This window comes from Haliotis rubra, unplaced genomic scaffold, assembly GCF_003918875.1.
Source record: "Haliotis rubra isolate DU_JTF1 unplaced genomic scaffold, ASM391887v1 Scf68, whole genome shotgun sequence".
Classification (NCBI taxonomy): Eukaryota; Metazoa; Mollusca; class Gastropoda; order Lepetellida; family Haliotidae; genus Haliotis; species Haliotis rubra.
The window spans coordinates 2255354-2327442 of NW_025767390.1; the positions used below are offsets into that span (position 1 = coordinate 2255354).

The 72089-nt window shown below is 40.8% G+C and overlaps 3 protein-coding genes across 4 annotated transcripts; all 3 read left to right on the forward strand.

Moving 5' to 3' along the window:
- The first annotated feature begins 5142 nt into the window (after positions 1-5142).
- LOC124258031 lies at positions 5143-12285 on the forward strand. The gene is made up of 4 exons (XM_046692107.1): positions 5143-5301; positions 8159-8223; positions 8913-9050; positions 11941-12285. Exons 1-4 carry the CDS (start codon positions 5284-5286, stop codon positions 12272-12274), a joined length of 555 nt encoding a protein of 184 aa, XP_046548063.1. The 5' UTR covers positions 5143-5283; the 3' UTR covers positions 12275-12285.
- A 791-nt stretch (positions 12286-13076) lies between these two features.
- On the forward strand, positions 13077-48892 carry LOC124258029 (multidrug resistance-associated protein 1-like). Of its 2 annotated transcripts, XM_046692104.1 has the most exons (22): positions 13077-13284; positions 13922-14242; positions 15515-15652; positions 16965-17111; positions 21475-21559; positions 22037-22103; positions 22835-22961; positions 23323-23499; positions 24338-24505; positions 25445-25628; positions 26949-27012; positions 27750-27903; positions 30355-30601; positions 32345-32655; positions 35435-35634; positions 36048-36174; positions 37508-37609; positions 38702-38848; positions 43287-43445; positions 45764-45930; positions 47093-47287; positions 47882-48892. In XM_046692104.1, the coding sequence occupies exons 2-22, from the start codon at positions 13925-13927 to the stop codon at positions 48003-48005; spliced, it is 3408 nt and encodes a 1135-aa protein (XP_046548060.1). In that variant the 5' UTR covers positions 13077-13284; positions 13922-13924; the 3' UTR covers positions 48006-48892. The 2 variants fall into 2 exon arrangements, 1 of the variants encoding a protein (XP_046548060.1); XR_006893484.1 differs by lacking the exon at positions 47882-48892 and having other exon boundaries at positions 45781-45930; positions 47093-47206.
- A 15309-nt stretch (positions 48893-64201) lies between these two features.
- On the forward strand, positions 64202-68431 carry LOC124257979 (NXPE family member 4-like). Its single transcript, XM_046692057.1, has 2 exons — positions 64202-64272; positions 66717-68431. Exons 1-2 carry the CDS (start codon positions 64254-64256, stop codon positions 67493-67495), a joined length of 798 nt encoding a protein of 265 aa, XP_046548013.1. The 5' UTR covers positions 64202-64253; the 3' UTR covers positions 67496-68431.
- The last annotated feature ends 3658 nt before the right edge of the window (positions 68432-72089 follow it).

Genomic DNA, 72089 nt, shown 5'->3' on the forward strand with positions numbered 1-72089 from the left:
TCCAGTAATATCACGGCGGGGAACACCTGAAATGGGCTTCACATATTGTACCTATGTGGGGAATCGAACCCGGGCCTCGGCGTGACATCTGATTCAATCTAATTTGATGTTCTCTGCTGCTTTTCTTTGTTATTGCTTGCTGTGCAATCTGTCCTATCAATTTAAAATCAAATTTGACAACAAATGTTGCTGTATGTGATCATATACTCATGCCAATAATGGTTGTCATCCCTTCAATTTTTTATTGGAGAGGATGTGTGGGGTGGGGTGTGGGGTGTGGGGTGTGTGTGGGGGTTGGGGTGGGGAGGGGTGACAACCATTATTGGCATGAGTATATTTTCTGAATACCAAAGAAAACAGAATAAATTAGTTTCTTAAGGCTTTTCTTTGTCTTTTGTTATTTTCAGTACGAAGATTTCCCATAGTAACTCCTAAACAGGCAAAATTAAGCAGAATCAAAGATACAGATGTTTTGTCGTATTTTCTGACCTTAAAATGAAGAAATGTATATTTTTAAAAGAAAATGTTAATTGTAAACCGACCGTCTCATCCAACCTTAGATCACGGTGGGTACATGAAACACATGCAATCTGCCCTAAAACTAGTAACGATCAAAGGTTCAAAATATAATGTCAGGTTTGCATCAAAAGTTCCATTCCATTATGTTTACTTGATTATGTTTATGATTATTTCTTTACTTTACGTTTTATGTGCTATACCAGAGTCACGCCAAGTCACAAGACTGCAACACCAGTTGTGTTAAGTGAGTGAGTGAGTGAGTGAGTGAGTGAGTATGGTTCTACGCTGCTTTTAGCAATATTCAAGCAATATCACGGTGGGAGACATCAGAAAGGGGCTTCACATAATGTACCCATGTGGAGAATCGAACCCGGGTCTTCGGTGTGACGTGCGAACGCTAATGGAAGTCTTGGTAGCAGTGGATTACATATAGGTGTTACATGGGCGGATCCAGGAATTTTGAAGGGGTTGGGGGGTCAGGAGGCTCGAACCCCCTGAAACCCTCAACGCGAAAAAAATCTCCAATGTGGTCTTAAGTCAATTTTTAAAAAAAGGGGGGTGTCGAACCCCTGAACACCCCCACCACCCCTCCTCTCTCTCTCTCTCTCTCTGGATCCGCCAATGGTGTTAGGACAGACCGGTCGCCAACTCTCTACGAATTGAAATATTTGTATTTTTTTGACAAACATACACACGAATCTCCAGATATAGTATGACCAGAAATTATTGAGAATTGTAGGAATATGTTTAATTGGATTTCTAGTATAAACAACCTTGACCAGCTATCAAGTGCTTGGTTTCATTCAAAAGAGACAACTCCGTTTATCCTTTTTCATTAGTTTGTGAAGAGTTATCCCCCTTCGTTTACTTGCTAGCAGACGACATTTTCAGTGATCCTCAGTATGGATGATTTAGAGAAGAGGAAGTTGATTTTAGAGTATTACATCAGATCAGCTGAAGTGATTTGAAGTAGAACAGGCATCCCTTTGTCCACTGTTTATCGTGTTTTGAAAAATATTGCAAATGGATATGGCATTGAGCACCAGGGAGGCGCAGGTAGGCCCAGAAAATTGACTGTCGGTGACAGGAGGCAGCTTGGTATTCTTGTTTCTAAAAAACACCGAAGGAGTTTAGAAAACTTAAGGCTGGATATGATTGATAGAGGAACTGTGGCTGTCTGTAAGGAGACAATTAGAACTGTGCTGCATGCAATGGGTTGGCAGAAAAGTCGAGGAATTCCATCACCGATCATGAAACCTGAACAAAAGGACCGAAGGTTAAACTTGTGCTTACAGCATAGACATTTTTACTGGGACAATGTGATTTTCTCAGATGAAAGTTCTGTGTGGCTGTTTCCTAATACACTAAAATTCTTAACCAAACAAACTGAAAAACCTTTGTATCAGCGCCCAAAAGTACAGTCCGAAATTTAACGCGTGGGGTGGCCTATCTGTGTTAGGGGCAACGCCCCATCTGTGTATTTGAAGGGAATATGAACAGTGAGCGGTACACAGATATTCTCGAGGGACATTTACTTCCATCTGCTAAAGTGTCCTATGGAAATTTTTGGATTTTCCAGCAGGACAACGACCCAAAACATCGTTCAAAGCATTCACAGGCCTGGTTACGGACCCAAAATATGACATTATTAGATTGGCCAAGCTATAGCCCTGACCTAAATCAAAAAGAAAATGTTTGGGCACTTATGAAGGAAAGTGTCAATAAGAAACATCTGACAAATATTGCTGAAATGAAAGAAGAGGTGGTCTGATATTGGGACAGCATGGACCACGACTTTCTAACTTCTTTGATCAGTAGTATGCCCCGCCGCATTGAAGCCTGCATTGCTGCCCATGGTGACTTGACAAAATACTAACTGTTCACCTGTCCTTGAATCTGGAGTTATGTTCTGCTAATATTCACATTTAATACGTGAGTAATGAGTGAAAAAATTTTAAAAAAATAAAATCTTAAATTCTCAATAATTTCTGGTTGTACTGTACAGAGTGAAGCCCTCCTACAATCATTGCTATACTACCGCTGAACATGCGTGAGTTAATGATCGACGTTCGCGTTGGCAATATCATAAAACCTCCACACTTCCTGCTGTGTAAATAATTCTATATGTTGAAAATGTAAAAGAGTTCAGAGTTTATTTTTATAGGCAGTACATGTTTTCCTCCCCTTTATACCGGGGCGGTGGGGTAGCCTTGTGGTTAAAGCGTTCGCTCGTCACGCCAATGACCCGGGTTCGATTCCGTACATGGGTACAATATGTGAAGCCCATTTCTGGGTCCCCCGCCGTGATATTGCTGGAATATTGCTAAAAGTGGCGTAAAAATATACTCACTCACCCTCTCCTTACATTTATGTCAGGCGTGTAAGTCAGGGAGTGTTTGACCAAGACATAGTTATTGATTTTGACTCGTGAATTCAAAAGAGGGTGGCGGGGTAGCCTAATGGTTAAAGCGACCTGTCGTTGCGCTGAAGACACGGGTTCGATTCCCCACATGGGTAAAATGTGTGAAGCCGAATTCGGGTGTCCCCCGCCGTGGCATTGCTTTATACTGCTAAAAGCGGCGTAAAACTTTACTAATTTTATATTTGCAGGAGCTCGGTGTCACGGATAATGTATGTAAACAAAGTCATAGCCCATTAACGAGGACATGAACATCTAATTGCTTGTTGCCACGGGGAAGTTAATCTAAACGTATTTGTAGCTTTATCACACATATGTATCACGATATGAATTGTCGGTAATTCACAGTCCTATTATAGACAACACAATGTATGTGGCCAATATCAACTGGTTTCTGCATAAGTCGTACTTCAGAGAAGGAACTGTCAATTTACATATACTACTCACACTTTGCTAAGGATCACAAGAATTCCCAGCTTTACTTAGACGTAGATTCATAATTTGAAATTTTGTCCCTTGTAATATGGTAACCCCTCTTTAGGCAAACAGTCACTTTAATCTAACCTTATGCACTTGATACATGAGTAACCATAAAAATGGTTTTCATGGCACCAGTCAGCCATTTTGCAAATCATGGAACGAGTCATTGACAAGTACACAACACCTGTCAAAAGCAGGTATGGGATCCACAAGATGAAATGACAAACTTAAACCCAGGATACATGCTTACAATAAGCTTAGATATTTAAACCAAATTTGACCCCACATCATAGTTTTCTGTTGAATCCATGATTTGATCCTTAGCAAAGTGTGAATAGTATAATATCACTATCAGCTGGTACAGACATTGGCAAACTGTAAGGTGTATTGGAAATAGGATTGCATAGCTTTGTATTCAATATACATATTGAAAGACTCGGAAATTAGAACACATGTTACAATTAAAAGAAACATATTGGAAATACTGTAAGATTCAGTATTTCCTGACGTATCAATTCCTGACGAAATTATGTCTACAAATAGCATACATGAAAAAGGTGTTTGTGCATATGATGAGCATTTGAAATAGGGGCGGTGGGGTAGCCTAGTGGTTAAAGCGTTCGCTCGTCACGCCAAAGACCCGCGTTCGATTCCGTACATCGGTACAATATGTGAAGCCAATTTCTGGGTCCCCCGCCGTGATATTGCTGGAATATTGCTAGAAGTGGCTCACTCACTCACTCACTTACTCATATGAAATAAACGCCCAAAGTTAGGAAATAACGGGAAACGTACGTCATAGCATACACTTCCTCCTGTATTTACGTTTATTCCAATGGTATTTTATAAGGCATTTGGTCCCGTTCATCAAAATCAGTGGTTTATTTAATTACAGTGCAATTAATGACATCTACATTGCTTTAATTACATACTTTCAAACGCCGTTGTTTGAAGTTGAAGGGACATATCTAAATACTTCGAGTTACCAGACATTCGACACAACCTAAACCGTGAAGATCCGGGATAGAATTGATCTTTAGTAACCCATGCTTGTCGTACGAGGCGACTACCGGGATCGGGTTGTCAGACTCGCTGACTTGGTTGACACATGTCATGGGTTCCCAATTGCGCAGATCGATGCTCATGCTCTTGATCACTGTCTGGTCCAAACTCGATTATTTACAGACCGCCGCAATATAGCTGGAATATTGCTGAGTGCGGCGTAAAACTATTTAAACTCACTCACTCGACACAACCGAAAATGATGAATTAAGAAGGTATATGCAGTGACCTGGTGTTTACCTCGAGACAACCCTTATTTTGACACAGTTAATGTTAGCTCGAGGAATAGTTTATATATTGTTGCAGTCAGCCAAGTGCGTGTTCATACCAAGCGCCGGGCACCTCTAAACAAGTGCATTCCCCGTTATTGCACCACGCCTGGTAAGTCAGTGTTATCGCCAGCAGCCGGCGTGGCGTCACTGTGCGGGATTTTCCTTAACCGATCAGAAAGCAGCTAAATCAGGGACAAAGCTCTGTCCAGTAAAACAGTTCACTATTAAAATAGTGAGTGGCGAAGAACCCTCAGGCCAAGTGGAGAGGCAATATCAAAATGTCAGATCATGTGGGCAGTGATTAAATAATCGGGGTCAACAATTTACAGTGTGGTTACTCCACTTGTTACACCGTTGTTCATCTAATCTCTACACTGTGGGTCACAGTGACAAGCCTAGGCTTCATATATTGCACCACACCGAGACACAACTCCGCGACAGGGTATTTAACACTACAGCTCAGAAACTGTTACACAAATGAATTGGGCTTGCAGCTTGACCTCGCGCATGTCATCGTGACCCTGGCTTATCATGCACCCAAGTACAAAGGTAGGGTAAATATAGATGGTATGTTAATGGAATTGAAAGAGATTATTACACGAGCAAGGGTTGTCATACGTCTTACACGAAACGAGTGTGAAATGTTGTATTGCCCGACTGAGAGCAAGGGCAATACACAATTTTCCACGAGTTTCACATAAGTCACATGACACACTTGCTCGAGTGTAATAATTTCTTAATTATCCATTTTATTCATGTACATTTGTGCAGTAAAACAAGGGAGCAAGTGTGGCGGTCCTATTCATTGACGTCACGTTCAATTGTTAAATGACGTCACAGATGACGAAATACTGAAACAATGGTTGCTAGGCAAAAGACATAATTATGATATATATGAGACTGGCTATGTTTCACCATATGGGTAATAAATAATTGTACAGACTGGAACAAAGGGAATATATAGATGGTATGTTTATGGGAGTGTGTAGCTGTACAATCTGGTACAAAGGTTGGATAATCCAGATGGTGTGTTAATGGGATTATATAATTGTACAAAGGGTAAATATAAATGGTATGTTAATGGGGGTATATAAATTATGCAGACAGGTACAAAGGGTAAATAGAGATGGTGTGTTAATGGGTGTATATAACTGTACAGAATGGTGGATAAGGTAAATATAGATGGTAATGTTGTATGTTAATTGGGATATATTATTGTACAGACGGCTACAAAGGGTAAATATAGATGGTCTGTTAGTTGGGGTATATAATTGTACATACTGGTACAAAGGGTAAATATAGATGGTCTGTTAATTGGGGTATATTATTGTTCAGACGGCTACATAGGGTAAATATAGATGGTATGTTAATGGGAGTATATAATTGTACATACTGGTACAAAGGGTAAATATAGATGATATGTTGATTGGAGTATATAACTGAACAGGCTGGTACAAAGGATGACTATAGATGGTATGCTAATGGGAGTATATAATTGTACAGACCGGTACAAACGGTAAATATTGATGTTATGTTAATTAAGGTATATAACTATACAGACTAGTGCAAAGAGTAAATATAGATGGTATGCTAATGAGAGTATATAATTGTACAGACCGGTACAAAGGGTAAATACTGATGGTATGTTAATGGGAGTATATAATTGTACAGACCGGTACAAAGGGTAAATACTGATGGTATGCTAATGAGAGTATATAATTGTACAGACCGGTACAAAGGGTAAATACTGATGGTATGCTAATGAGAGTATATAATTGTACAGACCGGTACAAAGGGTAAATACAGATGGTATGTTAATGGGAGTATATATCATTGTACATACTGGTGCAAAAGGCAAATACAAATGGTATGTTAAGGGGAGTCTATAATTGTACTGACCGGAACAAAGAGTAAGTACAGATGGTATGTTAATTGAAATATATAATTGTACAGACGGGTACAAAGGGTAGATACATGGTGTATTGGTGTGAGTTAATAGGTGTATCAGATAGTACATACTGGTACAAAGTGTAGATACATGTAGTATTGATGTGTGTTAATAGGGGTATCAGATAGTACAGACTGGTACAAAGTGTAGATACATGTAGTATTGCTGTGTGTTAATAGGGGTATCAGATAGTACAGACTGGTACAAAGTGTAGATACATGTAGTATTGATGTGAGTTAATAGGGGTATCAGATAGTACATACTGGTACAAAGTGTAGATACATGTAGTATTGCTGTGTGTTAATAGGGGTATCAGATAGTACAGACTGGTACAAAGTGTAGATACATGTAGTATTGATGTGTGTTAATAGGAGTATCAGATAGTACATACTGGTACAACGTGTAGATACTTGTAGTATTGATGTGTGTTAATAGGGGTATCAGATAGTACAGACTGGTACAAAGTGTAGATACAGACGGTATTGATGTGTGTTAATAGGGGTATCAGATAGTACATACTGGTACAACGTGTAGATACATGTAGTATTGATGTGTGTTAATAGGGGTATCAGATAGTACAGACTGGTACAAAGTGTAGATACAGACGGTATTGATGTGTGTTAATAGGGGTATCAGATAGTACAGACTGGTACAACGTGTAGATACATGTAGTATTGATGTGTGTTAATAGGGGTATCAGATAGTACAGACTGGTACAAAGTGTAGATACAGACGGTATTGCTGTGTGTTAATAGGGTATCAGATAGTACAGACTGGTACAAAGTGTAGATACATGTAGTATTGATGTGTGTTAATAGGGGTATCAGATAGTACAGACTGGTACAAAGTGTAGATACAGACGGTATTGATGTGTGTTAATAGGGGTATCAGATAGTACAGACTGGTACAAAGTGTAGATACATGTAGTATTGATGTGTGTTAATAGGGGTATCAGATAGTACAGACTGGTACAAAGTGTAGATACATGTAGTATTGATGTGTGTTAATAGGTGTATCAGATAGTACATACTGGTACAACGTGTAGATACATGTAGTACTGCTGTGTGTTAATAGGGGTATCAGATAGTACAGACTGGTACAAAGTGTAGATACATGTAGTATTGATGTGTGTTAATACGGGGACCAAATAGTACATACTGGTACAAAGTGTAAATACAGACGGTATTGATGTGTGTTTATAACGGAATCTTATTGTGATTGGTGAAAATATACCCAGACATCGTAATTAATCAATATCTATAAAGTAAATATTCATGTTTGTTCATTTTCGAATCAGTTAAGATTAAAGCGGTGGGTAAATATAAGAATTTCGTTATCTGAGTGTGTAGTTTTATGAGAAAACATACATTGGTGTATATTTCCTGGTTGGAGACGCTGTTGGTTGATACGGTAATAAATACCTACATAAAGTGATTACAGAACATTATTTACCTTCAGTTAGAGCCATGTCCAGAGTTAACCGCCTCGAGATGGTCCAAGCTCTTCTTCCTTTGGTCTTACGGGTACGTATATGTCCATTTTAATACAAAACCTACAATTTATTCAATTGTTGTGATTTTGCACGGATACTAGGTAATTGTCCATGGTTAATGAATGACACAGAATCCCAATTGTGCTGATCGATGTTCATGATGTTGATCACTGTATTGTCGCAGAATCGAATATTGACATCATGCAGCAGGAATATTGCCGAGTGCAGCTTTAAACACACAATCAGAAGCAAATGTCTCTTTTTTTGGAATTTTTAGAACAACATTAAACAGCCATGTCCGTAAACAGATGGCATAAAACTTTATGACTTTTTAGCCTATTGGTTTAAGCTTCAGTCCGTCACGCTGAAGACCCAGGTTCGATTTCATACATGGTACAATGTGTGAAGCCCATTTCCGGTGTCCCCCGCCATGATATTGTTGGAATATCACTAAAACCGGCGTAAAACTATACTCAGCCACTCACTCGATGTATCGTGATCATGTTTGGTATTTGAACGAAGATCCATAACAGCCTTCTCATGTGATCTCAAGGATTGTGTCTGGAATCCTGTTTATCCGGCTTGGTTCGCTGCTCATGATGCCATCCACTCTTTGACTGACAAAAAAAAAAGTTGATTATTTACAAAACGAAATTGCATAACAGAAACTTCAGCCGCCGCGTAGATTTAACGTCACTAACTTTCTGAATTGTTTTCCAGATTAGTAAAGAAGGCAAACGAAGAGACACTTACTGAAGACAAAGTTTGGGACATCAACCCCAGAGATAAGTGTTGCAATGTGTGCCCAAGGTTTGAAAGACAGCTAGCAGCAGGAAGGTTGAAGCGAGACTCCCACAGGTAATGGCCGAAGAAAGTATCTCATGTGATCAAAAGAGATTTGCGTTTGGACTTAATATTCATTTCTATGTCTCGCACCCTCAATTTCTCCAGTGCTAAGCCTGCACCAACTTTGGGATCCATTCCCATAATTCTTGCAATCTCAAATTTCCCGGTCATGATGACCTTTTGCCATTTTGATTGGCTGCGCTATTTGCTCGAACGTACCAATCATAATGCGAGGTACAAACCAACCTCATTGAAATGGCTTTATGAGTAACATGGCGGCGAGTTCCACTATATATACTCTCCCAAAAAAGAAACGCATCATGAAAATAGCAATTTCATGTAGCAATGAATTAAAACGTCATTCATGTTACAAAAGGTTTTGCTCTGTTTATGAGTCCTATGGTGTTTATGGTTTGAAACATCACACCAAAACGCACCATCAGTAAAATACCCGTATGTAACAGCATGATTTTCAATTTCGGCGTGTAGTGTCACAGAATACACAATTCACATGCAATGCACGCGAAAGTTGGGGATCAGATAGTCTCAATGATGGGTATAAAAGGTTGATCGCTGTCTGTCGATTGTTCACTGTATTTGGAATATTGTTGACGAACGCAAAATGCCACGTCTAAGTGAAGCCAACCGTCATATCGCCATTGGTTTGCTTGAAGCTGGCCAGTCTCAACGTGCAGTTGCCCGACGCATGAATGTTCACCAAAGCACCATTTCACGGCTCTGGGAGAGATATCGCCGGCAGAATGCGGTAGCAGATGCCCCTCGTAGCGGGCTACCTCGAGCGACCCCTGCGGCGCAGGATCGCTACATCCGGGTACATCACCTGCGTCATCGAACAGCTACGGCGACCAGTACCGCTCGACAAATAACCGGATTGAGGAGGCTTTCTGCACAGACCGTCAGGAACAGGTTGAGAGAGGCTGGTTGACGTGCCAGAAGACCTTATTTTGGCCCCGTGCTTCGACAGCAACATCGTCGACATCGAGTTCAATGGTGCACCAACGTTCAGGCCTGGAATCTACCGAATTGGCGTAGAATCTGGTTCAGTGATGAATCACGATTTCTATTGGAACGACGCGATGGAAGAATGCGGGTGTACAGACGTCGACGTGAACGTTTCGCCGACGCTTACGTTCCCTAGGTGGACGGATTCGGCCGGGAAAGTGTTATGATGTGGGGAGAGATCACCTGCCGTAGGAGAAGTGATTTGGTGATGATCTAGGGCAACCTGACAGCCTAAAGGTACTGTGACGAAATCCTACGCCTACACCTCCTTCCAATCATTGATCGCCAGAGGGAGTTGTTTCAACAGGACAATGCCAGGCCCCACACAGCACGTCACACTAGAGACTTCCTCCAGAACCACAACATCAATGTGCTCCCCTGGCCCTCAAGATCACAGGACTTAAACCCGATCGAACATCTGTGGGATGCCCTGGACAGACGGGTGCGACGCCGTAACCCTCAGCCCCAGACACTTCAGCAACTCGCACAAGCACTACTGGCAGAGTGGGCTGCGATTGGGCAACACGAGATTCTGAGACTTATTCGTTCGATGCCGAGGCGATGCCGTGCAGAACTGCCCACGGTGGTCACACGAGGTATTGACTTCAGCGCCACCACACGTCTCCATGTGACACTCAAACTGACTTTCCTCGAGTTGGTGCCAAAGACGGATATGTCTGCATTCCCAGTGTGCAATTTCGCTATATTTCATTGACTCATAACGCCTACAAGATGTTTCAAAATAAACATTAAAATACAGTTGAAATTTCTATATGCGTTTCTTTTTTGAGAGAGTATATAATCAAGTTTGCGATAAGTTCAATGTTGGCTCACTAACTTCAACATGCAAAAGAAAGCCAGCCCACAAAAATCTTTTTAAAGGAAAAGATGTCACCAAGTCCATTTAGGACACTAGGTGGCTTTGGTTTTTGGGTTAAACGAGTTACCCCCGAGTCCTCTTTCCGCTTTCCTTTATTAGACATTCGACATTAGATTGGTTGAAAACTGTTTAGGGCGGGTAAGTTATCCCAACTGAGGGAATGGTCCTAGGGCTTCGTGTAGCTTTACCGAAATATACCTTCAAGACTTAGAGGATGTAGCACTCGCGAACACTGATGCATCCCACGGGGATCATCTGCAAATGAATTCATGTCTTTCAGTTATGAAATGAACCGTGTTTCCTGGTTGCATAGAACGGACATGGACAGACCAGTCGTGACAATTTCAGAGCTGGTCGTTCGTGCCAGAAACCTACGACTGTTGGCTCAAATCCCAGATTGGCTGTGATTATGTTTGCCTATTTGTTCAGACCTATACATGTTCGTTGTTTTACTTCTGGCTTTTCGCCCATATTATGCCAACACTCCAGGTTATAATTGAAATATTGTTCTTTTAAAAAAAAACATGTCATAATCATCAAGAAGGGACTGATGATCTAAGACGCTACCGTTTGTAGCTCTGGAAGCTATCGGAGTCGCATTCTGTGGTTTCATATGTGAGACTAATTCTCATCCATAGCCATAATGGATGGATCTACAGAAGAGGTTCTGATGTTGTCTCTTTGTTTCCCTATTAAGTTGTGAGAAACATGTACATCATAATACAAATGATCAGAGCGAATTTAATCTAACTTATCACAACTTATTTACACATGTGTATATGTGCGTATTTGTATTTGTATTATTCTGAATGTTTGAAACAAATTGCAATTTATGTATTAGTGGTTTGAGTTGAAGTATTCTTTGAGTGCTGGCACTTCAACCTCTTGATATCATGTCAAACACATTCTGAAATCAACTGAAAGGTGCAGAATTGTTTGGTCATTAGTCTATCTGATAAATAAAAAATCTTTGTCTGACGAGAGCTTTTTCATTTTCAGATGTGATAATGACACATCGAGAAACATCCAACCAACATCATCATCTAACATCACTTCCAGCGAGACTACCAGACACAGGAAAAAGAGAAAGATTTCAGAAACTGAGACAAAATTACCAGCCCACAATGCTAACAACGAAAGGCATTTTTATGACTCACACGAAACGTCCTCGGGGAAGGGAGAAGATCATGTTGACTCAAGGGAGAGTATCACATGCTCATCTCTGAAGGCTGCCATACTGAAGACCTTCTGGAAACAGTTCTTCTGCGCGATGGGGCTGAGGTTACTGCAGTATTGTACATTCTGGATCACAAACCCACATTTCATGATGTAAGAAAATAGTAGCACACCAGACCAAACAGTGGGCTGATTGTTTGTTACGCTTTTTTATACATTTTATCAACTTTACCCAAAGATGAATAAACAATGTATTTTAAAAGTCAATGTAACATATGTTATATTTCGATTACGCTTTTTTAGTAAAGTAGAGTTTCTAGTACTTTTGGGGTCGAGTCCTATCCGGGATTCCCCAGCACACAAAGTTAGTGATCTAATCCATTCAGCTTTAGCCACCGCGACTTTCAACAAAAGATGGAAGTCTGACAACTGGTAGTCTAGTCTTGCCCCACAAATATCAAAAGGGTCAAACTTATTTTGTCACTTTTCACCTGTGACTGGTACGCGTGTTCTAAACTAGTTATCAAATTTGGAAACTATCTATATAGAGATGTAACAATGGAACATCTGATTACTATTATGATGATAACGATATAATTTGGATTAGCTGTGATAATCACTTACGAAGACTGCAACATGATGGTTCTACCGTGTAACAAAATATATCAGTTTCAGTTTAAATAATTAAGCACGTACATTTTCGACTTATATTAGTACACGATATTTCTACAAAACCTTTGGGAATAGTTGCAGAAGTGTCTCATCTCCGTCATGCTTTATGGAACAAAAATGGAAAACTGCAAGCTGATCACAATCCTGTTAGCCTTTCTTTGTTATGTTTATATTGTTATGTTTTGTTTATTTACACTTTTCAAACTTCAGAAAATGATATGTAACAATTGAATTATACGTTTGTCTATTTAAAGAAAGTATTAATGCAAAGTGACATTCATATTTCAGATTTCTTTCGATGGACGTTGCTGATGACCCTTCGTCAAGAGTGTGTGGACGGGGGTGACGTTTCTCTATGAACATCGCAGCACTTCTAGTACTTCTTGTGACAGAGGGGTCTCTTCTTTCAAGAAGGTAACGAACATGCATTTTTCAATAATGAAGCTCTGGAACTGCATCTTCGGGCATCACTCATGAACATCGGTATTCAAGAAGGTAACGGAAATTTAGCCTGATAGTCACAAAACTCTTTCGTTTATGCATGGTGACAGGGGTCTTCTGTATGAACATCGGTATTCAAGAAGGTAACGGAAATTTAGCCTGATAGTCACAAAACTCTTTCGTTTATGCATGGTAACAGGGGTCTTCTTTCCCAACATGGCTTATTCAATAATGAAGCTCTGGAACTGCATCTTTGCATTTTAAAATAGTAAACGTTTTCTATGTTGGCATCTATAAGTCCTTCGTCACTCAGGCACATTCCATTTCGAAATTGGCGTAGCCCTCAAGAACCTCCACACCCTCGGCCATTAAATCCACAGGTGCGCCTTTCTTATCCCTTCAACACTGTCCTCTTTTCTCAGGAAGGTGGGCTCTTACTGCAATATCATGCAATAAAAATAATTATCACCGTTGGTTTGAATCCCGCTTCGTCTTGGTTATGATATCTCGGCGCCCTTCCCGTAGCTGTATAGTTTACAAAAGCGTACACCTTTAAGACCTACATTACTTCTCGCCTTAAAATAATTGGAACACTTTTTAAAGCGGCTTTTAAATCAGCTCTCTCTAACCTTAACCAGCATTAATCTACATTACTGTCACACAAGTCTTATACGCTGCTGTTTCTTCCCAGGCAATGAATCTCCACTGGAGGTCAAGGAAGAAATATTCCATGGGCGAAATGACCAACTACATGTCCAGCGATACTGAAACCATCGCCTACCATCTCACCCATCTTACAGAGGTCATATTCACGCCGATTCATTTCATTGTCGTCTTCTACCAGCTGTTCAACATCCTTGGTCCATCTGCAGGATTTGGCCTCCTCGTCATTTTGCTCATAATGCCCATCAATACGTACGTCGCTGTGAGGATGCAATCTCTGATTGAAGAGAACTCTAAACAGAAGGATGAAAAGATGAAACTTCTCAACGAGGTCCTTACAGGAATGAAGGTATTTCGAAGTTAAATGATGGAGATAATCATCTAAAATGTTTTTGAACGAAGGTATAGCCTGATTGCAAAAGAAGTGGCTCCGTTGCGAAATCATTTTTTCCTGCTACCTTTCACCATAGTCACATTTCGTGGAGACAGAGACATATGTGCCATGACTAAATGTAAACAAGAGGACGGAAATATGCACCTGCAAATGTGTTCAATATGTATTCACTTTATTGAAGACATGTGGCATCATAATATTCAAATGTTGGTCATTTCCTTGACAAACGCTATAACTGCATCCTTATTAGGCAAGTGATCTTGAAGCCCTTTGTGTGAATTGTCCAATCCTTAAAAATTATAGATTAGCGCATACTTATATTACATGTAAGTATCCTGTTGGACACCAGGGCAGATTAAGACCTCAGTACCCCAGGAGTTTCCAAATCGGCAACAACCAGAACGAAGATTCCAGTGCAGAATAAGTCCCCAGTACCCCTCATATTTACTAAATAGGCAGCAACAACAGCGAAGATTCCAGTGCAGAATACACCCCCAGTACCTCAAGAGTTACTAAATAGGCAACAGCAACAGCGTAGATTCCAGTGCAGAATACACCCCCAGTGCCTCATGAATACTAAATAGGCAGCAACAACAACGAAGATTCCAGTCAAGAATACCTCAAGAGTTATTAAATAGGCAACAGCAACAGCGTAGATTCCAGTGCAGAATACATCCCCAGTACCTCAAGAGTTACTAAATAGGCAGCAACAACAACGAAGATTCCAGTGCAGAAAACATCCCCAGTACCTCATGAGTTACTAAATAGGCAGCAACAACAACGAAGATTCCAGTGTAGAAAACATCCCCAGTACCTCATGATCACCGTTTTAGTGACAATAAATGGGATTTCAGGGCAAATTAAGTCCCAGTTACCTGAGGGGTTTCTTAATAGGTGACAACAACGGATATGTCTGGGCGGAAAATGTCCACAGTACCTCAGGATTTTCTAAACAGGTGACAAGATGGGGTATCTCAGGAGAGAATCAGTCCCCAGTACCTCATGACAAAAACTGGGCATCAGCCTCTGTCAGTTGACAGCATAATCTTTTGCTTCTGCTTTTAGAAATGAAATTTCCTCGATCGTTTGCATGATGAAGCTGGAATACTGCAGATGTTGGCAAGAATAACATTATATTACGTGACGGTTCACATGCTAGTATTTCTGCTGCAATCTTGTGACAACGACATGTTTGGAAACACCACTCACAACGTCTTTTCTCCCAAGGTATTGAAGCTTTATGCTTGGGAGAAGTGCTTTGGAGACAAGCTCAATGCTGCCAGAGAAAAGGAGTTGGAGGGCCTGAAGCAGTTGTTGTCTATTAGGGCATTCAGCATCTTCAGCTGGAACGCTGCACCTTTTGTGGTACGTTAACACATTGTCCAGATAGGTACCAGTTCCAACTTGAAGGAATATAGGTTTCACCAGAAACGGTCCCTTTCAGAGGTTACAATATGCCAAATATTTTCCCATTGACATCTACGGTAAAGTTATATTTTTTATAATCGAAAAATAACTAAGCTACCAACAGTTATTACATGTATATTTCTGGATAGCCCGGCCTCAAAGAAGCAATAAATAAGTATGATACCGTTTTCGAGAACAGGAAGCTAAACAGTCCCACACATAGTGCCCACCGGTTGAAAATAACTGTGGTCACATTCAGTCCAAGTCTTCATGTTATTAACGAAAGAACTTAATTTTGAAAATTTGGTAAGTTTTAAATACTGGATTGATGTACATTTAAAAGAAACAAAAATCTTACACAAAATCACCCATGAATCACAGCTTTCTGATGATTCTCTCTGTACGGTCACACGGCCTGTGACTCTACAAATGTATTTTCATACTTTAGAGACAAACCTCGCCCATGCTCCCCATTGCCACATATAATGCGTAATCCAAAATATACTTACGTTTGTTCCATTCTACCACTTTCTGAAAGGCATTGTGTACCCATAGCTTTTGGCCACTGGATCCGTGTCAACTTACATTTGTTCGAGGGGTTCAGAAAGTATGTGGTCTAGACGACCAGTTTTTGGACTCTTGTACTTATGGGCGGCTGAGTGCGCTGACGATTGGGTGCCTCTTGCCAAGAGTGTGGGATCCATCCCCAAAGTATCAGGATGTGTACATTACTAAGAAAACATAATACAAAATATAACATATGTTAAATATATACATTTTGACCCTGTTTTACATCAAATCTTTGAAGGGCTTTTAGACATAGTGAATTTATAGAAGATTAAGAATGGCAAACTTGGATTTGGAGGAGTTGATTTCTCGCAATTCAAATGAATTCTCCGTATCAGCTTGTCAATTACACCCTGATTTTATATCATACATTCGTACTGTTATCTCCATTCCTGAAGAAAGTCAGCTTTGTTGATGGTACAAAATAGGAGAAACGCTTCCGGGAACCTCATACATCAACATTTGGAGCAAGTTTGCCCTATATTTGGTGTTGCTATAAGTTCAAATCATTTAACGTATTAACAGGAAGCCCTAATATCAGTCACAGTTCAGTTCCATAACAATCTCTAGACATTTTCCGTTATTTTTTAATAATACAGATCACGTGGGCCCAATATCTTCCTTCTAGGTTTAAGTCTGAATTTCAGACATAGTGGTCGAAACACCAAGTTTTATTTCCTTACGATCTTTTCCCCTTGTCTAGATTTCCATAGTGATGTTCTGTGGGTTTTTCTACTTGAATGGAGATAGTATTTTGACCGCTAAATCAGCCTTCGCCATAGTGTCTCTGATGAACATCCTCCGATATGCCATAAACCAAACACCGGAAGTTGTCTTCGATCTCATTAAGGTAAGTCTTTTGGATAACATTTCGAGTATTACACAATAAAGGGGAGAATGTATGACTGTCAACTTCTTTATCGTACACTCTCAATTATTGTTTGCTTGCTGGAAGCAAATGCATCTATGTCCACGTTATACAAGACTCTTGATATGGATGTGCAACTTCTATATTATTTACAAACGACGTTTCTGGGCTAATACTTGCCCCTTCATCAGGTGAATGACAGTCAATAGTTACAGAGGTATATATAGTATGTACAGGAAGCCACAGAGTTGTTTTACAAAGGTATGTATAGTATGTACATGAAATAATAAAGAAGTTGTACATCCTTATCAAGTGTCTTGTATTACCCTTCCAACTTCTACATGCCTATCAAACATCTATGTCCACGTTGCAATATACGTTTTAGTGCGTTTAATTAATATGTCTAATCTGCCGTAATGTTATCGCATTCATAATGCACAGATGTGGCAGAATTGTTTGTTTTTTTGTGTGTAGGGTCACCTTAGGGATGGGTTGGGTTCAGTGACGTCAAGCATTCATGAACGCTGTGTTCTATGTAATTACTATATTAACACGATGATAATATATCAAATTTGAATTTCCTTCTTTATTAGTGAATTATATCACGATATCAGTTTAGGTGGAAAACATGGAATCCAAATGTACCCAGATCTTGTAGAAGTCCTAATGCTCCTCTGTGCTGACGACGTTATTTTAGTTTCGGATACTGTGGTTGATTTACAAAGTCAATTAAATATCTTAGAAGGCTATACTAAAGAATGGAAGTTAGCAGTTAATTTAAGCAAAACAGAAAGTGTGATAATAACAATGTTGTGGCCATGTAAGACTCGTGGCGTTTCCGGAACATTTTCTTCAAAACGTATATGTTCTATCTACATCACCAATGTAGTCACGTTGATTACGAGTAAAATGCCGAGTTTCACAAAAGACAAAATAGGGAAAGGAAAAGTGAAACGTATAATCGAGAAATATATTTTCCAGTGGAAGGAAAAAATAGTGTGCCTATGAAACTCTAGTTCGTTCCAGACACAATACTTCTGTGGATATTAAACTAACATCCTAAAGTCTCAGTATGTTTTAAACAAACATTTATGAACACCGTGGAATATAGTTAATAGCGATATTTCTTAATTATCACGTACCATCGAGTGTCAATAAAGGGACACGTACATTTCAAGCATATCTACTATTGTATTAATCGTTATATCAATTTGTAACTAGGGGGATTTAATTGAGCATTGAAATCAAGTCAGATAAGTTACTCCCTTAATGGCACGCAGGCAATGTATGTATTTATGACACAAATCATTAAGACAGCTGACAAGCTAATTTGTCCTTCAACGATAATGTACATTTTCTCAATGCAATGCTGATTGTCAAAGAGACGCGATGTGAAAGCATACATCAATATATTGATTTTATATCGTGTGTGTGTGGATAAAAGAGCAAAATAGCTAGTTGTATTGCGCAACTCAACAGATGGTAAGGACAAAATTTCAATATCATTGACACGGAAGAAATATTTGTATACCACAAATCATTAAGACAGCTGACAAGCTAATTTGTCCTTCAACGATAATGTACATTTTCTCAATGCAATGCTGATTGTCAAAGAGACGCGATGTGAAAGCATACATCAATATATTGATTTTATATCGTGTGTGTGTGGATAAAAGAGCAATATAGCTAGTTGTATTGCGCAACTCAACAGATGGTAAGGACAAAATTTCAATATCATTGACACGGAAGAAATATTTGTATACCACCGCCTGCCAAGATAGAAAAGAGGAAGGCAGTATTGTCTAGCAAATATTGGCAGTGGTTGCTGTATGCACCAGCTGCATGTAATTGTACTGGAATTGACCGTTTTGCCTCGTTGTGTACTAACTTAGTGGGGAGATGGCCTGGCAGCCAGAATAATGTGCAGCAACGTATGTCCATCCATATTTCATGACTCCGGGCGATTCATTAAAATATAAAAATATAATTCGTGATTAGGGTTTGCAGTAAGCAAACGTTCATATTTGGTGAATGAGACAAGTCATACAGTCTTGTTTTGAATATTATGTTCGGAACATATTTCATGACTCCGTATCTAAAGCCCCTAGCAAGAGCAATTTATTAAAATTAAAAGTATAATGCAACATCACGGTTTACGTGAGTGAGTGAGTGAATATAGTTTTACGCCGGACTCAATAATATTCCAGCTATATGGCGGCGGTCTGTAAATAATCGAGTCTGTACCAGACAATCCAGTGATCATCAGCATGAAAATCGATCTACGCAATTGGGATACGATGACATGAGTCAACCAAGTCCGCGAGCCTCACCACCCGATCCCGCCAGTGGCCTCAGCATGGGTTGCTGAAGATCAATTCTAACCCGAATCTTCTCAGGTATCAGGGTTTTACGGCACATAAAAGCTGATTTCTTGACGTTTGGAAGAGTATTGTTATTCTTAGAAAAGCTCTCATTTCCAGGTATATTGTGTTTGTTTGTTTGCTTTCATTTAATGCTATACTCAGTAATATTCCAGCTGTACATAATTGGCGTCTGGACCAAATAATCCAGTGATTCTAATTATATTAAATCATTTGGTGACATTTATATGTAAGCCTAGTTTGTTACATGTTTGAATTACACTTTCTCAAAAACGTCCCATCCGGGATTTGAACCCGCACCCTCAGTCAGGCACCTAACCCCCCAGGTCAGTCGCCTAACCCGCTCACCCACAGTAATCCCAAATATAACATATGTTACATTTGACCACTTTCTAAAGCACACTTTCTGGCATTGTGTATTCATAGCCTATTTTGTGTATGTTTTGAAATGTTGTGGAAATACACTTACATCATTGTCAATTTAAGTCCATTATCCTGGCAAGTGTATTTTGTCATATACTCATGCCAATAATGGTTGTCACCCCCTTAAATTTTTTAATTGGAGAGGGGTGGGGGTGAGGTGTGTGTGGGGGGGGGGAGTGTGTGTGTGGAGGGGTGTGACAATCATTATTGGCATGAGTATATGTGCCAAAGGGTAATAACACGTAACCAGTGTGCGAAATGGCCACTGGCCTGCTAGCTAGTTGAACTGGCTAGTGAATATTTCATGGGTTCATTTTTCAAATATATCACTCTCTCTGACTTGTTAAGTTATAATGCACTTTTAAATCATGCAAGATTATGGTCTGATAAATGATGGCATTTTACCTTTCTGTAATATTCAGCTTAGTTTCTACAGTCAAATTTCGGGCTAGTGAATTATTTTGTGGGCTAGTAACTTTCAGGCATAGCTAGCCCAACTGGCTGGCAAAACTATTTCTTATACTGTGCAGGGGTGCACACCCCCACCCGCAAATGTATTTTCCAAATTCCGTTTTGGAGTTCTGGAGAAGGTGCCTAACATTCATTTTTCATTTTTATGCATTATTCCTCAAAAATGATTGTAAAGATTTACGTTTCTTTACATCATAAACATTACAAATTAATATGAATAAGTAGAAGAAAGTGCCAGGCAAAATGTCCTGGAGAAGGGGAAAATAAGGATATATTTGATGTTTGAGGAAAAAATTATAAAGTTATATTTCCAACTATGAGAATTCATCTAAATAAATGAACAATTATATTGTACAATTTAATCAGTTATCATTCTCAGATTTGTTGGATTTGAATTTGAGGGAATCATGCTTTATAAAGTATATGAACCACCGGGGTATGTTGCTTTGAAAAAATATATGTGAGAAGTTGAAGGTGAATAGTATCTAAGACACTTGATTGACAGTTTTGCTGCAGTCTTTATATGCAAATATTTACAAAAATTATTCAATTTGCTTATAGTTATCAACTAGAATCAATATCGTACAAGTGTTAGACATTAACACTTAATGTGTGAAAATTTCTACATATTGTTTTCCAAAGAATTAGACAGTGCATGAAACCTTTGGTGCTAAACCATTCGTCACCACTCGTCTCTTTCCGTAACCTCCAAGAATTCGGCTTGTCCCGGAAAAACACGAGTTGGTCACGAATGGTGCTAAACATGTCTTGACATTGGGAAATTTATAATGTCATTTGGATCAAAATAATGAATGATATAATGTGATTTGGATTGCTTTTCATATGATATAATATTTCTGGAACATTATTAAACCGTTTTTAATGAATACTTACCACTTTTACAGCTTGGAGTGGTGTTTGAGGTCAACGGTGTAAACAGGAAGTGCGGCCATATTGGATTACACATAATATTACCTGTCAACTAATTACAAGTAGGGAATAATCCAATCTTTTGACAGGACAGAGAAGGAGAAAGAAGGAGAAAACTTTTTGTTTGAAACTTGTTTCAGGCCGACGTCAGCATCAAGAGACTCCAGGAGTTTTTCAGGGAAGATGAATTTGGTGCCAACCATGATCAATGTGATAATACAAATGGTAAATTCATATACTAGTACACCTTGACGAAAACATACATCGTTCTGACAAAACTATGAAGGAAGTAGATTGTTTCTCTAATACAACGTGTATAATTATCCGTAACAGCAATCCAAGTCCTTCTTGTCATGACTTGTGCGCTGATCAACAGCCATTCTTACCAAACGTATATACTAACATGTAGTGTGCTTGGTGTTTACCCCTTGAGTATTGACATCAGTCGTTTGTTTGTTTGTTATTTGTTGTTTAACGCCACATTCAGCAATATTGCGGCTTTGTGGCGGCGGTACGAAAATTGGAATCTGACAATCCAGTGATAAACATCATGAGCATCGATCTACGCAATTGAGATATGATGACATGTGTCAACCAAGTCAACGAGCTTGACCACCCAATCCCGTTAGTCGAGTCTGGCGAATATTTATATTCTGACGCGTTCATCTAAACCATAATGTTTATAAAATGTGCGTTTTGCAGGTGTGGCAATAGAAATGAGGAATGCTTCTTTATCTTGGGACGACAACAACCAGCCAGTACTTAGCAAGTGAGTCCCTTGTCCCCATCTCACCGCCTCGCTGTGGTTGGTTGGTTGTTGGTTAAAGCCGCACTCAGCAGTATTCCAGCTTTATGGCGGCGGTCTGTAAATAATCGAGTCTGGACCAGACAATCCAGTGATCATCAGCATGAGCATCGATCTACGCAATTGGGACATGTGTAATCCAATTCAGCGAGCCTGATCACCCGAACCCGTTAGTCGCCTCTTACGACAAGCATGGGTTACTGAAGATCAATTTTCTAACCCGGACCTTCACGGGTACCGCCTCGCTTAACACAGAAGTATTCAGTACCTATGGGAATTTGTATGCCTCAAGCTTCTTTATTATTTGAATGACCTGCTATTATGTCATATTGATGCATTTGACAGTAGTGTTCTTGGATTGATATGATTCTTCCAAATATAATATTTATATGAATAATTGTTAATTGACATAAAACAATTGCCTAATGGCAGAATAGATTGGTGATCAATGGCGTTTTACAACAAAACAAGTCTTACATACTATCCTGTGCTAGAGGCTGATGATCTATTTTAGATAGATTTTATGACAGGAAAAGGAAATAGTTTATGAACTATACATTTTCGTCATCACATACCTTTTTAGAATAATGGCCAAGTGCTTTCCTCAACCTGGATTTTTCATTCCCACAAATCCTAGTAAATCTTTCTTTGGATGTTTCTTCGTCTCAATACTGACCAATGCTCTATCTTTTCAGTATCAACCTCAGCATACACGAGAACAGTTTAGCTGCCGTGGTAGGTCACGTCGGTAGTGGTAAAACGTCCATGGTCGCTGCTGTTCTTGGGGAGGTTGACAAGGTAAAGGGTCACATTGGAGTGCAGGTTAGTCAATGTGTCTCCTTTATTCTTATGAAGGGGCGGTGGGGTCGCCTAGTGGTTAAAGCGTTCGATTCCCACATGGGTGCATTGTGTGAAACCCATTTCTGGTATCCCCCGCCGGGATATTGCTGGAATATTGTTAACAGCGGCGTAAAAGGAAACTCACTCACTATTCTCATGGTGCTGACCGGATTAATTTTCACGTTCATCGTACTATGATATCTTTGCGCATGTTATTGCTGTTGATTTCCATGGTCTTAACTTGAGTAGACACATATCACTGTGTTAAGACAGGCATATCTAATTGAATTGTTAAGAAACCTATTGAAACATTCACTCTCTCACTCACATGCTTTGCATACAGGGTCGTGTGGGCTATGTTCCACAACAAGCATGGATACAGAACGACACCTTGAGGAACAACATCTTGTTTGGCAAGCCATTGGACAAGGGACTATACGAGAGGGTGATCCACGCTTGTGCGTTAAAGCCTGATATTGACGTTCTGGCTGATGGAGACCTGACAATGATTGGAGAGAGGGTCAGTTCAGATTTGGGATGGCATTACTAAAATTTGAAATTATCTGAAGAAGGCATCAAACACTTTATGACTTTAAGAGAGCGAAACGTAACAGAAATTAACGGGTAGACTAACCCTGAGGCTTCCAAAACTAACCATAACTGGATGTGTAGGGTGAAACAAACAATCTTCACAGGCTACTGATATTACATATATAATGCGAGAGATGATATGCATGTTAGTCTAAATATACTACCCATCAAAAGTTTAGACTCACTTAAAACACTCACTATATGTTATATATGCATATATATGTATCTCGAAGATTGATTTTTTTACTAACTTGGGGAAACCAACTGCAAACCGTATGCAGATGAATTGCACGAGGATCATGCTTCAGATTGCTGAAAAGCATGTGCAAATATTGTTCATGTGAACAGCTGCGTTTTGGTGTAAAGTGTTGCTAAGAATTCGCAAATTTTCACTGATTTTTATCATTTATTGAACTCATGACCTTAATATTTTCAACGTTACAAATTTGTTTAATTTCCCAACTTGGTTGACTTTACAATACATCAGTTCATGTGTAAACAGTACCTGTAAACAGTATGGAATAGTTAGCAAAATTTAGTTTAGAACACTTGCCTGAAGTTAGTGGCTATATCTACATTAGTGAGTCTAAACTTCTGATGGGAAGTATACTTACTGGAAGATTCTATCCAACGCTGGGTTGGTCTCTCTGTTGTAGAAACGTCCAGTTTGCTCTTCATTCCCAGTCTAAATGTAGTAACTGCCATACCGCTGATTTCAGCAAAATACATAGGCAAATAAGACCACGTATGTCCTATCTCGACATTAGGGAATCAACTTGAGTGGAGGACAGAAGCAGAGGGTGTCGTTAGCTAGAGCTGTCTACAATGACGCAGACATATACCTCCTGGACGACCCTCTCAGTGCCGTGGACAGCCAAGTGGGAAGACACATTTTTGACAAAGTCATCGGCTCCAACGGCATGTTAAAGGACAAGGTTGGTTCTATGGAAGACCCTGTTATGATCATATTTATCCTAATGATGGCTACTGGCATGAAACACCACCGAACCGAAAATAATATAACAAAAACAGTTATCCCTACCATATATTGACAGTCTAAGTAAACTTAAGGTCAGTATTATTCGTTACACTGCTATACTGAGTCTAACAAACCCTAGAAGGTCGCGTCAGCTAACCTTTGAGCGATCTATGACCGTCCAATCAAACACGAGACGGCCGGACGGATTTAACTAATCAGACAAACGACTAACTAATCAGACAAACGACTACTTGTTTGGGTTCAGCGGGACTTACAAAACGTTTTTAGGATTTTTTCTTCCCTGGTCGGTGACACTGATGTATCAACAAACGAAAATCCGCATAAAACACAGATATTTGACCTGCAGTATATACGCTTAGGGGTTTCTAATGACATGGTTACTATTAGCTTATACTTCCGCAAGATGACATCCTAAAATATTGACAAAAACGCTATTTTCAGCGACAGTTTACACATTGCGTCCTCCATGTGTATCACTCGGAAGCGATCGGGCGGAAAATAGCATTCGGAATCGTTCGAGTTTTGTTAAGTAAAGGTTCAAACGGTATGTAGGAATGTTAACTTTCGCGATTTGGTAAGCTGTGTTCTGATTGGTCAGTCCAAAAGGTTAGCTGACGCGACCTTCTACTTGGGTTTGTTCGACTCATTATAACAGTGTTACGAATAATACTGAGCCTAAGTTTACTTAGACTGACTAAAAGGAAGGTATGCATCAAATTTAATATGGCCTGTAAGTCCCGCGGGGACATGTGTGACATGTGTGACCTTGCACCTACTTGAAATGTGCTGTCTTTTACACCGTTTGAAAACATACATTTAAAGTGTGTAATTTAATAGCTTCATAAGTTAGATTCATAACTTGTTGTTTACACAGACACGAATCTTGGTAACGCACAACATCAGATATCTACCTGACGTTGAAAACATCATCGTCCTTGCGGAGGGCACGGTGGCACAGACGGGGTCCTTCAGTGATCTTCTTAAAAGTGAAGGGGCGTTTACCCAGGTTCTCAAGTCGTACCTCGCAGAGTACGAGGACAATAGAGAGGATATTGGAGGTACAGTGTCATAAGAAACAAAGTGTTCAAAAATATAATTTTATGTCCTTGAAAGACTGCAATGGCTGATATGTAACGCTCAGATTTTGATATTAACGGATATACTTAACATGTCTACCTGGGTAAAAGCAAATGTGTATCCACAGACACAAACTTATAATGGGTTGGTCAAAATATTTTTTACTATGTTTGTATCCCAAAATGAAAGAAAATGGCGCATAGGCAGCACTCATATAATACTCCTACATGTTTATATTTTTCAAAAATAAAATCTAAATTAAAATCCTAACTTAAAATGTTTAAACATATGTATAAGAGTGTTCAAGGAGGTCATAGCACCCAACTGCTAACGTGTTTCTTATAACTCGTTTCAAAATCAATAGAAAGGTTTTTGGGGGCACAAATTTACCTATCGAACATAACAAAAATTCATTTCCTAGCACAGTCATACCACAGATATATTTTTGTCAAACGAAAACAGCCACAAGTGATGATTATCAAATTTACTAACATATCTTTCAAATTCCATTAACATGAAAAACGATCACAGTATGCTTCCTTTTTCCCCTCAGTTTACACATCTGCCTAACTATTCTCGAAACGTTCGTAGCCCTACGAACTTCTTAAGCCCATTCTTAACACATTGGCTACGATCAAAGTTAAGAATTCTTAGGTCTACGAACACCATCAGAGAATGTATACCTGTTGTTAGCGCAACTTTTACGGAAAGAGAAAACTATTTGCTACCTGCACAACACGAACCAGAGATTGAAAGTGTGCCATTGGAATCAGACTCGGATTCGTTGAACATCACAGCATGCAATGGTTATATCCATTTTGAAATATGGCACTGTAGTGATGATTAAATGTTCTGCCATTAGATAAAGAATCTGGTCATTGAAACGCCCTAACGTACACACCGTGTATTTGACAAAGTCAGGGTTATGTCCAATTTTAGGACAGTGCACTGCACTAAAAACATACTGAATGTTCTGCAACCAGAGCAAGAGCTTCATGGAAACGTCCTAACGTACACAACGTATGTTTGATGAAGTCAGTTTTATATCCAGTTCAAGATCAGTGCACTGCTCTGAAAACTGAATTTTCTGCAACTAGAGCAAGACTCGGATTAATTGAAAATTGATAATATGTGCACAGCGCATATGTGACACAAGTCAAGTTTATACCCATTTTGAAATATTGCACTGTAGTGGAACCTGAATGTTCTGTTAATAGAACAAGATTTGGTTCATTTAAACGTCCTAATACGTAGACAACAGAGTATATTTTATGCAAGAACTGAATGTTCTTCTTTGACAGATCTGCAAAATGACCATGATGATTTATCAAACGATTTGAAGAGTACACTGAAGAGGTTGGAAAGGTTCGTTATGCCTTTTGATATACTTACTGGTCAGTCACATCACTGTGTTATATGATGATGGTCTGCTTACCCATGTTCACATACATGTGGTTTTATGTATATTGCTCTTAAGGAGTATTCTTGACATTCCTAGTCATTTATACATACATAAATACATACATACATACATACATACATACATACATACATACATACATACATACATACATACATACATACATACATACATACATACATACATACATACATACATACATACATACATACATACATACATACATACATACATACATACATACATACATACACACACACATACATACATACATACATACATACATACATATCACTCATTATATAAGGTGCTGCTTTACTGGAGGTTGCGTGTGGTCATGGGTTGGAGTGTATTGCATAATAATGGAGGCTTAAAAGAGAATCACATCATGCCCAAATGCAAGTTTCTGATATTCGACACATTACATATTTCATCAATACAGTCGGACTGTCTTCCTAAAGAGATTCAAAATGCCCCAAGACCAGACCCAGGCAAATTAGTGCAGACTGTTGAACTGCTGTCCGCTTCCTGCTTCGCGATCTCATTAATTTTAGCAATTATGTTTTGATATCGAATTCATGTTTTATAAAATTATGTTATGGCTGTATTGCACTTTATACATACATCATTTAAATTTGCTGTAATTTTATTTGAGATAACTACTGCAACCATGTACTTTCAGTGAGGGGCAGTCGCCCATGCCTCCAGCTGGATACGAACGCCAGACATCGAGGACGTCCAGACAGTCTTCCAGAAACTTGTCTATCTCAGAGGAGACTCATAGTGCTACTGGTGCTTTCATTGATGTGGAGGAGACGACAGACATTAGCGGGAAGGTATGAAACGATTACACAATACAATAAATCTTATGTATAAGGAATTAAATCCAAATGTTAGGGATAAGTGAAACAGATCTTCCAAGCATTGCCTAGGTGATGACCTTGTCTGTGAACTCCATGCACCACGTGTGTCAATAGAGCGATCATGTTACCTACATTACATTTAATAAGTTACTTAAGCTTATATTGACAATATTGTCGCGCCACGTATTGCGTCATTATCCCGCCATTTTCGCTCCGCATTCTCAGTATCTTTGCGCCACTTTCGCGGCTTACTCGTGCCACTTTCGAGCAGCTTTCGTGGAACGTTCGCGATACCTTCACGGCAGTATCTCGAAAGTAAGTAAGGAGTAAGTGAGTTTAGTTTTACGCCGCACTCAGCAATATTTCAGCTATATGGTCTGTAAATAATCCAGTGATCAACAGCATGAGCATCGATCTGCGCAAGTCAGCGAGCCTGGCCACCCGACCCCGTTAGTCGCCTCTTACAAGCATAGTCGCCTTTTTTTGGCAAGCATGGGTTGCTGAAAACCTATTCTACCCCGGATCTTCACGGGTCGAAATAGGAGGAAGACATTTTCAAATGTAGTGTAGTATTTATGCTTTTCTTTCTTCTGATTACTGTATATTTTGTTTTATTTTATTTACACATACAGGAAAAATGGAACCTGCTTTTGGACTATATGAAAGCTTTCGGGCAGCGGGATATGTTTCTACTGGCTGTTGCCTTTGCGCTCTACTATGTTTTGTTTATGGGGGCCAACATCTGGCTCGCTAATTGGACCGAGGACCCTTTGCTGAAGAAGGTCAGCACAGAGGACCATGGAAATGTATCGCGGGAGGACATATGGAGGACCAACATGAAATACCTTGCAGTTTACAGCTGGCTCGGACTGATCATGTGTGAGTATTGTTAATATTTTCATTTTGTTAACATACATTTTAAAATCATTTCAAAATCCTTTGTTATTATTTTTCGTTGCAGTATAGGCATGTAGTAATCTAATTATGTGACTGCGATCTGTACATTGGTTGCTTTGTTTTTTAACACCACACTCAAGTAATATTCCAGCTATTAGACGGCGATTTGTAAATAACTAGCTAACCCAGTGATTAACAGCATGAGCATAGATCTACGCAACTGGGATACGATGACGTGTGTCACAAAAGTCAGCGAACCTAACCACCGATCTCGTTACGGATCCGAGCGGTACATATGGAGTCTGAGACAGCCAGACAAGTAACTAGTTCAAAACTGGTTTAACGACGCCCACGCCGTTTAAGTACTATGCGCCTTGGGCATGTACAGTCATGGGACAGACGTATTCGTCAGTTTGCACAATTCTCATCGACTTGCATGTTATTGTAGTGTAGCTGTAGTAATTTTCATTAATTCAGTTTTTGTTACTTGGTTGTCAGTTTTGCAGGTTGTTAGGAAATCATCTTGGTCACAGATACATTCCATGTAATGTTCCTTTAAGTATTTTCCGCATTGCAGTTACATGAGCAACATATATACACCATTGTGTATTCTTTCTCCATAGACCGCCATGTTAAAAATTGTCATAACCATGACACGCATCATTCAAAGTGTGGTCATTCTTGAAATAATGAATGGAAAATATAACGGAAATTATGTCTTTGCAGCAGATATGATTCATGACACATGTGGAAAATATGAACAAGATCAAACGAAAAGTAAATTCAAGACAATGTTTCTAGCTGCACCAAATTAACATGTAAGTCTATGGAACTTATGCACAGTGACGAATACTAATGTCCACTGACTGTAGGTCGATAATGGCGCTAAAAATATATATAAAAAATATCCAAAATAAATGACAAACATACTAGATCTCATTCAGTTTCGTATTTGGTATCACCACTATTTGATAGTGATTCATAATAGATAAAAGCGACGAAACATTTCCGTGAGCATTAAGGATCTGTACTAAAACAGAATCCGTTCTTTAGACTCAATATGTATTGTCGCGCCACGTATTGCGTCATTATCCCGCCATTTTCGCTCCGCATTCTCGAGTATCTTTGCGCCACTTTCGCGGCTTACTCGTGCCACTTTCGAGCAGCTTTCGTGGAACGTTCGCGATACCTTCACGGCAGTATCTCGAAAGTAAGTAAGGAGTAAAGTGAGTTTAGTTTTACGCCGCACTCAGCAATATTTCAGCTATATGGTCTGTAAATAATCCAGTGATCAACAGCATGAGCATCGATCTGCGCAAGTCAGCGAGCCTGGCCACCCGACCCCGTTAGTCGCCTCTTACAAGCATAGTCGCCTTTTTTGGCAAGCATGGGTTGCTGAAAACCTATTCTACCCCGGATCTTCACGGGTCGAAATAGGAGGAAGACATTTTCAAATGTAGTGTAGTATTTATGCTTTTCTTTCTTCTGATTACTGTATATTTTGTTTTATTTTATTTACACATACAGGAAAAATGGAACCTGCTTTTGGACTATATGAAAGCCTTCGGGCAGCGGTATATGTTTCTACTGGCTGTTGCCTTTGCGCTCTACTATATCTTGTTTATGGGGGCCAACATCTGGCTCGCTAATTGGACCGAGGACCCTTTGCTGAAGAAGGTCAGCACAGAGGACCATGGAAATGTATCGCGGGAGGACATATGGAGGACCAACATGAAATACCTTGCAGTTTACAGCTGGCTCGGACTGATCATGTGTGAGTATTGTTAATATTTTCATTTTGTTAACATACATTTTAAAAATCATTTCAAAATCCTTTGTTATTATTTTTTCGTTGCAGTATAGGCATGTAGTAATCTAATTATGTGACTGCGATCTGTACATTGGTTGCTTTGTTTTTAACACCACACTCAAGTAATATTCCAGCTATTATAGCTAACCCAGTGATTAACAGCATGAGCATAGATCTACGCAACTGGGATACGATGACGTGTGTCACAAAGTCAGCGAACCTAACCACCGATCTCGTTACGGATCCGAGCGGTACATATGGAGTCTGAGACAGCCAGACAAGTAACTAGTTCAAAACTGGTTTAACGACGCCCACGCCGTTTAAGTACTATGCGCCTTGGGCATGTACAGTCATGGGACAGACGTATTCGTCAGTTTGCACAATTCTCATCGACTTGCATGTTATTGTAGTGTAGCTGTAGTAATTTTCATTAATTCAGTTTTGTTACTTGGTTGTCAGTTTTGCAGGTTGTTAGGAAATCATCTTGGTCACAGATACATTCCATGTAATGTTCCTTTAAGTATTTTCCGCATTGCAGTTACATGAGCAACATATATACACCATTGTGTATTCTTTCTCCATAGACCGCCATGTTAAAAATTGTCATAACCATGACACGCATCATTCAAAGTGTGGTCATTCTTGAAATAATGAATGGAAATATAACGGAAATTATGTCTTTGCAGCAGATATGATTCATGACACATGTGGAAAATATGAACAAGATCAAACGAAAAGTAAATTCAAGACAATGTTTCTAGCTGCACCAAATTAACATGTAAGTCTATGGAACTTATGCACAGTGACGAATACTAATGTCCACTGACTGTAGGTCGATAATGGCGCTAAAAATATATATAAAAATATCCAAAATAAATGACAAACATACTAGATCTCATTCAGTTTCGTATTTGGTATCACCACTATTTGATAGTGATTCATAATAGATAAAAGCGACGAAACATTTCCGTGAGCATTAAGGATCTGTACTAAAACAGAATCCGTTCTTTTAGACTCAATATGTTATAGTACCACGATAGAATGCTCGGGGATCATTCTAACCTAGATTCTAACCGGGCCTTCTATTGGTTTCTGCATTGTTAAAAATACGTCCGTGGGTAGTCTTTTTTGGTGTATTTTTAACCCTGTGTCGACAATTATTATTTCAGAGGATTTTAGGAAAATCAAACAAGATTGTAAAAAAATCAATATTTTGTAGTATAATTTTTGTCCTTGTGTTGTCCATTCGAGCATTATGTCGGAGTAAGTACTTGTTTTGATGATACATACTTGTAACGAACATCTGACCGCCTCCGTGGTGTAGTGGTTAGAGCGTCCGCCCGGAGAGCGGAAGGTCGCGGGTTCGATCCCCAACCGCGTCATACCAAAAGACCTTAAAATATGGTACTTGTTGGTCCCTGCCTGGCGCTCGGTATTTATGGGTACAGCAAGGACTGGTCGACTCGGAGTCAGTATAATGTGTCTGAGTGGGGTATTCATGCTTCACTGCGGCATGGTATCTCATTGGGCTAGCACTATAAAACCAGCTTAAGTCTGGGCTAGTACAAGCAGCCGCACATATACATATACATTCATGCACGTCGTCATATGAGCGAAATATTCTCAAGCCCAATTTCACCTCGGCTCACCTGTAACGAATATTTGCGAAAACGTAAACCATTTTTCCATGTTTTTATTTGTTTCCAGCTCTATGCCTCCTGACATATGCTTTACTAATGGCGTTTGGAGTTGTGAGGGCATCTCGAGACTTACATCACAGACTACTGACAAGTATTCTTACTTCACCAATGGAATTCTTTGAAACAACGCCAATAGGAAGGATAACCAATCGCTTCTCTCGAGACATAGAGATTATAGATGGAGAATTACCCTTTAGACTGGAGTTTTGGTTCGACTCGGCGATGAATATAACTATTGCCATGTTTGCTGTTGTATACAGCACGCCACACGTCCTTGTGCTGCTGATTCCTCTGGCGTATTACTATTACGACGTACAGGTAACTTGCCAACTATAAGTAGGGTAATACTCCCACAGTATATAGGAAACTGTTAACCATTCTATAGTGTGTTACTACCAGAGCATACGGTGACCTGTCAGCCATAACTAGGTATAACTGTCACAACATATTAGGAACATGTTAGCCATATATAGGATATTACTACCACAGTAGATGGGGATCTGTTAACCATCCTGTAGTTCTGGTTTTACTACCACGGTATATATGAACCTGTTAACCGTATATATGGTATTACTACCACAGAAGATGGGGATCTGTTAACCATCCTGTAGTTCTGGTTTTACTACCACAGTATATATGAACCTGTTAACCGTATATAGGATATTACTACCACAGAAGATGGGGATCTGTTAACCATCCTGTAGTTCTGGTATTACTACCACAGTATGTATGAACCTGTTAACCGTATACTAGTATATGGTATTACTACCACAGTAGATGGGGATCTGTTAACCATCCTGTAGTTCTGGTTTTACTACCACAGTATGTATGAACCTGTTAACCGTATATAGGGTATTACTACCACAGTAGATGGGGATCTGTTAACCATCCTGTAGTTCTGGTATTACTACCACAGTATGTATGAACCTGTTAACCGTATATATGGTATTACTACCACAGTAGATGGGGATCTGTTAACCATCCTGTAGTTCTGGTTTTACTACCACGGTATATATGAACCTGTTAACCGTATATATGGTATTACTACCACAGAATTTGGACCTGTTAACCATATATATGTAGTTCTGGTATTACTACCACAGTATGTATGAACCTGTTAACCGTATACTAGTATATGGTATTACTACCACAGTAGATGGGGATCTGTTAACCATCCTGTAGTTCTGGTTTTACTACCACAGTATGTATGAACCTGTTAACCGTATATAGGGTATTACTACCACAGTAGATGGGGATCTGTTAACCATCCTGTAGTTCTGGTATTACTACCACAGTATGTATGAACCTGTTAACCGTATATATGGTATTACTACCACAGTAGATGGGGATCTGTTAACCATCCTGTAGTTCTGGTTTTACTACCACGGTATATATGAACCTGTTAACCGTATATATGGTATTACTACCACGGTATATATGAACCTGTTAACCATATATAGGGTTTTACTACCACTGTATATGTGAACCTGTTGACCGTATATAGGGTATTACTACCACAGTATGTATGAACCTGTTGACCGTATATAGGGTATTGATACCACGGCATATATGAACCTGTTAACCGTATATAGGGTTTTACTACCACTGTATATGTGAACCTGTTGACCGTATATAAGGTATTACTACCACGGCATACATGAACCTGTTAACCATATATAGGGTTTTACTACCACTGTATATGTGAACCTGTTGACCGTATATAGGGTATTACTACCACGGTATGTATGAACCTGTTAACCGTATATAGGGTATTACTACCACGGCATATGTGAACCTGTTAACCATATATAGGGTTTTACTACCACTGTATTTGTGAACCTGTTAACCATAAATAGGGTATTACTACCACGGCATATATGAACCTGTTAACCATATATAGGGTTTTACTACCACTGTATATATGAACCTGTTAACCGTATACAGGGTATTACTACCACGGCATATATGAACCTGTTAACCATAAATAGGGTATTACTACCACTGTATATGTGAACCTGTTGACAGTATATAGGGTATTACTACCACTGTATATGTGAACCTGTTAACCATATATAGGGTATTACTACCACGGCATATATGAACCTGTTAACCGTATATAGGGCTTTACTACCACAGTAGAGAGGGACATGTTAGCCAACCTGTATGGTGTTACTGATACAGTACAAGCTAATCTGAAAAGATGTAACAACAGGTATACACGTAACATGTTAATCACTATATCTGGTTATTTACGGATGATGTGAGTCGAAGGTATAATACCACCATTGTAAGATGTTAAGCACGGTAACCATGAGACCACAGACATGGTTGCAACTTGGCGGTTCAGTTGCAGGCACCATTCTTTATATATTCGACGAACGTTTTTATACTGCGGAAACTCACTTTAATACTTAATGTAAAGATGTGTTTTCCTCTGTGCGTTAAATATATAACCGAAGTGAACCCGTGAAGATCCGGGTTAGAATTGATCTTCAGTAACCCATGCTTGTCGTTAGAGGCGACTAACGGGATCGGGTGATCAGGCTCGCTGACTTGGCTGACACATGTCATCGCATCCCAATTGCGATGCTCGTGCTGTTGATCACTGGATTGTTTGGTCCAAACTCGATTATAAAAACTACCGCTATATAGCTGAAATATTGCTGAGTGCGCCTTAAAACTAAACTCACTCACTGACTATCACCGTAGTGAATGGGGAACTTGTTAACCATCTTCAGTACCATCTAGTGTAATTACAATTTCCACCAAACCTCTGTCCTAACCTCTCATGATCTTAAAGGTACACCACGTGTGCACATCAGCTCAAGTCATAACTTGATAATGAGTTTGCGCTCACTTCGGGAGGCATCAGAAACGGGCTTCGGCCGTTATACCCAATTTAGGAATCGAACCGTCCTTATCCTTAACGAGGTAACGCTTAAACCACTAGGCTACTCCGCCGCCAGTGACAATTGAAACGAAAATAACGAAAATGTGAGAATCTGGAACATAAATGATCAACAAAGTACTGATCCACTAACATATGTGACAAACGAAGGCTGAAGCTTTGTCAATCCGTTTATCTGTGTCTCTGCAGAAACGTTACACCAAGACAAGCTGTCAAGTGAGGATGTTAGAGTCGAAGCTGCGGTCGCCAATCGAGAGCCACTTCACCGAATCCGTAGTAGGGGCTGAAATTGTGAGAGCCTACAAAGCTCAAGGAAGATTTTCTGAAAAGTTCGAGGACGTGACTGACAACTGGAACAGGATGGGATTTTATAGTTTGCTGTCACGCAGGTATTTGTAATACCTTTCTTATACACCTTATACCTTATCTTATGTTGGTTCGAATTCTGATGATTCAGCACGGACCTGTTTCTAGGCGTATCTACAACATTCCCATGCTCGTTGCTTTCACCAAAGTTGTTAACGGACGGATGGGTGTGAGTGTGGGTGGATGGATTTATGGACGGACGGGCGGATTGGTGGATGGATGGATGGATGGGTGAGTGGGCGGACGGACGGAATTTGGATGGATGGACGGACGGGCGGATTGGTGGATGGATTAGTGGGTGAACAGATGGATGGGTTGGTGCGTTTGATGGATGGATGCACTACCTCTTGCATTGGTTGGCCAAAATATACCTGATACGATGAATGAATGAATGAATGAAAGAAAGATTGAACTAAATCTTGCATTGGTTTTGCAGGTGGCTTGGTGTACACATGCTTGGTGTGGGTAACGTTGCTTGTGCGATGTCGTCACTGCTCAGTACTGTCTTCAGAGGTGCCATGTCTGGTGCCCTACTTGGGCTAGGGATATCATTTTCTATGGAGGTAATGTCACCAAAGGACAACACAACTACAGCTCATTCGAAAGTTTTACGCCGCTTCTATCAGTATTGCATTCCACACTTTCAACCACAAGAGGGGCTGAAGGCCCGGATACCGCCTCCGTGGTGTAGTGGTTAAAGCGTCCGCCCGGATAGCGGAAGGTCGCGGGTTCGATCCCCGGCCGCGTCATACCAAAAGACATTAAAATGTGGTACTTGTTGGTCCCTGCCTGGCGCTCGACATTAATGGGTACAACAAGGACTGGTCGGCTCGGAGTCAGTATAATGTGTCTGATTGGGGTATTCATGCTTCACTGCGGCATGGTATCTCAGTGGGCTAGCACTATAAAACCAGCTTAAGTCTGGGCTAGTACAAGCAGCCGCACATCCACATACACAAGCATGCACGTCGTCATATGAGCGGAATATTCTCAAGCACGACGTTAAACACAATTTCACCTCACCTCGCCTGAAAACCCGGGTTCGATTCCCCCTGCACATTTCTGGTGTTCCCAGCCGAGATATTGCTGGAATATTGCTAAAAGCGGCGTAAAACCACACTCACTCACTCACTCCAACCACATTCCTATAACACATCCCATCCAGCTTGATACCAATATCGTGATATAAGCACATATATACCCTGATTGAGCTCAGGTATAATGCTTCAAACGCCTAGAGTTGAATGTTATGACGTATATAGTACGATATTACAACGTAAGCCACGCCCATTCTATTATGAACCAGTCAGAAGGTAGTAATCCGCTAGTGGGGTGTAGCCTAATTTTTTTCCGGTTTTGTGATAGCCCGATATTACAACGTAAGCCACGCCCACTCTATTATCAGCAAGTCAGGAGACAGTTGTCTGCTAGTGGGGTGTAGCCTAATTTCTTTTCGGTTTATGAAAGCCTGATATTACAACGTAAGCCACGCCCATTCTATTATCAGCCAGTCAGGAGACAGTAGTCCGCTAGTGGGGTGTAGCCTAATTTCTTTTCGGTTTATGAAAGCCTGATATTACAACGTAAACCCCACCCACTCTTTTATCAGCCAGTCAGGAGACAGTAGTCCGCTAATGGGTGTAACCTAATTTGTTTTCGGTTTATGAAAGCCCGATATTACAACGTAAGCCACGCCCACTCTATTATCAGCCAGTCAGAAGGGGGTAATCCGCTAGTGGATGTAGCCTAATTTGTTTTTGGTTTATTGAAGCACGATGTTACAAGGTAAGCCCCACTCCCTAATTCTTCTTTTGTTTTATGGAAGCATGGACGGAAAATAGTATGCCAATTAATTGTCATGGACTCACTTATAATTTATTCATTTTGCTGTTTCAGATAAATGGCTGCATGATGTGGTTTGTGATTTTACAGGGACAAGTTGAAACCAGCCTCATTTCTATGAAAAAAATAGACGAATACACTAACAGCCCAAATGAGGTAATTGTCTACATTTATATAAGTATGTAAAGTGTGCTTGCTCGTGTCAATTAGTTGGTTTCATTGTGCAGGAGAACGGAGGTATCTTTAGAGACCGATTAGATCCAGTAACGTTTCCAACATGCAAGATCGCCTTAAGTTGGTGATCACTCTGCGGTTGAATTAGAAGCGACAAAACCCTTTCCATACCATAATATATCCCTGCTAAAACGAACGTCAATGAATGCATGCTTTTTCATTCATCCTTTTCAGCAGCCCTTTATTTGCAACGCAATAATAGGTATTCACCATCATCTAGGGTATTATGCAGGGGCGGATACAGCTTTTTGAGAAAGGGGGGTGCACACTATTGAGAAAAGGGGTGGGGTGCACACTTCATTTCCACCCGAGTTTCAATGGTCATATAACAAACTTTCTGGACAAAAGGGGGGGGGGGACCCCACCCCTCCTGGATCCGCCTATGTTATGTCTCCATAATTGTTTTAGAATGACCTCAGGATTATCCGCCATAGCTTCGTTTTGAGCCCGATTCCAATCAAATTATCATCGGGCGAGCGAAATTATGTGCGAAGTTATCGATAGGAGATATTTGGGCGAGGTGGCGTCCATCTTGGAAGATAGTTGCATGATATTTAGTATAGTAGGACACAGATACAAAACTCGATTAGTTACAGTACTGAATACAGAATGCCATTTGGAAGATGGTCAAATGTAACATAATGTTATATTTTGGATGTGCCCAACAAAAGGCACCTAATCGCCAGAACACAAAGTCAGCCGCCTAACCCACTCGGCCAATAGTAAATAGTGGAAACCGCGATGGCTGAGCGGGTTAGGCGGCTGAGTTTGTGTTCTGACGATTAGGTGCCTTTTGTTGGGTTGAGTCCCATCCGGAATTCGAAACCACACCCTCAGAGTCAGGCACATAATCGCCAGAACACAAAGTCAGCCGCCTAACTCACTCAGCCTATAGTATAAAGTGGAAGCCGCGGTGGCTGGGCGGGTTAGGCGCCTGACTTCGAGAAAGTGTAATCCCCAGTACAATACATAACAGTACTGTTTGTTAAAGACATGATCGCATATTGGTTTCAGGCTGCCAGAAGGAAGAACACGGGTCGGTTGCTACCAATTTGGCCTCACACAGGGAGTCTAACATTCAAGAACTATAGTTTACGATACCGAGAAGGTCTTGACTTGGTATTGCGGGACATCACTTTCACTGTTCATGGAGGAGAAAAGGTAAGCATGACATTGTGTTTTACAATTACTCGTCAAGAACATTCGTCTCACTCGAGGATACATATGAAAACCCACACTCGTGTTAAACACGAAATTCTACTCTATGTGGGAATTGGAAGAAGAAGGATAATTATATCCTTGTGAATATCCTCGATAATCTCAAGGGTACACGTTCCGATAAATCTCCACCAGTAACCTGGATGCATCTACGGCTCGGCCCAAAAATTGTGTTACCTTTCTTTGCTGGTTCCGCCTTCTCATAGTAGCTAACCCGATACAACCAAGCTTCCCGGTGTCAAAAAAGATGGCGGCCGCAGCCACAAAGGTTTGATGGCTGTGCGACTCAGATTTAAGGATAAAATCATACAGACAAATTGACAGGTCTGAAACCTTAAAACAATATATGCAAGAACTCCTTCTACCTCTTAACATTCCTGTTTACCGAAGAAGCAAAAGGGAGTTATGATAGAAGCCTTGTGATTGATACGCTCAACTTCCCAGCGTAGACACCTCATTGGATAAAAAGCCAGCAAAGGGAGGTAATACAGTTACATCCAGGGTACTAGTGGAGATTTATTTGATGCCTTGTGAAAAGCATTCGCATAAATACACCCTAGTTTTACATCGCTGAATATTGTGTCCCTAAGCCATTAAACAGAAGAAAGATAGTTATCCGTAATCATCAAAACTCACTGAAGCTGAATATCAGTTGGAGGAAGGTATTCGATAAGTTTATATTCCTTTGGGCTGTGTTTTAATGACTGCACTTAATGTTAATGTGTTGCTTGTGTTTGTGCTCATTCGTAAACCATGCCGAAAGATTTCCGGAAACAGACATGAAACCATAGTTTGTGATGAATAATTCTGATTCGGAAGATGGAACGCTTTAGCTGAAGTATGTCGTGTTAACGGAGCAATATTTTGACGGATATAATATGATATTTAGTGACGCTGCGCTAGATCGATATTCATGCTTTTACAGACCCCCGCCATGTAGCTGAAATATTGCTGGGGGCGGCGTTAGACAACAAATCAACAAACTAACTATGGTATTGCAGTGTAACTCGTATATTTACTGCGGGAAAAGTGTTTATTGCCGCGTATTGCTATAAAATTGCAAATTAATAAGTACCTGTATACATAGCGATTGGACACTTTTGTTTGCAAGTCAACATTATTGTACTGTTAAACGGCACCCTGTTGGAAAGGCGGCTACAGGCCTAAACTTGCGATGTGGCATGTTTTTAGTCAGTGGTACTTACTTATTTTCAACCTCAATCTAACCAATTATAATGGAATATATTCTCAAATAACGATATATTTCATAATGGCAATACTTATTGCACTCGACCAATTCTAAACAATACACCTCTACCAGTTTGACCAGTAGCGATCGAGTATTATTTCTGAAATAATGAGAGATTTAAAAATGCCGTGATCTATTGTCATTGACAGAATGAAGAGTGAACCTATTTGTGCTTTTGCTAGAATCAACATCATTGTTCATGCTATCGGTCAGTAGTTTGTTTCACTAAGGCCACATAAAAATAATTTGTTGTTTCTCATTACCGCCCGACCCTAACGTTTGGCCGACCCTAGTTTTTTATTTTATTTTTTGCTTTGGTAAATTTGCGTGTGTAAAGCCGGCAGACTTAAAAAATCCGTCTCATCTTCAAACATTCCAAGTTTTCGACTAACATTGTATAGAAAATCAGAAAAAAATATTAAAGCATAAAATTTGCCCAACCTACCCATTTAAAAAAAAAAAATAAGTGACGAGAAACAAGAAATTTATTGTATGTAGCCTAAGATGTGACGTGACACTCACTCAAACGCTAACCCGAAATTTCGAAACTCGAACGAAGATTATTGAATGAGTCATAATTAATAGTGCGTGAGAGAAAGGTGGTAGAAGTGATGCAGAAAATTGGGCAGGAGAACTTGAAGAAGGGCTCCTTGGGTAAAAGACTAAGATTAAGTTTAAGGTGCCGGGATCGAGCTCACCTGTGACCGGGTGTAAAAACCTTGGAGTCAGCTTTGTGTGTAGACTCTTTCAGTGTTGTCACAACCGCTAGAGTACAGTACACAACCCTGTGCACTTTAAAACCCACAAACCGTTCGTAAATGACCAGATGGTGAATACGTGCAAACACCTAGTTGCGCGTACAGCAACGTGCAGTAAACTTGGATTAAGTACTGTGCCAGTCCACCCAGCTGTGAATAATTACCTCGTTAGGATGGGAAAGCTTGGCGCGCCTAGTGGCTGCAAGAACTGTATACTCCACAGGGAGTTGAGATTGAAAATGCGATGAGATGGACATCCAATGATCGAGGGAAACAAAGCGCTTTGAGCATGCATGTAGATTGGATGGACTATATCGCTATATAAATACCCATATAATAATGACAAAGATTATACTTACTGATGATGTGCAGGTGGTCTCTTTAAAGACTTCATCTGTAAGCAAACGTACGTCGGTGTTCTGAACCCAAACAGCCTCCAAAGTAAAGATGATCACAAATGTTAACACTTTGAGAAATACTTGGTTCACATTGTTTTATGTAGGTCAACAGCTTCATCACTTCCCTTCAACAGGTTATCAGTTCCTTAGACCAATGTTGTTGAATGTTTAGTGACAACCAAACAACCATTAATCCCTTACTCACGTGTTTCCCATTGGGTGTTCAGTTATATTTTTACTCTTCTTCCAGTCTACTGGATGTTTAAACCGACTAAATGACAATAAACGAGATGTTTCACATTATTCAAAGCAGTGGACATCTTGAATACATGATTTCTGTTCTGTATTTAATCCGAAACAAAATATATCGCAAGCTGAAACAGCTACATTAAGTTATTACACACAATGCTCTTATACGATTATTTAATTTCCTTAAGCGTATTTGTACGGAAGAAACTCAACGTTAACTGAGTTATGTTTGTTTATATATGTAGTTTACGTATTTTATGCAAATATGCAGCTTATCTGGAGGATTGGAAAGCATTAATGCATTAACATATTGTACAAATACCTTGCATCCTGTTATCATTATACACATCACTAATTTGGTCCCAAAAGATTGTGGCTGCGTAAGCTACAACACTCTAAACGACTCACTAAATAATAAACTAAACTAAATACAATACAATACAATACAATACAATACATAACCCTAAAAACAATCACTCACACAGCAAGGAACCTCTCCTATCTCATTACAAGCACTAACTGGCGAAATCCCCTTTGGACTAAGACGAGATCAGGCAACCCTTAATTTCTGGACATCAACCAAAACAAACCCCTTAATCACTCAACTCATAGACACCAATATATATAAGCCCCAGACTCCCAGCACTTGCTCGCAAAACCATACTTCTAACCTCAACATCTCAACGCATAACAAACTTTATAAATTTAGACAAAGTATTCTATCAGACAGTGTACAAGAATTACTTAGCAAGTCTCTGGATTCAGCGTTTACAGATACAGATAAAAGTTTTGATTCGATAACTGAAGCTCTTTGCACAGCTGCTGGCGACATGAAACAAATCCACTACATTAGCAGAAAACATGAAAATTCATGCTATGACGCAGAATGCAGAAAGCTTTACAAAGAAAGATGTAGATATTTTAATTTGTTCAGGAAAACGCACGACTTAGACTCATAAAAAAATATATAGTATTGATTATACGTAATAAATTATCACGAATTTCATAAACACCTGCCTTTGTTGCAGTCAAGCTGTGACAGATGTATAAGATTGCTTTGTATAACGTACGGTCAATACTGTATCACAAAATTGTATTCCCTTTATTCACATGGGCGGTGGGGGTAGCCCAGTGGTTAAAACGTTGGCGCGTCACGCCGAAGACCCGGGTTCGATTCCCCCCATAGGTACAATGTGTGAATCCTATTTCTGGTGCCCCCCGTCGTGATATTGCTTGAATATTGCGTAAAACCACACTCACTCAGGTATTTACGACAATGAAGTTACATGACCGCCCCTGGCTTGGACGACATAGCCATGCTTCTGTCAAATATTTTGTGCTTAGCAAATACATATGAATATATATGCTGCATCATCCCGAACAAAGACTTCGTAGAGCTTCGACATTCGCAAGCCTATGGTAAACTATAGAGTTACGACATGTCGTAGCGTTACGAACGCTTCGTGGATCGGGAACCTGATTGCAGTCCCTGGAAAAGCCATTCAATGGCAACGACCTTTTCGTGAAGTTCATGAAAGGTATTTCGTTTTCATGTTTACTGTTCATGGTCAATGGTGTTGAGATATTTCTGTGTACTTCCTGTATTTAATTTCATAATTCCACGTGAGTACAATGTGTAAAGTTAATTATTGTGTCGCCATGATATTGCTGCAATATTGCTAAAAGCAGCGTAAAACTAAACTCACTCACTATTTTTATAATTACAGGTTGGTGTTGTAGGGAGGACAGGTGCTGGGAAATCATCTCTGATGCTCTCCCTTTTCCGACTAGTTGAGGCAGCAGAGGGGTCAATTCTAATTGACGGGATTGATATATCAGACATCGGACTCCATGATTTGAGGGAGAAACTTGCTATCATACCACAAGTAAGTTCAATTATGCATTTATTCAGCGACTCCAAGGGAAAGGTATATTTACACAATTCCCCCTGTTACTAAATTCAAATTGACACCAACATTGTACCAAAGTGTACCCGTGAAGATCCGGGTTAGAATTGCTCTTTAGCAATCCACGCTTCTAATAAGACGCTACTAACGGGATCGGGTGGCCAGACTCCCTGACTTGGTTGACACATGTCATCATATCCCAATTGCGTACGTAGAACGATGCCCACGCTGGTGTTCATTGGATTATCTGGTCCAGACTCGAATATTTGCAGACCCCCACCATAGCTTGAATATTGCTGAGTGCGGCGTGAAACAACCACCAAACGAAGTGAGACAGATTGAAGTGGTAGAGAGACACTTCAGAAGTATTGGCGACAAACTACCAATGGGAGGTGTGGCTGAATGAGCATGGTTCACACACTTAAACATAATCAGTAGAAGAGTTTCAGAAGATGGCACATTTGTGAAGCATATACTTGGTATTATACTTCACCTATACTAGTTGTTAACCTTTAATCTTCACAAATTTTCTCATACAGAATCGAACACAGGAAAACCGTGACAACAGAGTTAATGGTCAATTTAATCATAGGGAATAGTCTTTGAGTCACACCTTCACTAAAAGCCCACATTGGACATATACTCTCCCAAAAAGGAAACGCATATAGGAATTTCAACTGTAGTTTTATGTTTATTTTGAAACATCTTGTAGGCTTTATGAGTCAATGAAATATAGCGAAATTGCACACTGGGAATGCAGACTTATCCGTCTTTGGCACCAACTCGAGGAAAGTCAGTTTGAGTGTCACATGGAGACGTGTGGTGGCGCTGAAGTCAATACCTCGTGTGACCACCGTGGGCATCCAGAACTGCACGGCATCGCCTCGGCATCGAACGAATAAGTCTCAGAATCTCGTGTTGCCCAATCGCAGCCCACTCAGCATGGAGTGCCTGTGCGAGTTGCTGAAGTGTCTGGGGCTGAGGGTTACGGCGTCGCACCCGTCTGTCCAGGGCATCCCACAGATGTTCGATCGGGTTTAAGTCCGGTGATCTTGAGGGCCAGGGGAGCAAATTGATGTTGTGGTTCTGGAGGAAGTCTCTAGTGTGACGTGCTGTGTTGGGCCTGGCATCGTCCTGTTGAAACAACTCCCTCTGGCGATCAATGATTGGAAGAAGGTGTGGGCGTAGGATTTCGTAACAGTACCGTTGAGCTGTCAGGTTGCCCTGGATCATCACCAAATCACTTCTCCTACGGCAGGTGATCGCTCCTCACATCAAAACAAATCACCCGGCCGAATCTGTCCACCTGGGGAACGCAAGCGTCGGCGAAACGTTCACGTCGACGTCTGTACACCCGCACAGGGGCCAAAATAAGGTCTTCTGGCACGTAAACCAGCCTCTCTCAACCTGTTCCTGACTGTCTGTGCAGAAAGCCTCCTCAATCCGGGTATTTGTCGAGCGGTACTGGTCGCCGTAGCTGTTCGATGACGCAGGTGATGTACCCGGATGTAGCGATCCTGCGCCGCAGTGGTCGCTCGAGGTCGCCCACTACGAGGGGCATCTGCTACCGCATTCTGCCGGCGATATCTCTCCCAGAGCCGTGAAATGGTGCTTTGGTGAACATTCATGCGTCGGGCAACTGCACGTTGAGACTGGCCAGCTTCAAGCAAACCAATGGCGATATGACGGTTGGCTTCACTTAGACGTGGCATTTTGCGTTCGTCAACAATATTCCACATACAGTGAAAAATCGATAGACAGCGATTAACCTTTTATACCCATCATTGAGACTATCTGATCCCCAACTTTCGCGTGCATTGCATGTGAATTGTGTATTCTGTGACACTACACGCCGAAATTGAAAATCATGCTGTTAAATACGGCTATTTTACGGATGGTGTGTTTTTGTTGTGATGTTTCAAAACATAAACACCATAGGACTCATAAACAGAGCAAAACCTTTTGTAAAATGAATCACGTTTTAATTCATTGCTACATGAATTTGCTATTTTCATGATGCGTTTCTTTTTTGGGAGAGTATAATTTCCATCAATAATGGTTATAGTAATGGCTATCTGTTTGGCAGTACAACAGTTACCGGTGTTAGTTTTTTCTTATCGTTACATCTCAGATGTTTGTTAATCATCATTAATTTCCCGAACACCTGGTGTCATCACTGATTTTAAGTGATCAATTCATATCATTTCCACAGCCATGTGCACCAAACGGAACTTTTATCTGAGGATAGTCAAGACTGGGTATTCTTTGGCTCTCATGTTCTATGTTACATATATCAGGACCCTGTGTTGTTTAGTGGATCACTGAGAATGAACCTCGACCCCAAGGGACTGTACACAGATTCTATTATATGGACAGCTCTTGACCACACCCATCTCCGACATTTTGTTGCTTCCCTCCCTGAGAAGTTGCAGACTGACTGTGGAGAAGGTGGAAGCAGCTTCAGGTAGGAAAAGGGGTAACAACTAAATTAGCTGTTCAAAGATAATATTCATTCTGACTTTGGTGCTCTAACTCACTGGAATCAATTCCAAACACACGAGGATGCGTGCTGTGGCGTAAGGCTGATATCGTAGGATTACTCGGTGCTGATACATTTCGTACATATCTTATGAAATTTCTTTGAGTGGCAGTTTAGAAGCTGGGAAGTGCAATATAGACAAGGTTTATGGATAACAACTTCTTTATTTCGTGAGTGCTCCGTTTCGTTACGGATTCTTGTACCGTTGTCAATCCCTTGGGGTTTGTCTGTATTATATCTCATGAAATATTTCTTTTTTTTATACCTGCGTCTAGTTCATCATTCATGACAATTCACCCGTGAAAAACCCGGTTAGAATTTGTGTTCAACAACCCATGCTTGTTGGAAGGAAGGATTGAACGAGTGGTTATTCTGGCTGACTTGGTTCATGCCTGACATTCGTCGTAACACTTTTGAATAAATTGATGCTCATGACATTAATCACGGGACAGTCTAGAGTCGATTATTTACAGAGCTGGAATAATACTGAGTCTGGCGTGAGCAACTGACAAATAAACAAAAAAGGCAGCCTTTCATTTTCGGTCAAGGTCACATGGTCATTTTAGGTGACGGTCAAGGTCTCAAAGTAAATCTGCCTGTTTAGTACTTCTGTTGGGATATGATGTGTTTGTAAAGGATTTCTCCAAAGTAGGCAACTATTAATGATTCCAATGAAATGTAAAGGCCCGTGTAAACCGGAAGTAACTTAACGTAAACCAAACAACCTCCTTTTCAGGTTGTAGGTTATGCAGTTTAGGCGAATAACGAGGCTGGCTAGATGTCGGGTTCACAATAAGTGTGGTTATGTGCAGTAGTGGCCTCCACAATTGTTGACATGGTGGTATCTGATGATTTATCTCCTGTTTCGTAAGTCCCTGCACACACTTCATTGGAAAAGAAAAGCAAGATTTATGGATGTCAACTTCTTTATTGTGAATAAAGCGACGTTTCAGAGTGTATGCTTGCTCCTCCATCACATGATGATATTCACCATAAAGAAGTTGACATCCAAGAATCTTGCTTTTCTTATGCATTCCACTTCGAAATGCCCTTCAAAGATTTGAACACTTCATTGGTTTACTTTCAGCGTTGGTCAGAGACAGTTACTCTGCCTGGCGAGAACACTTTTGCGAAAGGCAAAAGTGTTGGTTCTTGACGAGGCTACAGCAGCTGTTGACATGGCAACGGATGACCTGATACAGCAGACAATCAGGTCAGAGTTCAAGGACTGCACGGTGCTGACCATCGCCCACCGACTCAACACGGTCATGGACTACGACAGGTTAGACTAATCCGGCCGAAGTTTGTTTGTTGTTTAACGCCGCACTCAACAATATTCCAGCTATATGACAGCGGTCTGCAAATAATCGAGTCTGCACTAGACAATCCTGTGTTCAACAGCACGAGCATCGATCTACGCAACTGGAACATGATGACATGTGTCAACCAAGTCAGCGTGTCTGGTCACCCGATCCCGTTGGCATGGGCTGCAGACGCAGACCTTCCACACCACATATATGAATAACTCGATACACGATAAAACCTATCCAATTTAAAATTTTATATCGCACGACAAGAACCATAGGAATTATGATCAGTTTATCCGAATATTTATCCCAGCGTATGTACCCCACCTTGATATTACTGGAATATTTCTAAAAACTACGTAAAACTATAGTAGTGAACGAGTACATGCAGCATAACCTTCGACGTTCGTAAGCTCCGTTCCACGGAGCGATCTTAGCGCAGAGGTGATCGTAACACCCCTAATTTAACTTTTGCTTAAGGTAAAAAAAAAATACTGAAAGTGGCTGAATCCGAGTAAACCCGCTAATCACTGCACCCAAGGAATTAGGATAATACTGCCTCATTTCAGGATCCTTGTCTTGGATCAGGGTACTGTGGAGGAGCTGGGCTGCCCAAAACGACTCCTTGAAGAGAAGGGGAGGTTCTATCAAATGGCTGTGGATGCTGGACTTACGGCAGGTGGCCCTTGCTGATGACATCATGCAATGAAGACATCTTGGAAACGAAACATACTCAGCAAAACCAAACAAAAACAAACCGATTGGTTGACATTGACATATATTCAATATGTAAGTATTAAATGGATCATGATATGAACTACTTTAATATTATAAGTTGTTCACTGTTCTCGAAGACAAGAAAAATAATGTTAGAGTTATTTCTTCGATCAAGTTGCATTCGCAAAACATCGGTAATTTCCGTACATCATACGTGATTCAATGTTATTCGAGATAAAGAATTACTACTACTAAGTACCAAATGAGTTCGGCATTCCCGGCGGGGTATATAAAAAATGTTACTCGCTTGTAAGCGGGGCACATTGAAAATAATATAAGAGCGCTCAGCCAATCAGAAAACGACATTTATGTGTGAGGCAAGATAATGAATTATCAGATACTTTTGTGAGTCAATTTGGAGTTCGGCAAGGTTGTATATTATTGTAGTGGACCTTAACTTTTCTTGTTGAGTATATATAGCGTTGTTGTAGTTTTCTCATCAATGTCAACCCATCGGTTTGTTTGGTTTGTTTGTCGTTTAACGCCACACTCAGCAATATTCCAGCTATATTGCGGCGGTCTGTACATTTCGAGTCTGGACCAGACAATCCAGTGAGTATCGATCAATGCAATTGGGATACGATGACATATGTCAACCAAGTTTGCGAGCCTGATTACCCGGCCGGATAGTGCATGCCAGATAATATTCCACAAGGACTCGGTGCTTCTGTGACCCACTCTCCTAATTGTGATTGTTTATGAATGATGTGTTTTTGTTAAAAATAGAACTGGACAACTTAGAGGTGAGGTGAAATTGGCTTTAACGTCGTGCTTGAGAATATTTCGCACATATGACGACGTGCATGCGCGTGTATGTGTATGTGTATGTGTGGCTGCTTGTACTAGCCCAGACTTAAGCTGGTTTTATAGTGCTAGCTCACTGAGATACCATGCCGCAGTGAAGCATGAATACCCCACTCAGACACATTATACTGACTCTGAGCCGACCAGTCCTTGTTGTACCCATTAATGCCGAGCGCCAAGCAGGGACCAACAAGTACCATATTTAAAAGTCTTTTGGTATGACACGGTCGGGGATTGAACCCGCGACCTTCCGCTCTACGGGCGGACGCTCTAGCCACTACACCACGGAGGCGGTCGACAACTTAGAGCATAGCAGGAATGTTATACAAAAAACTAAAATAAAGCGCCAGAGACAAAATAAGAATCGCAGGACTTGTTCATAACTATTGTGAGAATCAAACTACCATTCTTGTGGATAAGACTTCATTCCGGTGGTACCAAAGAAAGCCCTGCAGGTGGATCAGGCTGTCCTTCTGGTGGATCAGTCACACTGGAGGGGTAACACTGAGTTGTGGGGGGCTTGTCACACTACCGTACTGGGGAGTCACACTTCCGTACAGCGGGGTCACACTGCCGTACTGGCGATCACACTACCATGCTGAGGGAAGGGGGGCAAACTGCTGTACTGGGGAAGTCACACTACCGTACAGGAGATCACACTGCCTTATTGGGGTGCTACAGTCAGATACTGGGGCGTCACACTACCGTACTGAGGGGAGGGGGTCAAACTGCGGTACTGACGGTCACACTACCGTACTGGGGTTAGGGAGTGGGGGGATGTGTCACACTGCCATACTGGGGAGTCACACTACTGTACGGGGGTTACACTGCCGTACTGTGGAGTCACACTGCCATACTGGGAAGTCAAACTGCCGTATTAGAGGTCACACTACTATCTCTCTGTGTGTGTGTGTGTGTGTGTGTGTGTGTGTGAGAGAGAGAGAGAGAGAGAGAGAGAGAGAGAGAGAGAGAGAGAGAGAGACTGCCGTACTAAGGGTCACATTTCTGTACTGGTGGTCACACTGCCGTACTGGTGGTCACACTACCGCACTGGGGATGACACTGCCGTACTAAGGGTCACACTGCTGTACTGGGGATGACACTGCTGTATTAGGGGTCACATACTGGGGTCACACTGCTGTAGTGGGGGTCACACTGCCGCACTAGGGGTCACACTGCCGCACTAAGGGTCACACTGTTGTACTGGGGATTATACTGCTTTACTGGGGGTCACACTGCTGTACTAGGGGTCACACTGCTGTACTGGGGGCTACACTGCTGTACTTGGGTCACACTTCTGTTCTGGGAAGTCAAACTGACGTATTAGAGGTCACGCTACTGTAGGGGTGGGGGTGGTCACACTGTCGTACTACGGGTCACATTTCTGTACTGGGGGTCACACTGCCGTACTAGGGGTCACACTGCTGTACTGGGGGTGACACTGCCGTACGGGTGGTCACACTACCGTACTGGGGATGACACTGCCGTCCAAGGGTCACACTGCCGTACTAGGGGTCACACTGCCGTACTAGGGGTCACATTGCTGTACTGGGGATGACGCTGCTGTACTAGGGGTCACACTTCTTTACTGGGGTCACACTGCTGTACTGAGGATTACACTTCTGTACTGGGGTACTGGGGTCACTGGGGGTCACACTGCTGTACTAGGGGTCACACTGCCGTACTAGGGGTCACACTGCTGTATTGGGGGTCACACTGCCGTACTAGGGGTCACACTGCTGTACTGGGGATGACACTGCTGTACTGCTGTACTGGGGGTCACACTGCTGTACTGGGGTTACACTGCTGTACTGGGGTCACACTGCTCACTGGGGACACTTCTGGGGTCACACTACCGTACTTGGGGTCACACTGTCGTACTAGGGGTCACACTGCTGTACTGGGGTTACACTGCTGTACTGGGGTGGGGTCACACTGCTGTACTGGGGGTCACACTGCTGTACTGGGGGTTACACTGCTGTACTGGGGTCAAACGTCTGTGCTGGGGATCACACTTCTGTACCGGGGGTCACACTACCGTACTAGGGGTCACACTTCTGTACTGGGGTCAAACAGAAGTACTGGGGGTTATACTTCTGTACTGGGGGTCACACTGCTGTACTGTGGTCACACTGCCGTACGAGGGGTTACACTGCTGCACTGGGGTCACATGGCTGTACTGGGGGTTACACTGCTGCACTGGGGTTCACACTGCTGTACTGGGGGTTACACTGTTGTACTGGGGATTACACTGCTGTACTGGGGGTTACACTGCCGTACTGGGGGTCACACTGCTGTACTGGGGGTCACACTGCTGTACTGGGGGTCACACTGCTGTACTGGGGGTCACAATGCCTTACTAGGGGTTACACTACTGCACTGGGGGCTACACTGCTTTACTGGGGGTTACACTTCTGTACTGGGGGTTACATTGCCGTACCAGGGGTCACACTGCCGTGCCAGGGGTCACACTGCCGTACCAGAGGTCACACTGCCGTTCTGTCCTGGGGGATCACACTGTTATACTGGTACATGTAGTTTAGGGAGAACACTGTGAAGATTCGCTTTGAATACAATTCATAACCGATGTCTTTAGCACTTGGCCAAACGCTTAAACCACAGGATACCAGTACGCCCCAACATGGGCAGAATGGAGAGAATCAAAAATCATTTTGTGACTGTGCAGAATAGATTTGCTCAGACCAAGGTACATTTTCTGAGAACACATGTTTAGTTCAGGTGGAACGCTGTGAACATTCGCCAAAACACGACATTACAATTCATAACTGTGGTCACATCGATTGCCTGTCAGTATGTGATCCAAAGCGTCAATCAAGTAGAGACGATACCAGTTGTTTTGTCATTCGAAACCAGCAATCTGCCATGAAGAAAGGATATTTTGCCATTCCTTGTCTGAGTGTGGTTATACTTTTTATGTATCTACATTTGAACTGGAATACACTCAACCTATCACAGTAAGTATCATTGTATGTATTAATTTCGACCATAGCATCACCTTAGGTGCGACCGGGTCATACAAACAACTCGGACACGGTCTAGTGACGGCACCGTTCCCTCCAACTTTATTGTTTTCATCACTGGTCAGCGAAACCGGCGGTTGTTGCTTCCAGTGTGATGAGAGAACCTGGACTTCTATCATACATGCATATGTCATTGTATCCCAATTGCGTAGATCGATGCTCATGATGTTGATCTCTGGATTGTCTGGTCCAGACTCGAATATTTACAGACTGCTGCCATATAGCTGGAGTATAGCCGAGTCTGCGTTAAACAACATACAAATAAGCACTTTGTGAAAATGGCTGTTATTCACGGGACAAATAGTTTGCTACACTATCGACGAAAATGCGAAGAAAGTCCAACCACAATCACCTGTTCTTTGTTTTTTCTGTAGTTAATGCATGTCGTGTCTCTCAGAAGTGGAGGCCATCTTTGTGAGGCCCATGCCAACAGTTCGTTTGGCTCAAAAGCGGACCGATGAATAGCAATCTAACTCAAAAACTATAATCAAACATCAGACCAACTCGGTGAGCTTTTTGCAGAATTTATGTCCTAAAAATATATTAAAACATGTTTACCTTACTATCTTCAAAATATTGGGACAGTTCACTTTTTGTAACGAGTCATGTAGCATACAGCATATCAAGAGGTAGCTTATGATGCATGATATAAAATTAACCATATAGTATGGTTGTAATTTTAATTTGGTGACATGAAATATCACATAATCATATAAATTAATCACATGGTTTGTCCTTCATCGGACAACAACATTGTAAGTATTGGCCTATATTAATGGAAATCATTTATTCAATCAATGTATTCTCCCATTTCATAATATATACTACCACGACATACTTATGTAGTAATAATAGTACCAGGTAAGGTTAATGTGACTGTCATATAGTCATGCACAAGTGCCAAATCAGGCCTACCAGTAGTCAGAATTGACACACTGTCACACTTGTCTGGGTAATTAAATGACAAATAACATAAAGCCAAATCTGCGTTCAATATAAACTGAATGTATTAATACAGGAGTGACAAATTATATCATCGTGAACAGATAACTACATATAACAAGTGGGGTTTGCAAGTGTAATATATAATGTGTGCTAGTATATATTTTAACTTTCACAAGGATTTAGCATTGTTAAGTAACTTGCATTGTCAAACAATCCGTCATCAACCTGCAAGAAAAAAATATGCTGTTGAAATACAAGCTTCGAAATTATTTGACATACAAACACAAGCATGAATTCTACGCACATGTCTTCTTAATTTGGAAACTAGAAGGGCCCTTGTTAGAGAACATGCCTCCACCTTGCACATCAATCTCCATTCACTATTACATGTTTAAAGTACTACTTTGTACTGGTACTTTAATGTACTTTCAGATAGTCCCTGTGTCATACCTAACATTACCACCAAGATTCGATTAAAATCCATCCTTTACTTTTTGAGATATTATTAATATTCCCCATTTACTTAAAATTGCGATTATGTTTGTGTACAGTTACTTCAACATACACTCTTAAAAAAGAAACGCAAAATAAAGTTGAATATTGTTGTTGTTGTTATTGTTTAGAAGAACATGCGTGAGCAAATGCAACCATCAACGATTTTGAATGGTTTCATCCATCATGTTTGTCATGATGAGCTTGATTGTTACGGAACACAACCAAAAGCTGCAATTATTGCTTTTCACGTGCAAAGCATGAGTAAAACCAATGACTATAAAAGACCCAAATGCATCTTGCAAATGAGTCTAAGTATTCTTAGGCTCAGCATTATTCGTTGCACGGCTATACTGGGGACACTGGCACATCTGCCTTGTGAGGGACTCTTAGCGGTCCGGATTTGGATTTGAAAAACAGGTTGTCGTTATCCAGATTGAATTTTTCACATTTTCGCCGAAAGTTTAAAAGTTTGATTTTTAGACGCCCACTTTGGGTAGTTCCTACTGCTTTTGAAATCTTAGATATCCTTGACTTCTTGTTCTTCCACGTTGATCAAAAGTGTTGAAATGCAATGACTTTATCAGTGTTATATTCTTTTGAAATGTGTAACATTTTTATACGGACGTGCATCGGCACGATATCAAAGATTTAGATGTTCCCGTCTGGATCTGCGGCGTCTTTCAAAAAGACAGGCACAGTCGTCCAACAAATGATTTATTTCGGTCTCACCGTATGTACAGCATTTTGAACAAAACATATTGATAAAACCATAAATATGTGTACACAAGCCATTCCACACGGAATTGCGAGAGACCATATTAAAACACTAACACGAATCTATAATTAAGTTATATTGCTAGAAATATACATAAATAAGTACATGGGTAAAAAGCTAATCAACGGTGTTTCAATTGGCTTCGTACGTTTACAGCGTTAGAAACAGCGAGGGTCATTATTCAACGAGGGTATCTTTTCAATACGTGACCCGGGTTATATTTCAATAGCAGCCGGGTAATTATTCAATGTTGAAAAAAGACCCCGGGCGTTGAAAAGTGAGTCCGGGTAATAATTCAATGTTGAAAAAGTACCCGCCGGGTACCTTTTCAACGCGGGTATGTTTTCAATGTTACACCGGCCAAAATATTGCCATTGCCATAGTGTCGAGTGACATTCAGCGTTCATCCCTGCACAATAACTCGTTTGTGGGGTCGTTTTGTGCATTTCAATTCGACAAATGACCATCCAAGACCAGGAAGACCGCGAGTCACCACACCAGACCAAGATCACTGCATCCGGGTAACCCACCTGTGTGACTGCCATCGTTCCGCCAGGGACACAGCACAAGAACGATTTGGAGACCGGAAATGTCCGGCCAGACAATCAGACACCGTCTCCGAGTGGCAGGTATACGTGCCAGACGTCCAGAAGTTGCCCCTCTCTGACACGATTACATCAACGTCCGCGAATCAGGTGGTGTAACACGATACAGCCATGGAACCTTGGAAACTGGACGCACATATGGTTCAGTGATGAACTGCGGCATCCCCTCAAGCGGCGGGGCGGAAGACGTGTCTACAGACCACTCTAGAACGTTTTGCACCCAACTGCATCAGGCAAGTGGACAGACTTGGTGGAAATGGTGTCATGGTGTGGGGAACCATTTCATACACCTGCAGATCGGAATTTGTTCCCGTCCAAGGCAATCTAACGTGTACGTCCACGTAGCAATCCGCCATTGACCCATCAATAGTTGCAGGAGGAATGAAGAAATATTCAACAATAAAACATCCAACAACTGATTCGATTGTGTCAAGGAGGTGTCGTGCAGTTCTAGGAATAAGAGCTGATCATACAAGGTAATAACGTCAACACCACCTCGTGGACAGCAGTAATGGCTATGGTGAATGTCAATTCTTGTGAAATGTGCATGAGGCACCAATGTTTTGCTCTAAATAATTTCAATGCTGTACCGTTTAGATTCGTTGATTTACATATAATTGAATAAGATCAAATTTTTCAAAGATATTTTGATTTTGCATTTCTTGTTTTAAAGAGTATACTTTCTTAAACATCTAATTGATTTGCCCTGCCTGGGGACATACCCAAGAGATCCAGTAAATTTCACTGAAATCCATGTAGTAGTTTTTGAATAAAGTTGCTAAGACACAAATACACACACACACACACGCACACACACACAGAGGGTCGAATACATACCCTCTGCAACAAACCTTCGGTGTTGGCAATTATGACCATAGTAATTATTATGCATACATATTTTATTGGGATTCATGATATATAATGGTAGTTGTAAAATACCCATCACAAGGTACAATTTGATATACGACATGTCTATGTTGAGAAAAGTATATAAACATATGTGTTTCTCACATTGGTGTTGCAGCTCGATTATGGGTGCCGATGTTCAGTTACTCCAGAATGACACTTAGAATTATCAGATAAAATGGAACCATTTTTCTCCTATTGGTGTTGCAGGTCGATTATGGGTTCCGGTGTTCAGTTACCCTAGTATGACACTTATAATCATCAGAAAACATGGAAGCAATCTCAGTATCTGCCGCATGTGCTTCTCTTAAGTATATCTTTCTGAGTATATTTGTTAGTAGACACTTATATCCTGAATCTTGTCATTATGCCTGATGATAACCAGGAACCTCCTCCTCCTCCTCCTGTGGTACAAGCTGCTCCTCTGTTTATTAACAGCTAGAATTCTGAGATTACCTCCTGAACTGAATGTACTCACTGGTAACTTACCTGAGAATCTGGAAACGTCATGTAGATTTTTATACGACAGCTTCTGGTTGTATCAACACCACAGCTGAAGTTCGTACTGGAACTAAAATCAGTCTTGATAGTGAAGCCCTTATGAAAGCTTATTTACATTTTAATGGGGTGAACAACCCTCAACATGTTTTCGACACAATTAGAGACTACTGTAATCTTCGCCCAAAGGACGTTGTGGAGTCACACACGTTTCTTACTGTGCCATATTTTGAACCTTTTGACCAGTTTGTGACAGAACTAAGATCACTTGCTGCACAGTGTAATTATGGTGGCCAAGAAGAAAGCATGATGCGTGACAAAATTGTGTTCAGTGTATCTGGAAAAGTGCAACAACTTCTACTTCGTGATGACAACCTAGATCTCAAGAAAGCTATCAAAATTTGCCAGCTATACGTTCAAGCTAACAAACAAGTGAATGCCATGAAAGAACCTAGTGCAGACAAGAAGCTTAACAAAGTACAAAGAAAAAACTGGCCCTGGTCCATGGAACACTCACGGCACCCCAAACTCTAGTTCTAAATCCAGTGAAGGAAAGGAACAAGTGGGACGCTGTACATTCTGTGCTAAAGTGCAGTCTATGGACAAGCTAAAGTGCCCTGCATGGCCTAAATTGTGCTCCAAGTGTAAAGGTAAACAAGGTTTCCAAATCGGTTGCCCTAAAAAACATCTCTGGAGAGTTGATGCAGCTGAAAGATACAATAATGATGCTTCTTCTGATGAGCTATGGCTCAACATGATCAACTCAAATTAGAACATGGTTACTGCTGCGATGAATGTCAAGGTTGTGATGTGCATTTCCAACTTGGCAGTGGAGCTGACGTGAACGTCATCAATCAAAATTCTGTCAAGAACAGTCAAGTGAAGCGAACCAAGACCAAAGTCTGCACATGTTCAATGACACGATTGTCAGGCCAAAAGGTGAAGTTAACCTTACAGTAACCAACCCCAAATCAGGTGAAGAACATGTCGTGAAATTTGTCGTCGTTCATAACAAGTATCGGAGTCTTTTTGGTGTCAAAGCAAATTCATTGGAAATGTTGCAAGCTCTCATGACTAGAAACTTGGGGATCTAGGAGAAACAACTCTGACTCTTGATCCTGAAGTGAAGCCAAATGCACTTCCCTGTCGCAAACTACCACTTGCTCTATGATAGTGTAAAAGATGAGATTGATCGTCTCTGTGAGAGAGGCATACTTGTGCCAATAACCAATCCCACACCATTGGTCAGTCAATTGGGTGTTGTCCACAAAGCTAATGGGAAACTATTGGCAGAAACGGTGAAGATGAGTATGAAGCTCTGCTGGAACAGACAAACACTCCTCGACAAGACACAGGCATCAGTTCCAGCCAAATGATGATCTTTAGACAAACACGAACACTACCACCTTCTCTACAAACATGCAGAGCTAGAGATGCCAGTGATGAAATAAGGCTGAAGCGAGAGAGAAGACAGCAAAACGTCCGCAAATACTACAAATCAGACTGTGATCTTCCTCAGCTGTCAGTGAGTGAAAATGTTTACAAGTGGGTACTCGGAAAAGTGCTGGGTGTCTAGAAAATGATGCTTACAGAATTTAAGCACAGAATGGTGCCGTGTTCAACAGTTACTGACAGTGAAACGCTGGGTCAACCTTTGTGATACCTCAGCTTATGGTAAACTGTTGAGTGACGAACGTTTAACTTTACGAACGCTTTTTGGATCGGGACCCTGCACCACCTTAGGACGTAGTTTGCGAACCCTTCTATTTCACTGGTATTTTAGAAGTTGATGAATAATGATATTGTGTTACCGACAACTGGCAAAAATTGCTCTGTGACGTCAGACTGTTGCTACATGCGTAACAAGTCGCCATTTCCCTAACATCCAAGAAGACTCGACCTTCTATCGATGAATGGTATGTGCGACAATACGACAATGCAACCAGAACGCGCGTAAGCATCAGTTACTTTCATAAAATATATTCCGAGTGCTAAAATCGGTTGTGTCATTTGTTTGTTTGAAAAATAACATATCTATCAGAACTGTGTTGCCTGATTTACTTTTTTAAATGGAGATAGCTCCATGAATGGCCAGAGCTTCAAATACACACACGTGCATTTGTTAAGATATCGGCTCTAATGTTTCCGATTTAGGATTTTCTCTGACGATCTTTCGGTCTTGCTTTGGAGATTTTACGGGCGCTTTATATCATTTTAGGAAATGTAATAGCTACGAGTTGTTTCAAAACAATGTATTTATATCAACTTTAATCTTAAACACTCTGCTTAGATTTCACCTCCCTGGGGGTATTTTACTCCGACGTTTCTTGTTTCTGCTTTAAAGCAGCCGTGGTCCTGTAAGTGATTTCTTAAAAAAGATATTTACAGGACAACCCCGGCAGTACCTGGCCCATTATAAACCAAGAAATTGTTTTACAGTCTGCTGAGGTAACTCACCCGCAATAATCATGTGCACTTCGACAAAAGTTAAAGCAAACCAGTGATGAAAGTGTACAAGTATACTCATGCCAATAATGGTTGTCACTCCTTCAATTTTTTTAATTGGAGAGGGGTGTTGGGTGGGGTGTGAGGTGTGGGGGAGTTGGGGTGGGGAGGGGGTGACAACCATTATTGGCATGAGTATATTTTCAGAAAGGCTACTGGCACTGGCGGAGGTGGCATACAGAGGCCTCGACCTACTACTAACACTGCAATATAGCAGCAACTTGTCGTTCGTTGATGTAAAATCATATTTACTCACTCACTTCTTTGTTTAAGGATTTAGGTATAAACATTATATAAAGCTTATTTTCTATTATAAAAGGACGAGGAAGAGGGTATATTTTGACATAACAACATATATGAGTTGGTGAGTGAGTGAGTTCAGTTTTACACCGCACTCAGCAATATTCCAGCTATATGGCAGCGGTCTGTAAATAATCGAGTCTGCACCAGATTATCCAGATATCAACAGCATGATCATCGATCTGCGCAATTAACAACATATATGCGATTCAGTGATCATATGCCATTCAGGTATGGCGTACCCTGACAAACTTTTACCAAAGACAGAAGACGTTTGGAAATCAACGAGAACAAGTCCCAGACCAATGCCTTGACTTCAAATAGATTTGCCCTAAATACATTTCCTAGATGCACAGCAGGAATCCCCTGTTGAAATAGACGAAGGTATGTCTGGATAGACATGGTGCCTGAGCAAGTAAAAGATTGTGCCTGAGCAAGTAAAAGCTGTCAATATTATGGAGGCAAAAGGTCTGTGTAAAACTGCACTTGGGGTTGGGGGTGGGGGGTTGAATATCATGGACGATATAGTGTATTTTTGATCTAATCACAATGCCAACTGTGGATACCAAAACAACTACAGAGTTTTGTCATTAAGCAATACCATGACGACAATAGAAAATGGGCACAGACAAGCTAAAACTTGGGATTCCATCAAGTAAAAGTACTGTTAGCTATTTTAAGCCAATTATGTATAAACATCTGTATGAGCACAGAAATCATTGTTTTCCCTTTCAACAAAAAGTAAAAAGGAAACAGAAAACGTCAATTCAAGAAACAGAAATTCCCTCATACATGTTTGCACAAGTAGGATTAGACTTGTTTGAAGTCTATCTCAGATCTCTATCACGAAACAGATTTATCATCAATTTCATAGTTCATTATATTTGATCAATGGCAAAGGTGTTTGCAGTGCCTGACAAAAGTGCAGAAAATATAGAGCACCTTCTAACTGAAAATATCATTGCCAGATTTGACTGTCCATTGCATATCGTCACAGATAATGGCACAGAAAACAGTAAAAATGTGAACAGAGTAATGATAGATCTATATTAGAATCAAGCATTGGTTGGAGTTCCCTTCAATATAAGACACTTTTCTAAATCTCTACGTATTTTTACTATACAATAGGGGTGTTCTGTTAACATAGGCTAATTTAGGCACTGGATAGGGTAGCCTTACAGCAACAACACACGTTTCCACGTTGGCTAGCACATTTAATGAGGTCAAAGCATAGGAAGAAACAGGAGGAGGAGGCTGCGAAACATGTTGAAATTAAGATAACACATCCTGTCATCCTCAGCGACAAAGCAAGCTTCAATTTAAATGGGTTCCGTACTACCAGTAGTGGAACACATGTCCCCCTTTTACTTTCCATCTGAAATCTATTTAGGGGGCGGTGGGATAGCCGAATGGTTAAAGCGTTTGCTCGTCATGCTGAAAACCCAGGTTCGATTCCCCACATGGGCACAATGTGTGAAGCCCATTTCTGGAGTACCCCGCCGTGGCATTGCTGGAATATTGCTTAAAGCGGCATGAAATTATACTCACTAACTCACTGAAATCTATTTACATGGCTCTAATATTGTATCCCAGGAAGGGAATTTAAGATTATGAAGTGTTGTTTACACAATGCATGACTTTGTTTAGAAAGCTAAGTTGAAATATTGGACAAAGAGCCGTCCCCGCCAATCCTATACAAATCCTATATAAGTAAGAGTGACCTCAGCAGTGAAGAACATAGTGACAGACTGGAAGACATGTACAGAGTAATGATGGAGGTCAATGTTTTTGACAGCCAAAAACTAAGCTAGACGTGAAAACGGATGGTAAGGAAGACGACAACGCAGAAATCTAACGAGTGTTAGATTGAGTGAGTGAGTTAAGGTTTACGCCGCACTCAGCAATATCCCAGCTATATGGCGGCGGTCTGTAAATAATCGAGTCTGCACCAGACAATCCAGTGATCAACAGCATGATCATCGATCTGCGCGATTGGGAACCCGATGACATGTGTCAACCAAGTCAGCGAGCCTGACCGCCCGATCCTGTTAGACGCCTCTGACGACAAGCATAGTCGCCTTTTGTGGCAAGCATGGGTTGCTGAAGACCTATTCTACCCGGGATCTCCACGGGTCAACGAGTGTTAGAGGCATTCAGAAACCTACTGTAGTAATGAATCATCCTGGGTATGGGATGAACTGAACGAGGAAACAAGGTGGTTGTTATGTTGTTGGTGTTTCACAGACTGATGACAACAACGAAAATCCATTTTCTTCTCGGGTTAACCATTGTTAACTCGATGCATTGAACATGTAGTATTCAGGAAAATAGTGGACATTTCAGTAATGAGGTCCCATTGGCTGGTAAAGTTTGTCATTGACCCAGAATCTTATCAACGACTTATTGACAAAAAGGAGACAGATACCGAGAATGTTTCAGGAGGTACGAATAGTATAATAAATCGCAATCATACTCAACAAATAATATGATTTTGTGTTATTCAGCAGCCTGGCCAGTGATGTTTTATCGCGAATGACTACAAGGTAAAACTAAAAGACTGTCCGACTTTAAGCAACGGCAGATCCAGGCGGTCTCAACATAGGCATAACGTTTTCTATTTGGCACAGTCTAGGCAGATGACCTTGAAGTAATAACATAAAGCAGTTAAACCAATTATGTAAGAAAGCTGATGTTGATGAAGGCGTTCTCTCCATATAGAACACCTCCAGGGTTCAGGTCACCGAAAATACATATATGATCAATGAATTGACAGTTGACTTATGGCGGGAATTCCTTACTGTTAAAAAAGACATTAGAAGACTTGATGTTTACATTCAGAAAACAATGTTTTGTCTGCAACATCTACAGTTACAGTTAAACATTGTCGCTGTATGAAGGCCATTCTCTTCGTACAGCGGTCACTCAAGTCATATCTTCCCACGTACCTCTAATCTAATACGGCCCTTACATGGTGAGAGTGATCAGGATTCGTGATTGTTTGCAATTGGATTTAGTTGTGCAATCAGTGACGTTGTTTCAAAAGTGATCATTCGCAAAGCCTTGATAATGTCCGTATGCTTCGGGAAACCTAGAACCTCTTCTTCTAGACAGAACTTAGTCAGTAGTGGCGGATCAATGGCGTCTCTATCACCCTCGTTGACAACGGACAGGCTAGCCATTAATGTCTTGTATGGCAACACATTGGGATATGTAATGTTTTTATAGGTTATCTTGTGACTTTATTTTATTTAAACAAAGCGTGTTAAAATGGTCGACGAAACGCTACCAAGCAGTTGTTGGTGTTCTAATTGCACGAAAACTGCAAAAAGCAGAACATGTTCGGGGAAATGCAATTAGCCAGCAATGTTCACAGAAGAAGGCGAGACAACATTACGTTTATCATATCTAGTCAATGATAGGTGCAGCAGTAATACAAACACCCCTGTACATCAGTTCATAACTGCATCATGCCACGCCTCGGGGGGAAATGACAGATGGAGAGGTACAACTGCAGCAAAGACATCAATAACTGCAATTGAGGGAAACGTGAATGCTGTGAGAACCCAAGACAAGATTTTGCAAATGGCCGCTTAACCGTTTCTTGCGCCCTGGAATGATAACGCCACAACACATTTTGCACGAATTGTACAGCAATATCGTAATCAGAGCAATGTGTTACCCTGGTCTGAATGATGCCCTGATTTGTCACCTACTGAACGCATCTGGAGCGTCATCTATGCTGTGGGAGCACCAAATCCTTCTACCAATAATGAATGATCTTCTCTAGGACTTTCATCAACGTTTGTCACCCGTAAAGATACTGGTTAGAATTTTTAGCAACCCATACTTGTCGTAAGAGGCATCAGGTGGTCAGGCTCCCTGACTGGGTTGACACATAAGGTGACAGGCCTGTATCAACGCGCATGTTCGACATAGACATGTGAACGTGATTGTGAATCCGCTTATGTTGTGGCTTATTTGCATATGTCACTTTAAACACTTGTCTTTCCATCTCATAACATTGCATTTACATCATTTACAGTTTAATTTTGAATCTGTTGTTGTTTGAGTGTCACAATAACTTTTGCCTTTCAGTATATGTTAATCAAGCTTAAAACATTACATGCTTCAGTAAAGCTTTTCAAAAGGTTTGACTCGTGAAATTTGTTCCTTCTTTGGCAGTAAATAAGATCCTATAATTCTCTGGAATTGATGTGTTTTATGTACAACATATGTTTCTATAGCTGTTGGTGTGTTAATCCTCGGCTTTACACGATGTCTGATCCACTTGTACGTATGGTTTCAGGGTCTACCTTCCCGAAAGAGGAGTGACATATCTCACAGAGAAGGTTATGCGTTATGGAACAATCTTTGTGCCTTCTTTGTGTGCTCATCCAAAGAAATCACGCATATATCTAAAGCACGCTCACAAAGTTTACAATTTAGGAGATGAGGTTGAAGTGCAAATAGATCTGTATGATATGCTTGGTAACCGCAGGATGATGGGAGGTGATTTCTTGAGAGTTTGGATGGAGAACCCAAAGAGAGCAGCTTCGGTTTCCGGTCGGGTGGCGGACCTCCATAATGGAAGTTATACTGCTCTGCTTAAAGCTGTATGGCCAGGAAATGCAACAATCAAGGCATTCATTGCTACGAGAAGAGAGGAGATCGTTCTTGACTATATGATATTCCAAAAGCATTACAGTCTCTGGACGATTTTTGCTGAATTTCGGGCAAACAATCTCAAAGATGCAACAAAGTGCTCAATTAGCCAAGGAAATTCCTTAAAGACGAACGAATGGTGTAATTTCACGAATGAGAATAATGGATACAGTTACTACTGCAGGAAATCCAAAATCAAACAGTTAACGTGTGATAGATGGTCGCATTCATATAGTGCAAACGGAATTTCTGCTCCACTTAATACCACAGAGAGGAACATTCTTGGTTTGTATGTATTTTTAAAACAATAAATGGTTGGGTATCTGACGATCAGTTTTTCTAATAACGTGATGTGTTGGTTAGGTGCAAAGGCTACGACATTTCGTGTTTTCACAAAACACCGAATATGACAAACGGTCGAAATTACCCAAAAATCGTTAAAGGAAGGAGAATCATCTTTTGTAACTTTCGAAAAGGTACTACCATTAATAATTCTATAAAATTTTGAACATGTTAAACATGTGGTTGTCTTTTACACAACTTAACTTTATTCCAGTTATTCTATTTCCTTTGTTTAAATTGCAGGTCTGTGATAGATCCAAAACTCGATATTTTACAGACTTCAGTGATGGTGTCTGTGAGAAGAGGTAGGTATGTGTAAGCCCGTAGTGTTGACAGGAAGGATGCAACCTGTCACTCACTGGACAAATCATCCACCCATAGTGTTGACAGGAAGGATGCAATATGTTACTCACTGGACAAATCGCCCACCCATAGTGTTGACAGGAAGGATGCAATCTGTCACTCACTGGGCAAACCGTCCATCCACAGTGTTTCCATAGTGTTGACAGGAAGGATGCAATCTGTCACTCACTGGACAAATCATCCACCCATAGTGTTGACAGGAAGGATGCAATATGTTACTCACTGGGCAAATTGTCCACCCAAAGTGTTGACAGGAAGGATGCAATCTGCCACTCACTGGACAAATCGTCCACCCATAGTGTTGACAGGAAGGATGCAATCTGTCACTCACTGGGCAAACCGTCAATCCACAGTGTTTCCATAGTGTTGACAGGAAGGATGCAATCTGTCACTCACTGGACAAATCGTCCACCCGAAGTGTTGACAGGAAGGATGCAATCTGTCACTCACTGGGCAAATCATCCACCCATAGTGTTGACAAGAAGGATGCAATCTGTCACTCACTGGACAAATCATCCACCCAATGTGTTGACAGGAAGGATGCAATCTTTCACTCACTGGACAAATCGTCCACCCATAGTGTTGACAAGAAGGATGTAATCTGTCACTCACTTGACAAATCGTCCATGCCATAGTGTTGACAGAAAGGATGCAATCTGTCACTCACTGGGCAAATCGTCCACCCATAGTGTTGACAGGAAGGATGCAATCTGTCACTCCCTGGGCAAATCGTCCACCCATAGTGTTGACAGGGAGGATGCAATGTGTCACTGGACAAATCGTCCACCCATAGTGCTGACAGTAAAGATGCAATGTATCACTTTGACAAATCGTCCACCCATAGATTGCATCCTTCCTGTCAACACTGTCACTCACTGGACAAATCATCCACCCATAATGTTGACAGGAAGGATGCAATATGTTACTCACTGGGCAAATTGTAAACCCATAGTGTTGACAGGAAGGATGCAATCTGCCACTCACTGGACAAATCATCCACCCATAGTGTTGACAAGAAGGATGCAATCTGTCACTCACTGGACAAAACAGCCACCCAATGTGTTGACAGGAAGGATGCAATCTTTCACTCACTGGACAAATCGTCCACCCATAGTGTTGACAAGAAGGGTGTAATCCGTCACTCACTGGACAAATCGTCCATGCCATAGTGTTGACAGGAAGGATGCAATCTGTCACTCCCTGGGCAAATCGTCCACCCCTAGTGTTGACAGGAAGGATGCAATCTGTCACTGGAGAAATCATCCACCCATAGTGTTGACAGGAAGGATGCAATCTTTCACTCCCTGGGCAAATCGTCCACCCATAGTGTTGACAGGGAGGATGCAATGTGTCACTGGACAAATCGTCCACCCATAGTGCTGACAGTAAAGATGCAATGTATCACTTTGACAAATCGTCCACCCATAGATTGCATCCTTCCTGTCAACACTGTCACTCACTTGACAAATCGTCCACCCATAGTGTTGACAGGAAACATGCAGTCTGTCACTCACTGGAGAGTTGTGCATGATTAGAATCGAAAACGTGTCCTCAGCATTACAAGCTAACGCTTTAACCACTAGGCCACCTCACCATCACCTGTAGCCAAAGTACAAGAGATGTTAAAATGATGATTGCACTGGACAAGTAGCGTCAAAGAGACAATAAGGTCACATATATTGCTTTGATTTCCGATATTATTAGAATTGAATCAGTTGTCTGACCTTGCTTTCACTTATCAAAAGACCAATCATAGCGTCTCCTTCGAGCTTGTTTCTAATCATACAACGTTAAACTGGGTCATTACTGGCTATTCCGAACGACAGTTACAGGCTGTGCCTCAGATTATAAATATTGTCTAATCATTTGCCTGAACAACATTTCAATGGTATAGCCTTTGCATAAACCAGGGAAAGTGCTGCTATACACATTCGGCCATCTAGACATTCCTAAATGTTCCTTTGTTCAGGTTTCATATTTCGAATAGACAAAATGTCTCTCAAAGCGAAGTATGGAATGGACGTCGTCAGTGTGGAACTTGTGCGGTATTGATAGAGAAAGTTCGTTCAGTCTGGCTACTGTGGACTTCTCATTAGTCTGTCAAAGTTCGCGAAAAGTCAAGATCTGTAATAGCGATTGCTCTGGTCATTGTTTGCCGATAACAAGAACTAAGATCTGATTTGTATGGGGGCTATGCGACAATTGTTACTAACTGTTCCTCATCACACACAACACTGCCTACAGACAAACAATTTTCGCCACGCGTAATTTGGTCCTGGGGCACTTTTGGGGTATGTATATCCTTCTGATTACCAACAGTACACGCACGAAGATATATGTATGTATCCATGTTTGAATTCACCCTGAGACCATTTTTCTTTACCAGCTTCTAATGATATGGAACTGCCGGCCCCTAGAACTCCCTGCAACAAGTTACCAACGGTAATGACATGGCAACGTACGTCTCCAAATGGCTACTTTCTCCAGAATAAATGGCATTCGCTGTTGTGTACTAACACTTTGCCCCGCACCACTGATGCCTACAGACGATGCTTGAAAGGAAGGACGCTCTGGCTTCATGGGGATTCAACCAGTAATCAGTTTAAAGGTTCTCTTCATTCAATTTTACACTTTCCATCCCATACCGACGCGCATGTACCGACTACAGACACAGATGTTACACACAATTTTTCAATTTCCTGGCACGCTCATGAACTACCGTTCTATAATGGAGCTCGACGCTATGACAGGTCAACACACCAGGGACAGAACGTCATGATGGACCGTCTCCCGAACACAACCAAGGACATCGTAGTGTTGTATATGTACGTTCATTTCACGCTTGTCCATCCGGATGTGTTCAGGCGACATGTTCAGAGACTTGTTCCATCAGCAAAGAACCTCTTGGCACGCGCTCCTAATGTTACACTTGCAGTTCGCGGTCCACATGCGTTTTTCAGACCTATGCACGGTTTGTTATCCTACTGGGGTCTTCTGTACACTAACATTTGGCATGAGGCATTTGCTTCACTGCAACACAAGATTGTTTATCTAGATTTCTGGGACTTGACTATGGCTAAAACTTCTCGGGATTTCCACCCAGCAGAGGACACAGTGAAAGAAATGGTGCACACCATGATGTCACTTCTGTGCTTTAGAAAGTGAAAGAGTCATGTGGACTTATCCTTTGTTGTCTGTATTGTAACCGTGAAGGTTGTCTCTCCTCAAATGTTCCGATTTTTTTCAGGGTATATATTACATGGACCTTTGTAATGATGATTGTATCATGGTAGTATGGTGGCAGTTAGTCAGTCATGGATTATTCTTAGCTTTGAAGGGAATGTTTCACTGTAGAATAGCACTCTTAGACAGATGATTCAAACTAATGATTCTGTATGTGGAACTTCTCAGTCTGAATCCAAAGTTTCTTCGGTAAATAGATGTTTACGTTTGAACAAAATGAAACCCTTAGAATGAGCCATATGCATTGGGTCCCTTTAGATGCGAAGACAGACTATGGCATTAGGCCATATTAGACGACTATAGGCGATTAGAACAACCACTTGCCACGTGCACACTTGGATTACTAACAACGTACATTGTAGGACTTGGTCAATGCCAAGAAAACGTGATTTTGATGTGTCTTCATGCTGTTGGTTTGTTGTTTAACGCCGCGTTCAGCAATAGTCCAGCTATGTGGCGGCGGTCTGTAAATAATAGAGTCTGGACCAGATAATCCAGTGATCAACAGCATTAGCATCGATCTACGCACTTGGGATACGGTGACCCTGACCACACGATGCCGTTAATCGCCTCTTACGACAAGTTTGGGTTACTGAAGACCAATTCTAAATCGAATCCTTACGTGTTCCTCAAGCGGACGACATCATGATCAATGCACTGACATTGACTGTATGTTAGAAACTGTGAAAGTGTATGCACATTCATTATATAAAATTCGAAAGAGACGATGGAGGAGATATTTTCTGGGGGGATTATTTAGCGGGTTTAGTTAGTGGTACTGTTTATTTTACAATTAATGTGGATACAAGTAAGGTTATTGTGGTTTAAATACCGGAATGAATAAAGTTTTGAAAACTGTATCTATAGTCGTTGTACTTTTTGTGAATCTCTGAGGACGCCCTGTTGGGATCACATCAGTAAGGCTTTTTGTGTGGGCTGAATATTTAACCCAGAATTCAAGTTTTTGGAGAGCATTATAGACGGTACATGTATAGTGATATAAGTATTTGATATGACTGAAAATGCGAAACTTGATACGCTCTCCAACGCTTGTAGAACCACGTTGAATAAATTTGGAACCATTTCTTAAATGATGTAATGACTGCACATATTGTTTTCAAGAAATGAATATGAGTATGTTTCCATTTACATACAAATAATCCAAGCCTCGACTTATACGAACCCATCCCGATAATGTTATCCCAATGTAAATTTAGGGTTTTCATTTAAACTTTAGACGGACAAATTGTTTTTAGTCCTACTGTGTGTTTACATCGGAAAGCCATATTCATTCACAATATGAACAGGTCGCCATGCAGGATACATTCAGGCTTTATGAAGGTTAGGTGATGTTATTACACGATTTATAAGCGTGTACACATAATAATAATAATTGATTTATAGAGCGCCTATTTCCAAAAGATATTGCTCAATGGCGCTATAAAGAGAAAAGATTGTAGACAATGTCTATGGAAAAGAGAGTTTGAACAGATGAGTTTTGAGGGCAGTTTTGAAAGCGTCAGCAGATTCTATTTCTTTTAGGGCGAGTGGTAGAATGCTCCAGAGATAGGGGGTTGCAGCAGAGAACGCTCTTGATCCCATGGCTGTTTTGACGTGAGGCTGTGTAGGCAGTAGGGAGTTTGACGAGCGGAGCAATCGGCTTGGAACATGGAGATGAATGAGGCTTTTAAGATATTGAGAAAACATGTTTTCATAGATGCAGCTGTGTGTATGAAGAAGAAGTTTGTATTGAATTCTGCTTGATACAGGAAGCCAAAGAAGAGTTTGGAGGATAGGTGTCACAGTTTGGTAGCGTGGTGCACGGGCAACAACACGGGCGGCTGAATTCTGAATCCGTTGGAGTTGTGAAAGGAGCTGTTGAGGAATGTTGTAATAGAGGGAGTTGCAGTAATCAAGTTTAGAGAGAACAAGGCTGGTAGTTAGAAGCTGGGCGGTGTTGAAGTCTAAGAGGGTTCGGATCTTGCTAATATTGAAGATATGGTAGAAGCATCCTTTGCTGAGTGATTTGATTTGATTTTCTAATGACATTGTTGATTGAAAGATGACACCAAAATGTCTCCTGTTCAGTTGAACATATCCATAATGTTCATTCTAAGATTTCTCTCCCGTTTCGACAGAAAAGCTTTCTGAAATTTAGAAACCTGAAATCCACACATGTATGGCGATATCCGGGTCAACAGAATATGTTCTTAAAGGAAGGTTGTTTGCTTTTCAGTAAGTTTGTAAGCTGTGACTCGCCATAAGAATATAAGTGATGTTTTAATCTATTCCTCAAGCTAGAATCAAGATTAGTGGGGTACAATTGTCCCCGACTCATTGTTAAACCCTGATCCTATTTAAAACAAGTATTCTCTTGTATTCAGCCCTATTGACAAAAGCACATACGGGTTTTCCCCTTTTTTCACGTTTTCCTGTATTTTTGTGGATTGGCAGTCCGGTTTATTCTTATTTAACTTCAATTATGAACCCAGAAAACAGGTACAAAACGTTAATGAACATTAAATCAAGATGTGCTGTGATATGAGTCTATACAGAGGACGAATTGGCTGTTTTAATGCAACTTGTAATCGTCATTATGGGCAGCCATGCACGTACTGAAAGGTTCAAGCATGGCAATTTGAATTTGTCTACTTTTGTCTCTCCTCCTAATAGCGAGGAGTAATGACGCTGAATCAAAAGAAGAAAGAGACAGACTACACTTGATAGTGATCTGACTGTTGCTGAAAGCGAAATAATGAAGGACATTAAAACAATGCGGCTCGAGATGAATTCAAACTTTCAAAACCTGGCTTGAAAAATCACTAAGAACAAGACATACAATTCTTGAGTGAGAAAATGTGATGCTACAAGCGACGCTGGACACAGTGCGTACGAAGATTGAAGTTCTTGAGAGACAGCCAAAAAGCAATAACTTGCTCATCTACCACATTCCAGAAACGTCGAGCAAACACGAGCACACCGAACAAAAAGTGTGAACTATTGGAAAAGGACATGTGTATCAAGTCAGTGTTGGAATTATTGTAGTGTTCGTCGCCTACGCTCCAGACCTCTCGTAGCACGACCTCTTCTCTTCACCCTAATAGATGGGAAATAGAAAAAAGCAACAACATGATTCTTAACTTAAAGGTCACCCTCTCAAAGTTAGTATTTCACAAGATTATACACAGAAAACTCGCAATATCAGAAAATCCTTAATGCAACTCATGGAGAAAGCACGAAAGGAAGACAGCTTCGTTGTTTTAAGAAGGGATACACTTCAAATTGATGATAAACATTATGCTTTTGATGAAACCAATCCGACAACACGAGATAGGGGTGTGATCGAAGCCCTGATCGTTATGTACCACAAGGAAGTGCTGATAGAGTTATACCTGTAAAATGTGTATTCTGGAACACTGGAGGATTTGAAAGGGAACTCAATAAGCAACATATCTGGGATTATATATTGAAACATGGTGTGTCATTTACAGTTCAGCTATTTCAGGAATAAACATCCCAGTGCTGTGCGAAACTCCGTTCATAAACGAATATGTGATCCAAAAAAGTGGAACACATAAATACGAACTCAGATAACATCATGTGGATTAAAATCTGCTTTAATATTACAAGAAAGTTTTTTTTATCTTGGTACTGTTTATTTCTCGCCAATCGGTTCAAACATTCATACTAAAAAGTCAATCTCTGTAAAACTTGAAAATGATGTTTTAACATTTTAACAGAGATGTCCAGAGTCTCTTTTTATTATCCAGCGAGATTTCAATGCCAGGACTGGTAACGTTTCACAATAGGATTATGTTGGTGATGATGATGACTCCAAATAGATGATGATGTACAGGATGATCCTCCGAAACGTGTATCAAATGATGATGTCTTAACATCGGGAGGATATCAACTATTACAGATCTGTAATTCTTCAGGTCAACAAATTTGCAACGGCAGGCTATGTGACGATAATCCAGGTAAGTTCACATGCTTGAAAGGAATTGTTGATGGCTTTATCATTTGTAATGAATGTATGCTTTGTTACTTTGCAGGATTTCGTGGGGGAGAAGAGCCAAAATGGACGCAGATGCCTATAGAATATTTATTTTTAATCGACAATCCAGTAGGCCACCCTTTAATCTTACACCCAGACAAAGATATGTATGGAATCCCGAACTAAAACAAAACGATGCAAATGTGTGGAATCAAGTCATTCCTTGTGAAAACTTTGTATATTTACGAGCGCATCAACACAGATGATATGCAAGGGGCATATAACTCTATATATTTCAAGGCTCATCGAAACGTGCGTAAAATCTGTGTGCAAACTTAGATCTACTGGAAACACTCATGTTTTATGTGACTGTGGTAAGTACAATGACTGGTTCGATTCGGAATGTAAACGTGCCAGGAATGAAGCAAGGCGTAGACTTAGACTTTAATGACAGCCAAGACACCCATTTTTATTGTCAAGCATATACATTTGACAAAGATCTTTGCTATAAAAAAATAA

Bases quoted from the DNA above. Each gene is read 5' to 3' on its own strand.
- LOC124258029 (XM_046692104.1), top strand. From the start codon at position 13,925: ATGAATCTCCACTGGAGGTCAAGGAAGAAATATTCCATGGGCGAAATG. The intron at 21,560-22,036 runs GTAAATTCATAT...TGCGTTTTGCAG, and splicing joins TCAATGTGATAATACAAATG to GTGTGGCAATAGAAATGAGG. The intron at 45,931-47,092 runs GTAGGAAAAGGG...GTTTACTTTCAG, and splicing joins GAAGGTGGAAGCAGCTTCAG to CGTTGGTCAGAGACAGTTAC.
- LOC124258031 (XM_046692107.1), top strand. The intron at 8,224-8,912 runs GTACGTATATGT...ATTGTTTTCCAG, and splicing joins TTCTTCCTTTGGTCTTACGG to ATTAGTAAAGAAGGCAAACG. The intron at 9,051-11,940 runs GTAATGGCCGAA...TTTCATTTTCAG, and splicing joins TTGAAGCGAGACTCCCACAG to ATGTGATAATGACACATCGA.